Source organism: Pseudophryne corroboree, chromosome 6 (genome assembly GCF_028390025.1).
Source record: "Pseudophryne corroboree isolate aPseCor3 chromosome 6, aPseCor3.hap2, whole genome shotgun sequence".
In the NCBI taxonomy this organism is placed as follows: domain Eukaryota; kingdom Metazoa; phylum Chordata; class Amphibia; order Anura; family Myobatrachidae; genus Pseudophryne; species Pseudophryne corroboree.
The window spans coordinates 121828689-121900777 of record NC_086449.1 but is presented as its reverse complement, the minus strand read 5'-3'; positions in this window follow the sequence as shown (position 1 = coordinate 121900777).

Below are 72089 nucleotides of genomic sequence, written 5' to 3'. Positions count from 1 at the left end.
CATTACCTCAGGCAGTACTTTTCCAATATAACACAACCCTTCTGAGTTTGGGGCAAGCCACTTATACGCCTTCCTCCCGCATATGAAATATGCATCATCGGGGAGAACATATGGGACGGAGTAGGACATAAGCATATTACACATTTTCCATATGAAATTTCCTAACCCTAATTCTCCCATCTGTCTAGTACACGTATCTGTTTGTATGATATGTGCACAGTATCCTGGTGATACCTCTCCAACTCTCATGGTCCTACTTCCTAGGGTATACCTATATCGGAAATATTTTCCACTACCGGCTATGTGGCGTATAAGTTCTGTATCTGTTGGCATTCTATCGGCTCTGTATGAAAAGGTCATGGTTTGGTTATTCCATGACACTTCCCAATTTCCCGGCTTTCGGGGATTGGAAATGTTAAAACATACTAGGGATCTATCCACATGATATTGGTGGAGCTTCAAACTAGGAGGACTGGAGATATTAAACCTCCTGTCCACCGGTCTCCCACCACTTAGCTCAAGTACCTCCCCTATAGTTAACGGGAAGGGCACTAATCCTGATTTGCTATGGCCTTGAGGTACTTGAGAGCATACCCAACAATCTGTCTGATTTAACACTTTACCCACTAAGGAGTGATAGTCACTCAATGGATGCCGGTCCATGTGGATATTAAAACTGGATTGGCATTTCTTGATACACCCATCCTCAACTACACTGTCACAGAGCCTACAGATACAGTTCTCTTCAGCTAACAATCCTTCACAATTTCTTCTATTGTCAATGCTACCAGATCGTTTTCTGATACTCGCCTTTACTCGGTGATTATGTTGTTCTTGGAAATCTACGCCTCCATCTCTGTCATCAGAACCCATTCCAGAACCTCTCTCGACCTCCATGGTACTCTCGCCGGAACAGACTGCTCTGGTCAATATCATGGTCAACAGGAAAATCCGGATCACAGTCTCTTGGGGCAAGTCCATCTTATAGGAGGAAATGGAGAAGAATGAGAAGGGGGAAAGAAATAATTGAGGGAGATGGGATGGGAAGTGGAGAAAAACAATAAAAGGGAACAGGGGATCGACAACTGCCTCCGATCTTATTTTCAATGCTCAGGTGCCGTCTCAGTCCTCCTGAAACAGACACTTCAGTGATACAACTTCCTCTACCGTCTGTTCTTTATCACGGGACCTCTCTGGATCAGCAACCTTCTTACAATGAGACGAATGAACCCAAGTCTCTCTCTCGGCAACCTTCAACGCTGTCGTGCTAATCAATAAGACTTGGTATGGTCCTTCCCATCTGTCAATAAGGCAACCTGAGCGTAGAAAATTCCGTATCATTACATAATCCCCAGGTTCAATGTCATGACAATTACTATCTGGCAAATCAGGAATCACCAACTTCAGATTGTCATTTTGATTCCTTAGCTGTTTACTCATGTTAACCAGGTATTTTACAGTCACTTCATTGTTACACTTCAAATCATCCTGAGGGTTAATCATAACATGCGGTTGTCGACCAAACAAGATTTCAAAGGGGGACAGATTAAGAGGGGACCTGGGAGTGGTTCTGATGCTGTATAGTACAATGGGTAAAGCTTCTGGCCATGTCAATCCTGTGTCTGCCATAACTTTGCTCAATTTATTTTTAATAGTGCTGTTCACTCTTTCCACCTTCGCACTCGCCTGGGGGCGATATGGAGTGTGCAGCTTACTATCAATTCCCATCAACTTACACATTCCTTGAAAGACATCACCTGTAAAATGGGTACCCCTATCACTTTCAATTATTCTAGGGATACCATATCTACACACAAATTCCTGCACAATTTTCTTAGCAGTAAACATAGCGGTATTTGTGGCCGCCGGAAATGCTTCGACCCAATTTGAGAATACATCTATACAAACAAGTACATATTTCAAATTTCGACAAGGGGGTAATTGTATAAAGTCAATCTGTATTACCTGAAAAGGGCCGCCTGTAGGTGGGATATGAGATGGTTCTGTTGGTATTGCCTTTCCGATATTCTTCCTCAAACAGGTAAGGCATGACATTGCTCTCTTACCTGCATGAGATGAAAATCCTGGGGCGCACCAATATGCTCTTACCAACTTACACATTCCCTCCTTGCCCAGATGAGTCAGCCCGTGTGCTGCCTCAGCTAAACATGGAAGATATGCTCTGGGGGCCACTGGTTTACCCTGTCCATCTGTCCAGAGTCCTGAGGACTCCTGGCCATATCCTTTTGCCTTCCAGACTGCCTTTTCCTGTGTGGAACACAAATTTTGCATTTCACACAACTTCTGTGTGTTGATGGTATTAAATACCATCAATTGTGTGGTGTCTGTCTGTCTGGGGGTACCAGCTGCTATCTTAGCAGCTTCGTCTGCTCGGCTGTTACCAAGTGATACTGGGTCCTGGCTATATGTGTGTGCTTTACACTTGATAACAGCCACTCTGTCTGATTCCTGTATCGCTGTTAGAAGCCTTTTGATGTGAGCTGCATGCGCTATCGGTGTACCAGCTGCCGTCATGAAATTTCTGAGGCGCCATAGGGCTCCGAAATCATGGACTACCCCGAAGGCGTATCTAGAATCGGTGTAGATATTGGCTGACTTTCCCTTAGCCAATTCACATGCTCTGGTTAGGGCAACCAGTTCAGCAACCTGGGCTGAGTGAGGTGGGCCTAGCGGTTCTGCTTCTATGGTGCCTTGGTCATCTACGACTGCGTATCCAGTACACAAGTCTCCCGAGTCTGACTGTCTGTGACAACTACCGTCAGTGTAGAAAGTAAGATCTACATCTTCCAGTGGGTTGTCACTGATGTCAGGCCTTGCCGTGAAATTTTGGGTCAAATATTCCATACAATCATGTGTGTCATCCTTTGTATTAAATCCTCCTTCCCCACCACTCTCATCCTCCACCCTTTGTGCCTGCCCAGGCACACCTGGGAGATATGTTGCAGGATTTAATGCACTGCATCTCCTTATGGTGATGTTTACGGGGGCCATTAGTGCCAATTCCCATCTTGTAAACCGCGCTGATGAGACGTGCCTGGTTTGGGCAGAATTCAACAAGGCTGACACTGCATGTGGCGTATGAATTGTGAGGTTGTGTCCTAGCACTACATCTTCGCTTTTTGTAACTAGCAATGCTATCGCAGCGACACTTCGCAAGCATCTGGGGAGGGATCGCGCTACCGTGTCTAGCTGAGCGCTGTAGTATGCTACCGGCCTGCTGGCATCACCGTGCTTCTGGGTTAGGACGCCTGCCGCGCAACCAGCACTTTCTGTTCCGTACAGCTCAAAGGGTTTCCCATAGTCTGGCATACCTAATGCTGGCGCCTGCGTTAGGCACTGTTTAAGTCTCTCAAATGCCATCTCGGATTCGTCTGTATGCGAAATCCGATCAGGTTTGTTTGATGAGACCATCTCCTGCAAAGGTAATGCTAGAATGGAAAATCCTGGGATCCAGTTACGGCAATACCCACACATTCCTAAAAACGTTCTGATCTGTTGCTGGGTTTGTGGCAGAGTCATGTCTCTAATTGCTTGGATTCTATCAGCGGTCAGGTGTCTCAGTCCTTGTGTTAGACAGTGTCCTAAATATTTTACTTTCGTTTGGCATAATTGCAACTTGTCTTTGGAAACCTTGTGTCCTGTGTCTGATAGATGAAACAGGAGCTGTTTCGTATCTTTCAGGGACGCTTCCAATGAATCTGAACACAGTAGTAAATCATCCACGTACTGTATCAATATTGATCCACTCTCTGGTTGGAAAGACTGTAAACAATAATGCAAAGCCTGGGAAAATATACTTGGACTGTCTATGAAACCTTGTGGTAATCGAGTCCATGTGTATTGGACTCCTCTGTATGTAAATGCAAACAAATATTGGCTGTCAGGGTGCAGAGGTACCGAGAAGAAAGCGGAGCAGAGGTCAATAACAGTGAAAAATTTCGCAGTGGGAGGGATCTGCATAAGGATGACAGCTGGATTTGGCACTACGGGGAACTGACTCAACTATTTTGTTAATCCCCCTTAGATCCTGCACTAGCCGGTAACCCCTCCCCCCACTCTTTTTCACAGGGAAGATGGGACTATTGGCAGTGCTGGATGTTCTTACCAAAATGCCCTGTTGTAGCAAGCGCTCTATTACGGGATATACTCCTAACTCCACCTCTGGCTTCAGAGGGTATTGTGGGATTTTTGGAGCTATCCTACCATCTTTTACTTGCACAACTACTGGAGCTACGTTTGCCATTAATCCAGTGTCTTGTCCATCTTTAGTCCAAAGTGACTCTGGTATTTGGGATGTCATTTTTTCTACCTGGGATGGATTCCTATTTAACATAACAGTGTGGGACATTAATTTTGATGGGGAGTCTAACATGTCTCGCACTTCCTGAGCGTTATTCTCAGGTATGTCTAAGAATACACCTTCAGGAGTACAATAAATGACACACCCCATTTTACACAATAAATCTCTTCCCAGGAGATTAGTCGGTGCCGATGCAGCCAGCAAAAAGGAATGCTTGGTGTGCAAAGGCCCTACTGTAACCTCGGCTGGTTTGCTAACAGGGTAGTGCTGGACTACTCCCGTTACTCCTATGGCTGGAATTGTCTTACCAGTGGTTCTCATGCCCACTGTCGAATTTATCACTGATTTGGCCGCCCCCGTATCTACAAGAAAGTTTAATGATTTACCAGCTACATCAATTGCAATTTCGGGTTCACTTCCAAGACTTGCAATCAATTTTACTGGCTGCAGATTACAGGTGTGGCCACACCCCTATTGGGTATGGTGACCTCCCTGAATCCCGCTGGCAGCAACTACTTGAGAGGGGGTTAACTGGGAACTACCAGAGGCTTGCCAGTCTCTGTTCGAGGAAATATCTTTTTGTTTCCCCTGCATGTGGCTCATAACTCCGTTTCTGCGGACCCTGATCCCAATTTCGTGTGTCATGTCGTTGTCTAGGGGGTTGATATGATTTTTGTGAATTTTTCGCTCTACAGTCTCGTGCCATGTGTCCCTGTCTATGACAAAAATAACAAGTTACCACATTTGACTTACCCACAGGGTTTGGTGATTTATACAAAGGTTGCCTTGTGGTCAGGGCCTGTATACTTACGGACATTAATTTATCACTTTGTAATTCCCTGTGTCTGGTGATATTCCGATCATGATCAACAGCTGCCTCTCTCAAAGTAGCCACCGACAGACCTTGCCAACATGGTTGCGTGGTCTGTACCCTTGTCTTTAATGCTTCTTTTAAACCATCCATTAGCACAGATACTGCTACTTCTCTATGATTTATGTTTGTTTTAATGTCTTCTATGCCTGTGTATTTAGCCATTTCTAGTAATGCCCTGTGGAAATATTCTGAAGCTGTCTCTGACTCTTTTTGTTTAATGGAGAAAATTTTGTTCCATTTAACTACAGCTGGAAAATACTCTTTTAATTGTAAATTTATTCTTTTTACATTGTCTTGGTTGTACACATCCGTAAGGGGTACATCCTGATCCAATCCACAGTCAGCTAAAAATTGAGCTGAGTCGACATTGGAGGGTAAACATGCCCTCAGCAATATCTGCCAGTCTTTGTTATTGGGCTCTACAGTGTTCCCTAGGTCTCTGATGTATTTCTGACTTGCAACTAGATCTTTTCTAGGATCAGGGAATTCAGACACTATGGTTCTTAATTCCATTCGGGAAAACGGGCTGTACATGGCAATGTTCCTGACAGGAGTGATTCCTGTAGTGTCAGTTTTCCCATTTGGCACTGCTATTACCCTAACGGGATTAAGTCTACTAACATCCTTCTGAATAGATTCTACAGCTTGTGGTGAAATGGTTTCAGCATAGTGTATGGTGCCGTACTTACCCGTTGATACGACCTCACCTGTCACTCCGCTAGGGGCCTTTGATACTAATCTTACGGGTTGGGCCGTGCCCACTGCTGTTTCTGATATGGTGGCTGCTAGAGAGAGCGCCGATATTGTTGTCGATTCGTCCTCTTGATCACACTCCTGGGGAAAGTTTAGAACAGGGTACAACTTGCACGGGTTAATATTTGCATTAGTTAACTTATTAACATTATCCTTAACATTTATACAGTTACTAAGTGCTTGTTTATTACACCCTAGTGCGTCATTCTCCGCAACCAACTTCTCTCCCGTTATGTAAGGTGGCGGTGGTGCCGTAGCTATCAGTTTCCTGATAGGGTTAGATCCCGCCGCCTGAGCCAATCCTCTCTGAATTTCACCCTCCTGTTGCCATAACTGCAAATAATCATAATGTTTGATCCGTTTCTTTGCTGATTTAATGAGACATATCCTTCTCCTTAGATTTAGTAACACATCTGGGCTAAAGCTGCCTACTCTTGGGAACTTCTCCCCGTCATGTACAGTCATTCTTTCCCATTCATCACATAAAACCTCTGTGTGTGAACCGTATTTTTCACACATTACATACCTTGCCGACCCGATTGGTCGGTTTACTGAATCAACCCGAACCGAGGTTGATCGCCCCCTACCCGAACAACTGGCCCCCATAACTTGCAGGTGTTGCTTTCACTACCTCTGACCTTCAATCAGGGTCTTCAGCGAACCCTTACAAAAACCAAAATGTTCAAGGTAGGCCGACGGTGAAGTTTACCGAGTACCCCACTCACTCGCGCCGACCAATACGCCCACACACTGCTTTAGCGCTGGCGTACTCGACCTAGGGCCCCTATGAACCTTTGTTTACTGGAACATGCGAGTGTGATCCGCAGAGCATTAACCCTTTCCAGTAACTGTTGGTTGTTGGATAATTCCTGAGTGACCAGCGAACTTCCCTTAAAAAAAATTACACAAATCACGTTAGAATGTACAAATAGCGTTTATGACCCCTTTCGTACGCAAATGGTACTGGGTCAAATTACTAACTAATGCACACAATTACGTGCGGTACAATCGTTCAGCACATAAGCAACTAATCTTATGTGCGGAGCGACCAATGGAATCGAAATTTAGCAGCTGCGAATTCCTTCAGCCTGAGCTTTATGGCCTATATGGGTTCCGCACCAACCCTTTCTGGTGTTGGGCTACTTGTCTCTATTTATAGCGGACTTCCTTGTCTGCTGTACCTGGACCTCCTGGTCTGTTCTGGACCTCCTGGTCTGTGCTACAGTATGACCTCCTGGTCTGCTATACTCTAATGCTCTTTGTATATTTAACAAGGGATGCCTCCCTAGCCACCGTGCATGTCACTTACACGTATGTAATTCACGAGAACTCAATGATTTCTGTGGTTCAATCCCAAAAAATTGTAGAAACTTATATATATATAAACACTCACTCACCACATGTACACTTTACGTTTGTTTCTATTTCTATTTCTGCGCAGAAATTTCTTTCCTTTAGACCAGATGAGTCGTAAATTAGAGAAGGATCTATTAGTTTAAATTTCGGACACTAAAATTGACTTGCGCTATTTATCGCGTTGCCACCTTTTCGCCTGTTTAAAATAACACTTATCGTGTTAAAATAACACTTATCGTGTGATTTGTTACGCGGGCGTACCCGGACACTCCATTGCGTAATATACGCTGCGTGCGTCGGCCTTTGGGTTGCGTACGCGAGTCTCAGCCTTTTGTTAGAGACACGTGTACGCAAGGCAGATATCCACCGTAACACAATTAACACGTTTATCAATGTAGGTGATCCTCGATCATCTACCGAGCACCACACAAGTCTCTCCTTGTATCTTAGGCAAAGCTGGGTGCGTGTTTTACAAATTACCCCTTAAATGTATTACCTTTACTCTTTAACTACTGATAGCAACAAATCTTTCTTAGCCCGTTAACAATTGTGAAATGGCAAACAGGAGAGTGATATGAAAATACACGAATGGAAAGAAATGCAGATATATGCGTGCGTGCGTACGCAAGACAGAAATAAACAGTTTTAAAAGACACTAGCGTATTGTTCTTACCTCCGGTTCCGGATTCCTTCAGCACCCTTTACTAAGCGAAGCAGACGCTTATCCAGACAGCACTACGAGGAATATGACCTCCCGCCCTTTGCTGATGGATAAGGTCTGCTGAAATTACCTAGCACAGATATGTGAAGGACGGGCGAGCCGCCAATTGATAAAGCCTAATATTTATCTTACTTTAAACCCTTTAAGAGGTCAAAGAACACAGTACGCTATTGGCGTATGAAATACCGTAAGGGTACGCACGCTGCGTAACAATCGCTTAGCCGTGGTCGAGACGCTCAAGCGTCACGTTCGCTCACGGCCAAGAGAGCACAGGCAGGCACGCTATAGGCTGCCGACTAACGTAATGATATACTATTAGCGTAGCGGTGGCTTGGGACCACGAGGAGATCACAAGCGTCGCTGATGCTCACAATGTTAAACCTTTACAACTATACCATAAACAATGTATTTATGCAATAAACCTTGGTGCAGTGATAGGGTGTAAGTGTAACACAGTGTAACCTTATTAACTGTATGAGCGTCTCCGACGCTCTGCGAATACTTAGAAATATAAGAAATACACAGATGCCGTTCTTAGGGTCTAACGCCTTATGTGAATGTTCTATTTGCAAAAGAATAATACAATACAAGTCATACACTACCAATATAACATAGACTACCTAACCAGCTAACTATACTTGAAATACAATAGCAGTACAATAACACTTAAGAGAAAGAGAGAGAAAGAGGAGAAGAGAGAGAGAGAGAGATATGGCTCACAATAACAATAAAGACAATATGATTGCGGAGAAAACTTACGCTCAAGGGAAACAATCGCATGCGCCTCTGGATATCCAGCTCCCGATTATCAGCAATGAGAACCGTTGAAGAGAATAGAGAGCTGGATCAGGTCGGCTTGTCCTTTTATACCCTACACATAATACAGTACAATGGTCCCTATATTCTTATGGTTCATTGGACACAGGAATTCGTCTTCGCATTATAACAAAAGGTCATAGGTTGATTCATACAGGTGGGCTGTGACTATTTCCAACTGCTCAGGTGGGTGGGAAACTAGGTTTCCCGCCGCATGGCTAATAAAGTGCAAATAATAGTAAATGTCCATAAACTTCTTATGTCCATAACTATTCGCACGAGCGAGTAATCCGCTTCAAACCAACACCGGAATATTGCTAATTAAATACTCTTCCGATGGATACTAAACACCACTGTATAACCCTTTTCTGACCCTTCGTATCAAACAAAGAGGGATCTCTTTGTCTATGAACATGCTACATTAACTAAACTTTCAGATTCTATCAAAGGGACCATAATCTACAAAATACATTATATGGTGAAAATATGTAACGATTGAGTCGCACGCTAGGCGCACATAAACTCTACCGTAAATGCGCATACTGTGCGCCTGCGGGTGCACATAACAGCGAGCATGTGCACGCACGGGAGAGCGTACGCATGCGCAGCGGGGACACATGTGAGGTGCAAATATGGCAGTGTGCATCATGATATTTTTCTGACTTTGACACAATCAATATATTAAATTTGACCAAATTAGTTTTGCTCTGCTGCAGAATCACTGTGTATTCATGGCCACACACACAAATAAACCTTTTCTTTTCAGGAAAGGAAGAAACACTATAGCTAGGTACACACGGGCAGGTTTTTTTTGGTGTGCCTGACAATCTGACGATTTTTCAGGAAATTGTATGCACAAATATCTGAGCTACACACTTGAATATTTTTTGTTTGTTACCATTTTTCTGCCATGTCACGCTGCATTTACATATGTCCGCCCACAAGGATGATGTGGAGAAAGGAAAACATGAAATATGGGCAGATTATTGAGAACGCACACACACTGCTCAATATCTGGCGATTGTGGCAGATATTTTTGGTCTGGGACGTTTGCTCGGAAAATCGATCTGTTGGGTGTGTGTTCAAGATTTTCCCGAATTATCAGCGAATCGCCGACACGATCATTCGTACACACTACACAATAAATCAGGCCAATTTCCCAATTATTGGCAAATCGGCTCAATAATTGTGTAGTGTGGACCAAGCTATAATATATAGGCTTCCACGCTAATAACATAAACTGGTATGATAAAAAGATTCTAGACACAGTATCATCAATTAATTCATATTATTTAAGCAATTGCAACTGGTTGCTAAACAAATATAAAATTATGTTGCTATATAATATAAATATAATAAATAAGCAAATATCCATTACAAATATCAATATAATTCATGAAGGTGGATTATTTAAAAAGTTATAAATATTCCTGTAAATTAATAGAGTAAAATATGTCCCCATAAAAAGGCTCAAGTGTACAGAGGTTATTACTTGTTAGAGACGCAGTTAATTGCTGACAAACATTATACTCGATGAATTTACTGGAATATTTAGAATTTTTAAATAATCTGCATCGATGATGAGTTATACTGATATTTGTAATTGATATTAAGTATTTTCTTTTTTTTAATTATATTTATATCCTATATCAACATACTTTTATAAAGGACCTCTTGGGGAATTGCAGCCCATTTGTAAGCATCTGTAACTGTCTAACAAATATACCTTAATATGACTATCCGTTAATTAGCGCAATATTGATATTTATATTTCCATACTTTATATTTGTTTAGCAACAAAGCTCTGTGACTCTGCAACATGCGAGAGATCTGCATTGTGGGAGTGTAGTTAAAGCTCTGCGGTTCTGCAACATGTGAGAGATCTGCATTGTGGAAGTGTAGCTAATGCTCTGCAGTTCTGCAACATGGGAGAGATCTGCATTGTGGAAGTGTAGCTAATGCTCTGCGGTTCTGCAACATGTGAGAGATCTGCATTGTGGAAGTGTAGCTAATGCTCTGCAGTTCTGCAACATGTGAGAGATCTGCATTGTGGGAGTGTAGCTAAAGCTCTGCGGTTCTGCAACATGTGAGAGATCTGCATTGTGGGAGTGTAGCTAATGCTCTGCAGTTCTGCAACATGTGAGAGATCTGCATTGTGGGAGTGTAGCTAAAGCTCTGCGGTTCTGCAACATGTGAGAGATCTGCATTGTGTGAGTGTAGCTAATGCTCTGCAGTTCTGAAACGTGAGAGATCTGCATTGTGGGAGTATAGCTAAAGCTCTGCGGTTTTGCAACATGCTAGAGATCTGCGTTGTGGGAGTGTAGCTGAAGCTCTGCGGTTCTGCAGCGTGCTTTGTATAAATGTCTGGTTTGCTGAAATGAGAAAACATCATCAATACAGACGTTTGTATATGATCAGGAGCAATAGTAGGTTGTATTACAAGTAAATTATTTTGATTAGTAGATAGAAAACACATTTTACTGCAGATTTTTTGCAACGTACACCTGACACGCTATATGTGTCTCAACAGCAGGGCACTACTTTTAAGGTGATCTGAGTAAAATAATAGGTTTCAGTCCAAGATCAGATTCTCAGAGTTTGATATGAGTTACAAAAGTCACAGTACATAGATCATGTTTCTGTATGGGCTTACCGGTATCTGTACGTAGATCATGTTTCTGTATGGGCTTACCGGTATCTGTACGTAGATCATGTTTCTGTATAGGCTCACCGGTATCTGTACGTAGATCATGTATCTGTAGGCGCTTAGCGGTATCTGTACGTAGATCATGTTTCTGTATGGGCTTACCGGTATCTGTGCTTAGATCATGTTTCTGTATGGGCTTACCGGTATCTGTGCGTAGATCATGTTTCTGTATGGATTTACCGGTATCTGTACGTAGAGCATGTATCTGTAGGGGCTTATCGGTATCTGTACGTAGAGCATGTATCTGTAGGGGCTTACCGGTATCTGTACATAGAGCATGTATCTGTAGGGGCTTACCGGTATCTGTACGTAGATCATGTTTCTGTAGGGGCTTACCGGTATCAGTACGTAGATCATGTTTCTATATGGGCTTACCGGTATCTTTATGTAGATCATGTATCTGTAGGGGCTTACCGGTATCTGTATGTAGATCATGTATCTGTAGGGGCTTACCGGTATCTGGACGTAGATCATGTATCTAGGGGCTTACCGGTATCTGGACGAAGATCATGCATCTGTACGTAGATCATGTTTCTGTAGGGGCTTACCGGTATCTGGACGTAGATCATGTATCTGTAGGGGCTTACCGGTATCTGGACGAAGATCATGTATCTGTAGGGGCTTACCGGTATCTGGACGAAGATCATGTATCTGTAGGAGCTTACCGGTATCTAGACGAAGATCACTTATCTGTAGGGGCTTACCGGTATCTGGACGTAGATCACGTATCTGTAGGGCCTTACCGGTATCTGGACGAAGATCATGTATCTGTAGGGGCTTACCAGTATCTGTATGTAGATCACGTTTCTGTGGGGGCTTACCGGTATCTGTACGTAGATCACGTATCTGTAGGGGCTTACCGGTATCTATGTAGATCATGTATCTGTAGGGGCTTACTGGTATCTGTACGTAGATCATGTTTCTGTAGGTGCTTACCGATATCTTATTTATTAACATTTATGTAGCGCACTCATATGCTGAGAATATTTCAGTCATTCACATCAGTCTCCGTCCCAGCAGAGCTTATAATCGGACCCACAGAGAGAACATACAAACTCCACTCCATGACAGAGTTGACCTTTCTGCTGTGATGTAGTATTGCTAACCACTACGCCAACCATGCTGTATGTAGTTAATCTGGCTCCCGGGCCGTTTGCATTTCCATTATAGCCAGATTGCTAAGCAGCATTAATCAGAAACCCTCCACGTCCGTATCGGAATGTTCTATTTGTCTCCATTTCACCCAGAACATTGGAAATAGTTTTCGGCTTTCTAAATGACCTCTGCGCTCAAAGAATTACTATTGTACAGCGTATCCTTGTTTGGGTAACCAGTCCAAGCCAGGTAAATCATAGCATGACTACTATAGCTTAGCACTGTACAATGTTTAATGACCATTCAAAGGGAAAATAAACTAAATAGAAATGTTCACACATAACATTCTTGTGATATAAGATTAGCTTGGATAGAGAAACCTGTCCCATTTCCTACAGCACAGTCCATGCTGGCTGACAGCCAGGTCCAGCTATTTACGTTACTGCAAGCCAAGATTAATGTTTATTCAGCCATCGGCCATTAATAAGTCTTGCTATAGATTGTAAAATATCTGTATATACATGAACATTGCCATGAATGCAGCTCTGTCTCTGCAGAGTGTAGTGAGCCGCCATGTGGGCTAAGCTAACGTTGAAATGAGCAGCATATTCAATATTGAGTTCACCTTTCAGGATGGGCTGGTGGCATCACCAAGATCTGAGGTACATACTACATAGTCAGGGCAGAGTAATGATTCCAGCCGCCCTAGGCTAATACAGAAGTGGCTGCCCTACCCCTCCTCACCCCCCACCACCCAGTTTTTTCGCTCATATTCAGCTAAAAATCTGCTGCCCCTTACATATTATGTCACAAACCGTAACGCCCTTACACATTATGCACCACAAACACATATATACTTATACATACACAAGCACACTTCCCCGCCTCCCCCCCTTGGTGCCTGCAGGCTCTGGGAGCGCGGGCGGGTGCGGCGCGTGACGTCATGACACACATGATGTCTCCAGCACCCGCAGTGCTCCGCTGGGAATGGAACTATGGCTAGAATTGTGGGGGGGGGGGAGTCTACGGGCGAGGTTGCCTTGTGGGAAATCCGGCCCACCCCTCAGGACCCAGCGCTCCAGACTACAGCCTGATCAGCCTATTGGTTGATCAGGCCCTGCACATAGTACACTATTAAAGCATTCATATAATAGGTTGTGGTAGGTTTGCATTACAAGCTTTTCTCTTCCATCCATTTGGACACCGGAACACAGGAGTATAGGGTGTGATATTAGGAGCCTGGGCATTTTTATCATTATCGGTAAAAGCTCAAGGTCTTCCCCTCTATACTCCGACCAGGAGCCAAATCTCATGCAAGGAAAAGTTCCTTCCTAAATGGTATGAAGTGGAGATATCCGGACTAGCCTTTTCAATACTGCCTGTGCAGGCCGTCTCGTGTAGGCAGCATGTTGTTTACTGGAGTGTTAAGGTGGGTACTAACCTGACCAACATGTTGGAGCGTCAACTGACCTGGGTAAGTGTACACACTAGACGCTTAACGGGATCAGGATCCCTAGCAGGCGGGCATTTCGATTTGCTTTTTTCACAAACATATCGGGTACACACCTACCGACGGGCTCATGGGTACTTCATGCCTTTAGAACATGGCCTAACTTAAAGGGGTATGGTCTCCCGGGAAATCCCGACTGCATCACTCACTGTTGGCTCCTCCTCTTGTGAAAGGAGCTAGTTGTTGACAGGGAATGTCACGCTCAGCACTTGTCATTGTAAAGGAGCCGGCATTTTGGTGTTGCCCCTTTCGAGGTTGATACCCAGGTGCAGCTCGCACCCCCATAGGGATGCCACTGCTTAATGTTCAGCTATGGGTAGACAGGTTCTTGAGGGAATCCTTGAGCTGTCATTCATAGCATGGACCAAGGCAATTTCATGGTGTACATGCATATTCAAATCTGGGAGGGACACAGTGGCTCCTTACAATTGCCATTCAACCTCATCACTTAATTTCAAGCAATGCATTTTTGCCTGGTTGCAGCACTGAGGGTGTTCACAACGAGCATACTAATTAAGACATGCTCTTTGAGATGTTCCAGGGGAATCCTGTGTTTGGATAACAACTACAGATAGCCCAATTAGACATTTTAACAGCAAATGAGGATTTCGTCCCTATTATACTCCATACAAGTGTCCACTTTTGCATGAAGACTCTAGGAAAGAAGGTTTAATTTTCTGAGGTGCTGCAATTTGCAGCATTCATCGTTCAAAGGAGTTCCAGATTGAAGTAAAAGGGGTCGGCGGGTGGCTGAATAGCTGTCACCCATTCTCCATTTGGGACTGAACAATTGTGAGAACAGATACCAGCTTTCAAGGCTAAGGGTCTGCTGCACTTCAGTGCCGTTTGCAGAGATAATGACCTCCATAGGAGTCAAAGCTGCTCAAACCCGTACTGGAATGCAGAGGACACCAGTTCTTATTAGTAAGAGCCATCAAGATGCAGACAGACTTGGTAGTGGCTTACAGCACCTAAACAATGACTGGTTCACTGCATTTTTCATTTTTGGAGAAGAAAACTAGGAAGTAGATTTCCACATCATCTCAGGGAATGGTCCCTGTTTTGGAATCTAGCAGCAGATTGTGGACAGGTGAGGTTAATCAGATGGCATGATGCCTTCTCAGCTGAACCAAAAGATGTTTCAGGTCAAGTTTTTGTTCTTTTAAAGCTTCAGTTTGATCTATTCACTCGGCGATGGTCATGAAGTTAAAAAAATAAAGTGCATTAGTGTGATTCTGACAACAGCTGAATGCCATGACAGTCATGACACACAGACATTCTAAATATAGTTGAAAGCCCATCAGAGTGTCTGCTTGAATAGGCTGGTTGTTGAAGCGATGATTCTCCGAACTAAGGGCTTTTCTCTGACGTCCTAGTGGATGCTGGGACTCCGTAAGGACCATGGGGAATAGCGGCTCCGCAGGAGACAGGGCACAAGAATAAAAGCTTTAGGATCAGGTGGTGTGCACTGGCTCCTCCCCCTATGACCCTCCTCCAAGCCTCAGTTAGATTTTTGTGCCCGAACGAGAAGGGTGCAGGCTAGGTGGCTCTCCTGAGCTGCTTAGAATAAAAGTATATTTTAGGTTTTTTATTTTCAGTGAGTCCTGCTGGCAACAGGCTCACTGCATCGTGGGACTAAGGGGAGAAGAAACGGACTCACCTGCGTGCAGAGTGGATCGGGTTTCTTAGGCTACTGGACATTAGCTCCAGAGGGACGATCACAGGTTCAGCCTGGATGGGTCCCGGAGCCGCGCCGCCGGCCCCCTTACAGAGCCAGAAGAGCGAAGAGGTCCGGTGAAATCGGCGGCAGAAGACGATCCTGTCTTCAGACTAAGGTAGCGCACAGCACCGCAGCTGTGCGCCATTGCTCTCAGCACACTTCACACTCCGGTCACTGAGGGTGCAGGGCGCTGGGGGGGAGCGCCCTGAGACGCAATGTAACATGATAATACCTTAGATTGGCTAAAGAATACATCACATATAGCTCTTGGGCTATATGGATGTATTTTAACCCCTGCCATTTTTTACAGAAAAAGCGGGAGATAAGGACGTCGTGAAGGGGCGGAGCCTATCTCCTCAGCACACAAGCGCCATTTTCCCTCACAGCTCCGCTGGAAGGACGGCTCCCTGACTCTCCCCTGCAGACTTGCTACTGAATCAGGGTAAAAAAGAGAAGGGGGGCACTATTGGCAGCTAAAAACGATATAAACAGCAGCTATAAGGGAATAACACTTATATAAGGTTATCCCTGTATATATATATATAGCGCTTGGTGTGTGCTGGCAGACTCTCCCTCTGTCTCTCCAAAGGGCTTGTGGGGTCCTGTCCTCTATCAGAGCATTCCCGGTGTGTGTGCTGTGTGTCGGTACGTGTGTGTCGACATGTATGAGGAGGAAAATGATGTGGAGGCGGAGCAATTGCCTGGGTTAGTGATGTCACCTCCTAGGGAGTCGACACCTGACTGGATGATCGTATTTAAAGAATTAAGTGATAATGTCAGCACTTTGCAAAGAACGGTTGATGACATGAGACAGCCGGCAAATCAATTAGTGCCTGTCCAGGCGTCTCAGACACCGTCAGGGGCCCTAAAACGCCCGTTACCTCAGTGGGTTGACACAGACCCAGACACAGATACTGAGTCTAGTGTCGACGGTGAGGAGACAAACGTAATGTCCAGTAGGGCCACACGTTACATGATCACGGCAATGAAGGAAGCATTGAACATTTCTGACACTACAAGTACCACAAAGAAGGGTATTATGTGGGGTGTGAAAAAACTACCAATAGTTTTCCCTGAGTCAGATGAGTTAAATGAGGTGTGTGATAAAGCGTGGGTTTCCCCCGACAAAAAACTGCTAATTTCTAAAAAATTATTGGCACTATATCCTTTCCCGTTAGAGGTTAGGACACGTTGGGAAACACCCCCTAGGGTAGATAAGGCGCTCACACGTTTATCTAAACAAGTAGCGTTACCGTCTCCTGATACGGCCACCCTCAAAGAACCAGCAGATAGAAGGCTGGAAAATATTCTTAAAAGTATATACACACATACTGGTGTTATACTGCGACCAGCAATCGCTTCAGCCTGGATGTGCAGTGCTGGCGTCGCGTGGTCGGATTCCCTGACTGAAAATATTGATACCCTGGATAGGGACAATATACTGTTAACTATAGAGCATTTGAAGGATGCATTACTATATATGCGTGATGCACAGAGGGATATTTGCACCCTGGCATCAAGAGTAAGTGCTATGTCCATTTCTGCCAGAAGAGCGTTATGGACGCGACAGTGGTCAGGCGATGCGGATTCCAAACGACATATGGAAGTATTGCCGTATAAAGGGGAGGAGTTATTTGGGGCTGGTCTATCGGACCTGGTGGCCACGGCAACGGCTGGAAAATCCACCTTTTTACCCCAGGTCACTTCACATCAGCAGAAAAAGACACCGTCTTTTCAAACTCAGTCCTTTCGTTCCCATAAGTACAAGCGAGCTAAAGGCCATTCCTTCCTGCCCCGGGGCAGAGGAAGGGGAAAAAGACTGCACCATGCAGCCGCTTCCCAGGAGCAGAAGCCCTCCCCTGCTTCTGCCAAGTCTTCAGCATGACGCTGGGGCTTTACAAGCAGACTCAGACATGGTGGGGGCCCGTCTCAAGAATTTCAACGCGCAGTGGGCTCACTCGCAAGTGGACCCCTGGATTCTACAGGTGGTATCGCAGGGGTACAAACTGGAATTCGAGGCGTTTCCCCCTCGCCGGTTCCTGAAGTCTGCTCTACCAAAGTCTCCCTCCGACAGGGAGGCAGTTTTGGAAGCCATTCACAAGCTGTATTCCCAGCAGGTGATAATCAAGGTACCCCTCCTACAACAGGGAAAGGGGTATTATTCCACGCTGTTTGTGGTACCGAAGCCGGACGGCTCGGTGAGACCAATTTTAAATCTGAAATCCCTGAACACTTACATAAAGAGGTTCAAATTCAAGATGGAATCACTCAGAGCGGTGATAGCAAACCTGGAAGAAGGGGACTATATGGTGTCTCTGGACATCAAGGATGCTTATCTCCACGTCCCAATCTACCCGTCTCACCAAGGGTACCTCAGGTTTGTAGTACAAAACTGTCATTATCAGTTTCAGACGCTGCCGTTTGGGTTGTCCACGGCACCTCGGGTCTTTACCAAGGTAATGGCCGAAATGATGATTCTTCTTCGAAGAAAAGGCATCTTAATTATCCCTTACTTGGACGATCTCCTGATAAGGGCAAGGTCCAGGGAACAGTTAGAAGTCGGAGTAGCACTATCTCAGGTAGTGTTACGTCAGCACGGGTGGATCCTAAATATTCCAAAATCGCAGCTGATTCCAACGACACGTCTACTGTTCCTAGGAATGATTCTGGACACAGTCCAGAAAAAGGTGTTTCTCCCGGAGGAGAAGGCCAGGGAGTTATCCGAGCTAGTCAGGAACCTCCTAAAACCAGGCCAGGTGTCAGTGCATCAGTGCACGAGGGTCCTGGGAAAAATGGTGGCTTCTTACGAAGCAATTCCATTCGGAAGATTCCATGCAAGAACGTTTCAGTGGGATCTACTGGACAAATGGTCCGGATCGCATCTTCAGATGCATCAGCGGATAACCCTGTCGACAAGGACAAGGGTGTCTCTTCTGTGGTGGCTGCAGAGTGCTCATCTATTAGAGGGCCGCAGATTTGGCATTCAGGATTGGGTCCTGGTGACCACGGACGCCAGCCTGAGAGGCTGGGGGGCAGTCACACAGTGAAAAAATTTCCAGGGCTTGTGGTCAAGCATGGAAACATCTCTTCATATAAACATTCTGGAACTAAGGGCCATTTACAATGCCCTAAGTCAAGCGAAACCCCTGCTTCAGGGTCAGGCGGTATTGATCCAATCGGACAACATCACGTCAGTCGCCCACGTAAACAGACAGGGCGGCACGAGAAGCAGGAGGGCAATGGCAGAAGCTGCAAGGATTCTTCGCTGGGCGGAAAATCATGTGATAGCTCTGTCAGCAGTGTTCATTCCGGGAGTGGACAACTGGGAAGCAGACTTCCTCAGCAGACACGACCTTCACCCGGGAGAGTGGGGACTTCACCCAGAAGTCTTCCACCTGATTGTAAACCGTTGGGAAAAACCAAAGGTGGACATGATGGCGTCACGTCTAAACAAAAAACTAGACAGATATTGCGCCAGGTCAAGGGACCCTCAGGCAATAGCGGTGGACGCTCTGGTGACACCGTGGGTGTACCAGTCAGTGTATGTGTTCCCTCCTCTGCCTCTCATACCAAAAGTACTGAGAATCATAAGAAGGAGAGGAGTAAGAACGATACTCGTGGTTCCGGATTGGCCAAGAAGGACTTGGTACCCGGAACTTCAAGAGATGCTCACGGAAGACCCGTGGCCTCTACCTCTAAGAAAGGACCTGCTCCAGCAGGGGCCTTGTCTGTTCCAAGACTTACCGCGGCTGCGTTTGACGGCATGGCGGTTGAACGCCGGATCCTGAAGGAAAAAGGCATTCCAGATGAAGTCATCCCTACCCTGGTCAAAGCCAGGAAGGATGTAACCGCAAAACATTATCACCGCATTTGGCGAAAATATGTTGCGTGGTGTGAGGCCAAGAAGGCCCCTACAGAGGAATTTCAACTGGGTCGTTTCCTCCATTTCCTGCAAACAGGACTGTCTATGGGCCTAAAATTAGGGTCCATTAAGGTTCAAATTTCGGCCCTGTCGATTTTCTTCCAGAAAGAACTGGCTTCAGTACCTGAAGTTCAGACATTTGTAAAAGGGGTACTGCATATACAACCTCCTTTTGTGCCTCCAGTGGCACCTTGGGATCTCAATGTTGTTTTGAGGTTCCTTAAGTCACATTGGTTTGAACCACTCACCACTGTGGACTTAAAATATCTCACATGGAAGGTGACGATGCTGTTAGCCCTGGCTTCAGCCAGGCGTGTGTCAGAATTGGCGGCTTTATCATATAAAAGCCCTTACTTAATTTTTCATTCTGACAGGGCAGAATTGAGGACTAACCTATTGTGGTGCCTGTGGCTACTAGGGACTTGGAGGACTCCAAGTTACTTGACGTTGTCAGGGCCCTGAAAATATATGTTTCCAGGACGGCTGGAGTCAGAAAGTCTGACTCGCTGTTTATCCTGTATGCACCCAACAAGCTGGGTGCTCCTGCTTCTAAGCAGACTATTGCTCGTTGGATTTGTAGTGCAATTCAGCTTGCACATTCTGTGGCAGGCCTGCCACAGCCAAAATCTGTAAAAGCCCATTCCACAAGGAAAGTGGGCTCATCTTGGGCGGCTGCCCGAGGGGTCTCGGCTTTGCAACTTTGCCGAGCAGCTACTTGGTCAGGGGCAAACACGTTTGCTAAATTCTACAAATTTGATACCCTGGCTGAGGAGGACCTGGAGTTCTCTCATTCGGTGCTGCAGAGTCATCCGCACTCTCCCGCCTGTTTGGGAGCTTTGGTATAATCCCCATGGTCCTTACGGAGTCCCAGCATCCACTAGGACGTCAGAGAAAATAAGATTTTACTTACCGATAAATCTATTTCTCGTAGTCCGTAGTGGATGCTGGGCGCCCATCCCAAGTGCGGATTGTCTGCAATACTTGTACATAGTTATTGTTAACTAAATCGGGTTATTGTTGTTGTGAGCCATCTTTTCAGAGGCTCCTTCGTTGTTATCATACTGTTAACTGGGTTCAGATCACAAGTTGTACGGTGTGATTGGTGTGGCTGGTATGAGTCTTACCCGGGATTCAATATCCTTCCTTATTATGTACGCTCGTCCGGGCACAGTATCCTAACTGAGGCTTGGAGGAGGGTCATAGGGGGAGGAGCCAGTGCACACCACCTGATCCTAAAGCTTTTATTCTTGTGCCCTGTCTCCTGCGGAGCCGCTATTCCCCATGGTCCTTACGGAGTCCCAGCATCCACTACGGACTACGAGAAATAGATTTATCGGTAAGTAAAATCTTATTTTCTGACAGCATGATTCATATAATACTAAGGTTAGGATGTCCGTTTCAGGTAAAAATGATCACAGGGTTTGGAAGACCTTTATCTTCCGGTGTGAATACAAAGGGTGTCTTACCTCTTCTTTTCAGTTGGGCTGGATACTGCTGTTCTTGCAGGATGGTGTGGTGGGTGGTCTTCTGTATGCCGGCGGTCGGCCTCCCGGCGCTCAGTATACCGGCGCCGGGAGCCCGACAACCGGCATACCGACACTTATTTTCCCTCGTGGGGGTCCACGACCCCCATAGAGGGAGAATAAAATAGTGTGGCGCGCGTAGCGTGGCGAGCGCAGCGAGCCCGCAAGGGGCTCATTTGCGCTCGCCACGCTGTCGGTAAGCCGGCGGTCGGGCTCCCGGCGCCGGGATGCTGGTCGCCGGGAGCCCGACCGCCGGCCAGCCGTAGTGAACCCGGTGTGGTACAGTAGGTGATCTGAAATGCAGCTTATTTTGAGAAGTGATATGAGTGCATCCTCCATACATCCCCCCTGATGCTCCTTGGGATTAACCCTGCTGGTGACAGGACTACTGTGTCTTTACTTTGAAACTTGGACTTTGCTAGAGCTGGAGTTCCTTATTAGGAAGTGCACATTTCTCTTACGTCCTAGAGGATGCTGGGGTCCATATTAGTACCATGGGGTATAGAAGAGTCCACCAGGAGCCATTGGCACTTTAAGAGTTTAACAGTGTGGGCTGGCTCCTCCCTCTATGCCCCCCCTACCAGACTCCGTTTAGAAAATGTGCCCGGAGGAGCCGGTCACAGCTAGGGGAGCTCTACAGAGCTTCTTTAGAAAAGTTTATTTTAGAGTTTGTTATTTTACAGGGAGGCTGCTGGCAGCAGCCTCCCTGCATCGAGGGACTGAGGGGGGGAGCAGTGTCCGCCCTGCGGGGTCTGAGCCGCTGTCTCCGCTGACTGGACACTGAGCTCCAGAGGGAATAGATCGCTCCCCGCCGCAGGGGAACGCTCAACCCAGCAGCATGCCGCCACCCCCTTACAGAGCTGAAGTGTGGCGAGTGAGTCATCGGCTCCCTAACAAGCAGGGAGCCGATGTGAAGATGGGGGCTACAGGGTAGGAGCGCAGTACTAACTGTGCTCCGGGGAGCTCAGCAGTACTTGGTGTGGCGCTGTGAGGGGCGCCCTGAACCGGCACCTTAACCCTACACTGACCAGAAAGCCTGTTGGGGTCTGCGGATCTTAGCCAGCAAAAAATCCTCAGGCCAGTATAATCTTGGAAGAGCGGTAAGACTGCGCCATTAAGGAGGCAGAGCTTCTCCTCAGAGCGGACCCAGCAGCGTTCAGCGCCTTTTTCCTGCCTGCAGACACGTTGCCAGTGGAAGAGCAGTCCCTCCAGAGCACCTGTACGGTACCAGGGGGTTGTGTAAAGACTGTGTCACCTATTAAGGGACACAGCGCTGGTTAAGGGTCTAAGCAAACATGTCTAGAGACTCTGTCTCATATGCTGCAGAGGATTTATCTTCTCAGGAAGATCCCATCCCATGTAATCAGGATTGCACTGTTGTAGTGCAGATCCCAGCTAGAGAACCGGAGTGGTTAGCCTCTCTTAGGGGGGCTATTTGTCAGATTTCTGAGAGGGTTGCAAGGACTGAGCATGCAACTCAGGTGTTGCAATCCTCTATGGCAGTATGGTCTGACACTGCTCCCTGGGGGCCCCCTACGGTACATTCTCACAAACGTGCTCTTTCCCAGATTATGCAGGATGACACGGATACCAATTCTGACACAGCAGACAGTGATGGGGATGTGTCGAGGGGGACGGCATCACTCGCTAAGGGGGTGCAGTTGATGATTGAGGCCATGCGGGATGTGTTACATATTTCTGACACACCTCCTGAGCAGGTTGAAGAGGACTTTTTCAAAGACAGTAAGAAAGCCCCTCTCACCTTCCCAGCATCTAAGGAATTAAATGCTATATTTGAAAAAGCCTGGGAAAACCTGGAGAAAAAATTCCAGATCTCTAAAAGGGTTCTGGCTGCTTTTCCCTTCCCGGAAGATGATAGAAAAAAATGGGAGTCCCTGCCTATAGTGACGCCTCTGTCTCTAGGCTGTCAAAACAGGTGGTCTTGCCAGTCCCGGGATCTACTGCGTTGAAAGACCCGGCAGATCGCAAAGTGGATGCTATGCTCAAATCCATATACGCGGCTTCAGGGGCTATACTGCGGCCTACTATTACCTGTGCATGGATTTCAAAAGCTATAGCAAAGTGGTCAATCACTGCAGGAGAACCTGACTACGATGGATAAAGGTGACATTGATTTATTTTTACGTAACATACAGGATTCTGCAGGGTTCCTGGTAGAATCCATGAAGGATCTGGGTTCCATGGCTGCAGAGATCTCCTCCATGTCTGTCTCGGCTCGCATTGGTTTCTGGCTGCGCCAATGGTCTGCGGGCGCGAAATCCAGGAAAAGTGTGGAGAGCCTACCCTATACAGGTCAGGCTCTGTTTGGGGAGGCGCTGGATGCGTGGGTTGCCACGGCTACCGCGGGTAAGTCTCCTTTTCTCCCCTCAGCTGCATCGGCTACAAAGAAGCCTTTTACTCCCAACACGTCACAGTCCTTTAGGCCCACTAGGCCTAGAAAGAACATGCCCTCTCACACCTTCTTTAGAGGTGGTCGTGCCAAATCCAAAAAGCCTGCACCCGCAGGTTCCCAGGACCAGAAGCTCAAAGTCCTCAGCATGACTGTGGACTGCAAAGCCTGGAGGAAGGTCAGGTGGGAGCAAGACTCCGGCATTTCAGCCACGTCTGGGTGTCGCCTGGCCTGGACCCCTGGATACAGGGGGTACAAGCTGGAGTTTCAAACTCTCCCACCTCACAGATTCTTCAAATCAGGCTTGTCGGCTTTGCCGGCAGACAGAGCTATTCTAATGGACGCTATCCGAAAATTGATAGTGTCCGAGGTCATTGTTCCAGTTCCACCTCATCAGTTGACCAAAGGTTACTATTTGAACCTTTTTGTGGTTCTGAACTTGAAATCTTTGAACCCTTATCTCAGGGACTTCAAATTCAAGATGGAGTGTCTGAGGGCAGTTATCTCAAGACTGACAGAGGGGGAGTTCCTGGTGTCCCTGGACATCAAGGATGCGTACCTCCACATTCCCATTTGGTCGCCGCATCATGCTTATCTCAGGTTTGCACTGTTAGACGATCACTATCAGTTTCAGGCACTGCAGTTAGGTCTCTTCACGGCACCGAGGGTCTTCACCAAGGTGGTGGCAGAGATGATGGTTCTCCTCTGCAAGCAGGGGGTGAACATAATTCCGTATCTGGATGATCTGCTGATCAAGGCATCGTCCAAGGAGAAGTTGTTAAGATCCATTGCTCTCATGACGCATCTGCTCAAGGAGCACGGTTAGATTCTGAACCTTCCAAAGTCTTATCTGGAGCCGACAAGGAGGCTGTCTTTCCTGGGGATGATCCTCGACACGGAGGTTCAGAGGGTGTTTCTACCGGTGCAGAAAGCGTTGATGATTCAAACCATGGTTCGGGATGTCTTGAAGCCTGCCAGGGTGTCGGTTCATCATTGCGTTCGCCTTCTGGGGAAGATGGTTGCCTCCTACGAGGCTCTGCAGTACGGAAGGTTTCATGCTCGATCCTTTCAACTGGATCTCTTGGACCAGTGGTCGGGATCTCACCTACACATGCACCAGAGGATACGTCTATTTCCGAAAGCCAGGATTTCACTCCTCTGGTGGCTACAACTACCACACCTTCTGGAGGGCCGGAGGTTCGGAGTTCAGGACTGGATCCTACTAACCACGGATGCAAGTCTAAGAGGTTGGGGAGCAGTCGCTCAAGGGGAGACCTTCCAAGGAAGGTGGTTGAGTCAGGAGTCCCTTCTTCCGATAAACATCTTGGAGCTAAGAGCCGTATACAACGGCCTTCTTCAAGCAGCACACCTTCTACAGGATCGGGCTGTTCAGGTGCAGTCGGACAACGTGACCACAGTGGCCTACATAAACTGACAGGGCGGAACGAAGAGCAGGGCTGCAATGTCAGAGGTGACAAAAATCCTCCTCTGGGCAGAAAGGCACGCTGTATCGATATCAGCATTCTTCATTCCGGGAGTAGACAACTGAGAAGCGGACTTCCTCAGCAGACACGATCTCAATCCAGGAGAGTGGGGCCTCCACCCGAGGTGTTCGAGGAGGTAACCTGTTGGTGGGGTGTTCCTCACATAGACATGATAGCCTCACGCCTCAACAAGAAGCTGTGGAGGTACTGTTCCAGGTCGAGGGACCCACAGGCAGTGGCAGTGGACGCACTAGTAACGCCGTGGGTGTTCATGTCAGTGTATGTATTCCCTCCACTTCCTCTAATTCCAAGAGTTCTACAACTTGTAAAAAGAACAAAAGTTCTTGTAATCCTCATTGCTCCAGACTGGCCAAGGAGGGCTTGGTACGCGGATCTGCTGGATCTACTGCTCGAAGATCCAAGGCCCCTACCTCTTCAGGAGGATCTTCTACTGCAGGGGCCGTTCGCTTATCAAGACTTACCACGGCTACGTTTGACGGCATGGCGGTTGAGCACCAGATCTTAGCTCGGAAGGGTATTCCGAGCGAGGTTTTTCCTACCCTGATACCCCCTTCCTAGCCTGTAACGTCTAAACATTACCATCGAATTTGGAAAAAATGTGTCTTGGTGTGAAGAAATTTCCTGCGGTGGAGTTTCAACTTGGATGTTTTCTCCTTTTCCTGTAAGCAGGTGTAGATATGGGCCTGAGATTGGGCCCCATCAAGGTCCAGATCTCAGCTTTGTCCATTTTCTTCCAGAAACAGTTGGCTGTCCTCCCTGAGGTTCAGACCTTTTTGAAAGCGGTTCTGCACATCCAGCACCCTGGGATCTTGATCTGGTGTTGCATTTCCTGCAATCGGATTAGTTTGAGCCTCTACAGGAGGCTGAAATCAAGTTTCTCACGTGGAAGACGGTAACTTTGTTTGCTTCGGCTCGACGTGTGTCGGAATTGGGGGCTTTGTCCTGTAAAAGTCCCTATCTGGTCTTCCATGAAGATAGGGCGGAACTCAGGACTCGTCAACAGCTCCTTCCTAAGGTTGTGTCTGCTTTTCATATTGTGCCAGTGGCTACTGACTCCTCAATTGCTTCAAAGGTCTTGGATGTTGTGAGGGCTTTGAAGATTTATGTGAAGAGGACGGCACATCACAGAAAATCTGACTCTCTGTCCTCTATGATCCCAAGAAAATTGGGTGTCCTGCTTCTAGGCAGTCGATTTCCCGCTGGCTCAGGTTCACCATCCAGCATGTATATTCTACGGCAGGATTGCTGTGTCCAAAATCTGTTAAGGCCCGCTCAACGCGTAAGGTGGGTTCTTCCTGGGCGGTTGCCCGGGGTGACTCGGCTGTACAGCTTTGCCGAGCGGCTACTTGGTTTGGATCGAACACGTTTGCTAAGTTTTACAAGTTCAATACTTTGGCCTCCAGTGACCTCAAGTTTGGTCAAGCAGTTCTGCAGGAGCCTGCGTGCTCTCCCTCCCGTTCTGGGAGCTTTGGTACATCCCCACGGTACTAATATGGACCCTAGTATCCTCTAGGACATAAGGGAAAATAGGATTTGAATTACCTACCGGTAAATCCTTTTCTCGTAGTCCGTATGGGATGCTGGGCGCCCGCCCAGCGCTTCTTTATCCTGCAGTGGTTGTTTGGTTCAGTACTGCCTGGTTCCTAGGTAAGTTCTGCGTTCTTTACTGTTTCAGTACTGTTTCCGCTGTTGCTGAGTTTTCCGGCATGTTGGCCGGATTTGCCTGTTGTGTGAGCTGGTATGAATTTCGCCACTATCTGTGTATTTCCTTCTCTCAAAGTATGTTGTCTCCTCGGGCACAGTTTCTAGACTGAGTCTGGTAGGAGGGGTATAGAGGGAGGAGCCAGCCCACACTGTTAAACTCTTAAAGTGCCAATGACTTCTGGTGGACCCGTCTATACCCCATGGTACTAATATGGACCCCAGCATCCTCTACGGACTACGAGAAAAGGATTTACCGGCAGGTAATTAAAATCCTTTGTTCTGTTGCCTATCGCCACAGCAAGGAGGATTTTGGAACTTATTTTCTATCATGACGGTCTCCATTTTCATAAAGACTTGGCGGTTCTTTAGAGTAAAACTTGTTATCTTAAAGTGGTCTCCAAGTTCCATCTTCATCAAGACATTGTGGTTCAGGCGTTAGAACAAGTTAAGTCTCTAGAGGTAGAGAACTCTTCTTCCTATCTGGTTGTTCTAAAGACATGAAGTACCCATATCCATAGGTCCTGGGTATTGTGTAGGATTGATGATTCTTTATGATCCCAATAATAGGTTGGCCACGGCTGCACCTTGTCATAGTAGGCACAGGGGCAGAGAGGCTGCAGACGGCTGCTGCAGGGAGCGGAGACGTGCAGGGGCTGACATCCGCCGCAGTGACTTCTGCCATGACCTGCAATGCCCGCTGGCGCGACCTCCGATGCCCGCTTCTGTGACCTCCAATACCCACTGCCGTGATCTCCGCTGCTGTGACCTCCACACACTGCTACCCTCTTCTGTCTGTAGGGAAGGAGCGTCATCCCTTCCCCAGCTTCCGCCTACTACAGCCGGGAACAGTGAGTGGAGTAAGAGCCGGACGACAGGACGCATCACATCAGGGGTGAGAATGCGGTGGGGGTATGTAGACAATGGGTAGAGGATCTCGGGTGCCAGTTGTGTCCCCTACTCCGGGTGCTGGGTGCAGGCATGTTGGGCAGAGGCTGTGGGAGATGGGGGGAGTTGGGAACACTAAGGAGAGGCTGCAAGGAGTGCTGGACATTAGGGGGAGGAAAACAGACACCCAGGGGTGAGAATGCATGGAGGGAGAACAGACGGGTAGTGGAGCTGTTCTCCCTCCCTGTAAGGGGACGGCTCAGATAATGGGAAAAATTGTAAATTTTCCTAAAAACACTTCGCAAAAAACCCAGTTTTTCGGAGGTGATAATTTTATAATGGGGCATAATGAATACTGAAAAAATTGTGAGAGAATACAATGAGAATTGAAAACTGAAAATTATCATTGCACAATCGTCACTGTTGTGTCAAGGGGCGCCCTCACCCCTAAATCCGCCCCTGATGATAATAGAGGAGAGAAGAAACAGTCACAAAGGGGTGAAGCAGAGAAATGAAGGGGTAAAGTGGAATAGTGAGAAAAGTAGGACAGTTTAACAATGGTAATAAGTGGGAAATCAATGAAGTTACTAATAATAGTGCTAACTGCAGTTAGGACAATGGTAGCAAACAATGACCCAATCTCCATCCTCATCTCTGTCTCGCATCTCCGCTTCTCCTCCAAATCATACTTCACCTTTACTGTGGTTACTTCCTCATTTGCCAGCTCCAAGGTTTCTCTTGCTAAGTCTTCTCCTCTGGGATGCTCTCCCTCATCAAGGAGCCCATTTATCAATAATCATGTCTGCAAATTATTAATATTAGCGCCCAAAATCACATTGCAGAATGTGATTACACTGCTCAGACGTATGAAGCGGCACAGGCAGGGACAGGAGCACTGAAAGGAGCCCCTGTCCCTGCAATGTGTTCAGTTCAGTCCCAGAACTCCTGCGCATGTGTGGTCAGCTGACAAGGCATGTGCAGCAGCCATTGCCAGGAAGTGTTCTGGAGGAAACCCCTCCCAATGCTTTCTGTGAACTGTATCCCATAGGATACTATGGGCAGAGGCATAGCGTGGAGACATGACACCCGAAGCAGGGTCATGTCACGGCACCCCCACCCACCAACACACACACACACACACACACACACACACACACACACACACACATACATACATCCATAGTTTCACACACATTTAGGCACAGACATACAGAAATACAGTATACACAGATATATATATACACACACATAAACACACACATACATAAACACACACATACTCACACATACTGTATACAAAGATATCTATATATACACACACAAACGCACACATGTATACACATTAGCACACGGACATACACACACACATTTATACACAAACACAGACATATACACATAAACACGCAGTATACACAGACATATACCCACAGTAATTCTCACCAAGAGGGCAGCAGCAGAGCAGCTCCTTTTTCCAGGCTGGAGGGGCGGAGCTTCTATGTGATGGACAGGCTGGACCTCCGTGGGTAGAAGGAAAGGACTGAGGGAAGGGGTGGCCACCACACTGCCTGTATGTTCCAGATCACTGAAGGCAGATCCCTGACAGCCAGGAAAGTTCTTCTGACAAGCCTTCAAACCTCCCCTCTTCCCTAACAACACTCCACACTGCACTGGACTCTCTGCACTGTGCAATCAGTGATATACAACATGCAGGCAGTGTGGTGGCCACCCCTTCCCTCTCTTCTAGTCATCTCCTACCTGAGACCCCAGCTCTCAGCTGTTCAGTGAGCCGGCGCCTTCAGTCCCCAGCGGCGCCTGGAGCTCGAGCTCCACTTGTTCCACCCTCCCTATGCCCCTGACTATGGGACGACGCCATCTTCAGATTAATTAGCTAGGGTGCCAGGCTCGGGAATGCTTTATATTCCAGAGCTTAGTGAATTTGACAGCATCACATCCCCATAGAAACATACAGTATGGGGTTTGTGGCTACAATTGGAAATGGTCGGGTCAAAGCTGCAGCCCCCCTGACATACATTAGGATTATACTAAATATCTGTTGTTACTCCAGGGGTGTAGCAGGAAATATTTAATGATAAATGGACCCTCAAGTCCTACTTTCTTCCACAATCATTTGCTCTAAATATTCTCTGAAGACAAGACACACCGGGACAGGTAAAACAAATGACTGATGATCTAGGAAGACAAGATGAAAGGACAAGAGCATGACAATTACAATTTAATGACAAAAACTGCAAAATCATGTTATTGGGGCTCAAAATCCCAAAAGCTAAATATAGTATTAATGGCACTATACTGGAGACAGGTTGGGTTCAATATGACAGCGGTCAGGATGTCGGTGATCAGAATACCGACCGTGGCATCCCGATAGTGAGAGCCCCGACAGGGGGAAGGTAAGTGTACCCTGTATATTCACCCTGTGCAGTCTAACCCTTGCCGGGGGTGCCTAAATGTAACCCCACCTCCCTGCTGCATAAACCTATCCTCCCTTCCTGCAGCCTAACCCTCCCCCCTAAACCTAGGCAGCATCAGCTGTGAAGCGACTTCTGGGTTTTGTACGGGAGGGTCTCTGATAGGCTGCAGGTTATGGTGATGATGCTGGTGGGCGTGCCAACGCATGTCTCCTGTTTGTGTCCTTAGTCAGGGCAGAAGCTCCGAACGCCTGACCGGCACCCGCGGAGGTAGGGAAGAAGATTGGATCCCTCCAACACTGACAGGAGTCCGTGACAGCCGTGAAGATCACTCTCCATTGGGAGCAAACAGCGACATAGCACAGCCATCAGCTCTAAGCCCTGCTTGCAGAACACCCACCTCCAGCTTTACCAATGGCTGTTTTCCGGAGAGACTGGGCACAACACATCTGGTCGCAATTAGTGGGCCCATATTTTTGATTAGCAGTGCTTAGTACTTAGAATGTGTGCCTGCATTTTCTCTTTTTTTATGGTGAGCAGAAAGATAACCAGCAGAAGCCGAACCTAGGGTGGCTGCCAGTGTTAGCATGTCTGGGAATGTTTTACTGACGTGGTTGGCAGAGAGGCTGAATTAAAAAAAAAAATATATATATATATATATATATATATATATCTACTAAGCTTGCAAACATTATTATGTCACATCACTGATCACATTATGCCACCCAGTAGTGCCCCTTATTCGCATTATGCCACACAGTAGTGCCCATTATTCGCATTATGCACGCAGTGGTGCCCTTTATTCACATTTTGCCACAGCAGTGCCCCTTATTCACATAATGCCACAGATGCCATACAGTAGCGCCCCTTTTCTCTTACGTCCTAGAGGATGCTGGGGTCCATTTTAGTACCATGGGGTATAGACGGTTCTGCAGGAGCCTTCTGCACTTTAAGACTTTTCAACAGTGTGAACTGGCTCCTCCCTCTATGCCCCTCCTCCAGACCTCAGTTTAGAAAATGTGCCCAGGAGACTGGATGCACACTAGTGGAGCTCTACAGAGCTTTGCTGGAAAAAGACTTTCTTAGGTTTTTTATTTTACAGGGAACCTGCTGGCAACAGCTTCCCTGCTTTGTGGGACTTAGGGGGGGAAGTAGGAACCAACTTCTCAATTAGTTAATGGTTCTGCTTCCGCTGACAGGACAACATTAGCTCCTGAAGGGTACTAAACACAGCCCAAGCCTGGCCAGCGTTCACTCCCACAGCACTGCCGCCACCCCCTAATAGAGCCAGAAGTCAGAAGGCTGGTGAGTATATTACCGGAGTCCTGCAGAGAGGGGATCCCCCGGTCATCGTTGGCGGCATACAGGTAAGAGCGCACGCTGCGCGCCATGTCTCTCAGCACAAGGGTGCAGAGTGCGGGGGGGGGGGGGGGGGGGCGTGCTCTGAGGGCATGTTTTAAAATCTTACTCTCACTGGCAAAAAGAGTACATACATGTACAGCCGCTGATGTGCCATACCCAGCCAGTATAAATATTACATTTTCTCCTGCAGAAACTCCAGTGTGAAGTTCCTGAACGCTGTTTCTCCTCATGACAACCCTGATACAAGTACAGGGTGTTATAGAAGGAGCAGAAAGTGTTCATTATAATTAGGTCTGTGGGCCTATTATTGGTATATGTGCTGTAAGTGGGTAATATTTCCACAATTCACAATAAGGCGCAGTGTGTGGACTGGCAAATCCCTCTGCGTCTCTCTGACAGACTTTAGTGTGGGTCTGTTCCCAATAGCGTGTGTGTGTGTGTGTGTGTGTGTGTAACATGTCAGACATTGGGGAGGGTTCCATTTTAGATACACAAGAGGGTAATGTGGTGACCCTTCCCTCTCAGAAGGAGCCGGAGTGGGTGAGAATGTTACAAAAGAATATGTCAATGCTTGCAAAGAAATTCTCTAAGTTTGAACAATAGACTAAATATTGGAGGCAGTCTGTGGAGGATGCACTGTTTACTGACCCCTCCATATCATCCATTTGGGTCCCATCCAGTTCCCCGAAAAGGTCTCTGGCCCAGATAATGCAAGGGGACACAGACACAGATTCCGACTCTGACGTCGACACTGGTGATTCCAGAGGGGTAGACCCCCAAATTAGCCAAAAGCAGACAATGATTGATAGTTGCTATAAAGGAAGTGTTGGAGTTTGCTGAAACAACACTGGTCCCTGAGGAAAAGGATTATTTTAAATTAAATAAAAAGCAGGTTGTGACTTTTCCTCCTTCAAAGGATTTGAATGCATTCTTTGAAGAATCCTGGGCTAACCCTGAGAAGAAATTTACCCTTCCCAAAAGTATACGTGTAGCGTACCCTTTCCCTGAGGAAGACAGGCACAAATGGGAGACATCCCCAATGATAGACACCTCAGTTTCTCGGCTGTCTAAGAAAATTGTTTTGCCTGCCCCTGGTTCAGCCTCTTTAAAAGATCCAGCTGACCGTAAATTAGAAACAACCCTAAAATCCATATATACAGCTAATGGAATGGTGCTCAGGCCCACCATTGCTTGTGCGTGGGTAGGTAACGCTGTGGAAAAATGGTCTGACAACTTGCTTGTTAACATAGACACAGTTGACAGGGATGAAATAGTCCTAACTCTCGGCCATATCAAAGATGCTGCAGGTTACTTAGTTGAAGCTATGAAGGATATTGGGTTGCTGAGTTCAAGATCCTCTGCTACAACGAATTCAGCCTGCAGGGCGCTGTGGATCCGCCAATGGAATGCTGATGCGGAATCAAAAAAGAATATTGAGGCGCTTCCTTACAATGGAGAAGCCCTCTTTGGAGACAAGCTGGATGCCATGATTTCAACAACTACATCAGGCAAGTCAGCATTTCGGCCTTCCGCAGCTGCTCCACCTAGGAAAAGAATTTCCTTCTCATACGATGCAATCCTTTCGACCCAACAAGTCCAGAAAGGCAAAGGGTACCCCCTTCTTCGCAGGAAGAGGTCGAGGAAGAGGTTAAAAAAAAAAAAATCTACAACACCATCAGGCTCGCAGGAGCAGAAGTCAACAGCTACTTCTGCTAAAACCTCAGCATGATGCTGGGGCTCCCCTGCGGGCGTACGATCGGGTGGGGCCATGTCTACTGTCTTTCAGCCAGGTCTGGGTTCATTCAGATCTGGATTCTTGGGTATTGCAGATAGTATCCCAAGGGTACAAATTGGAATTTCAGGACCTTCCCCCATGCCGATTTTTCAAATCAGCCTTACCAGCTTCTGTTCAGGACAGAGCAAAAGTGCTGAACGCAATACAGGAATTATGTCAAGACAACGTAATTTCCTTAGTTCCTGTGTCACAACAGGAAAAAGGGTTTTAATCAAGCCTGTTTGTAGTGCCGAAACCGGATGGCTCAGTCAGACCAATTTTAAACCTAAAGACTCTGAACCTTTATTTGAAAAGGTTCAAATTCAAGATGGAATCCCTGAGAGCGGTGATCTCCAGCTTGGAGGAAAAGGAATTTCTGGTATTGATGGACATCAAAGATGCTTATTTAGATGTTCCCATCTACCCGCCACATCAGGCATACCTAAGGTTTGCGGTGCAGGACTGCCACTACCAGTTCCAAACATTGCCTTTCGGGCTCTCCACGGCTCCGAGAATATTTACCAAGGTGATGGCGGAGATGATGGCTCTTCTTCGCAAGAAAGGAGTCAACGTCATCCCATACTTGGACGATCTCCTCATAAAAGCGAGATCCAGGGAGAAACTAGTGCAGAACATTGCACTTTCCCTGACGGTGCTTCAACAGCATGGTTGGATCATAAACCTTCCAAAATCACAATTGGGACCCACAATGAGGTTATCATTTCTGGGAATGATATTGGACACGGAAGCACAGAAAGTATTGCTAACGGTGGAAAATGCACTGGAGATCCAGAGGATGGTCAAACAAGTTTTAAAACCAGCACGCATATCGATTCATCAGTGCATCCGCCTGGTGGGGAAGATGGTAGCGGCCTACGAGGCTCTACAATTTGGCCGATTCCACGCCAGGGTGTTCCAATAGGACCTACTGGACAAGTGGTCCGGATCGCACCTACACATGCACCGGAAGATAATCCTGTCAACAAAAACCAGTATTTCACTCTTGTGGTGGCTTCAAAGTTCTCACCTCCTGGAGGGACGCAGGTTTGGGATTCAGACTTGGATCCTGGTGACCACAGATGCAAACCTCCGAGGTTGGGGAGCAGTCACGCAAGGGGAAAGCTTCCAAGGACGATGGTCAAATCAAGAAGTACTCGTTCACATAAACATTCTGGAATTGAGAGCTGTGTACAACAGCCTTCATCAAGCTGCACACCTTCTTCAAGGTCGTCCCATACAGATCCAGTCAGACAATGTAACGGCAGTGGCTTACATAAACTGCCAGGACGGAACAAAAAGCAGAGCGGCAATGGCAGAGGTGACAAAGATACTCCTCTGGGCAGAAAGACATGCAAAAGCTCTGTCAGCAATTTTCATTCCGGGAGTGGACAACTGGGAAGCAGACTCCGTCAGCAGACACAATCTCCATCCAGGAGAATGGGGCCTCCACCCAGAAGTCTTTGCAGAGGTAGCAGATCATTGTGGCATTCCCCAGGTAGATATGATGGCATCACGTCTCAAAAAGAAGCTTCAGAAATATTGTTCCAGGTCAAGAGACCCACAAGCAATAGCAGTGGATGCACTGGTGACCCAGTGAGTGTTTCAGTTGGTGTATCTAGTCCCTCCACTTCCACTAATACCAAAAGTTCTCAAGATCATCAGAAGAACAAGGGTTCGAGCAATTCTCATTGCTCCAGACTGGCCAAGGAGGGCTTGGTATCCAGATCTTCAGGAGTTATTACTGGAAGATCCCCAGCCTCTTCCTCTTTGCGAGGACCTGCTTCAGCAGGGGCCGTTTGTTTATCAAGACTTAATGTGGCTGCGTTTGACGGCATGGCTGTTGAGCGCCAGATCCTAGCCCGTAAGTGTATTCCCAATGAAGTCATTCCCACACTTATTCTGGCCAGGAAAGGGGTAACGTCCAAACATTACCATCGTAGTTGGAGAAAATATGTATCTTGGTGTGAATCCAAGAAGTCTCCTGCGGTGGAGTTTAAATTAGGACGTCTTCTCCTTTTTCTACAGGTGGGTGTGGATGCTGGTTTGAGATTAGGGTCTATCAAGGTCCAAATTTCGGCCTTGTCCATTTTCTTTCAGAAACAATTGGCTTCCCTTCCTGAGGTCCAGACGTTCGTGAAGGGGGTTCTGCGCATCCAACCTCCCTTTGTGCCTCCTGCGGCGCCATGGGATCTTAATGTAGTGTTGCAGTTCCTTAAATCGGACTGGTTTGAGCCTCTACAAGAGGTAGAGTTGAAGTTTCTTACTTGGAAAGTGGTAATGCTGTTGGCCTTGGCCTCAGGCAGACGAGTGTCTGAATTAGGGGCTCTGTCACACAAGAACGCGTCAGCATTTTCTTCCAAAGGTTGTATCTTATTTCCATATCAACCAACCTGTGGTGGTGCCAGTGGCTTCTGACACCTCAGCCGTTTCAAAGTCCTTGGATGTCGTCAGAGCGTTGAGGACTTATGTTGCAAGAACGGCTCGCATAAGGAAAACAGAATCTTTGTTTGTCCTCTATGACCCCAACAAGATTGGGGGTCCTGCTTCTAAGCAGACTATTGCGCGCTGGATCAGAGGTACCATTCAGCACGCTTATTCCACTGCAGGATTGCCATTACCGAGTTCGGTAAAGGCCCACTCTACAAGGAAAGTGGGTTCTTCCTGGGCGGCTGCCCGGGGTGTCTCGGCATTGCAAATTTGCAGAGCAGCTACTTGGTCAGGAGCAAACACGTTTGCTAAGTTTTATAAGTTTTGACACCTTGGCTGCTGACGACCTTCAGTTTGGTCAGTCAGTTCTGCAGTAAAATTAGCACTTTCCTGCCCGTACTGGGAGCTTTGGTACATCCTCATGGTACTAAAATAGACCCCAGCATCCTCTAGGACGTAAGAGAAAATAGGATTTTAATTACCTACCGGTAAATCCTTTTTTCGTAGTCCGTAGAGGATGCTGGGTGCCCGCCAATGCTCATTTTTCCTGCAAATTACATTTGGTCTTTTTACACAGGTTCTCATGTGTTAAGATGTTTTACAGCAGTTGCTGTTACGTTATGCATGCACGTTAGAATGGGTTATGTTAAAGGTAGAGATGTGCACCGGAAATTTTTCGGGTTTTGGATTCGGTTCCGCGGCCGTGTTTTGGATTCGGACGCATTTTGGTAAAACCTCCCTTAAAAAATTTTGTCGGATTCGGGTGTGTTTTGGATTCAGGGTTTTTTTTTTTTTAAAAACCCCTCAAAAACAGCTTAAATCATAGAATTTGGGGCTAATTTTGATCCTATAGTATTATTAACCTCAATAACCACAATTTCCACTCATTTCCAGTCTATTCTGAACACCTCACAATACTATTTTTAGTCCTAAAATTTGCACCGAGGTCGCTGGATGACTAAGCAAAGCGACCAAAGAGGGCGGCACAAACACCTGGCCCATCTAGGAGTGGCACTGCAGTGTCAGACAGGATGGCACTTCAAAAAATTGGCCCCAAACAGCACATGATGCAAAGAAAAGAGAAAAAGAGGTGCACTGTGGTCGCTGGACGGCTAAGCTAAGCGACACAAGCACCTCAATATCACAGGAATTATTCGTTCTAATCAATGGTATTATTAGTCCAAATCACTGGAAGAAAATGACAAAATCACTGGAATTATTCGTTCTAATCAATGGTATTATTGGTCCAAATCACTGGAAGAAAATGACAAAATCACAGGAATTATTCGTTCTAATCAACGGTATTATTGGTCCAAATCACTGGAAGAAAATGACAAAATCACTGGAATTATTCGTTCTAATCAATGGTATTATTGGTCCAAATCACTGGAAGAAAATGGCAAAATCACTGGAATTATTCGTAAACATTTGTAGAAAGTCGCTGCTTTCTGATTACAGAAATGCTCAGATATTCCTGCGAATCCACAATCCCTTCCCCAAGGCATATCTTCCAGCCCTAGCGGAAGCAGCTCACGGCCTGACCCACTTGGGCAAGGAGGGTATGTGCAAACTGATCAGGGCATACTGGAGTGCACCAGGGTTCTCATCTCATGCAGGTAGGAGGGCTATGGCTTGTATTACCTGCATGAGAAAGAATGTTGGGAAGACAATACCGACGGAACCATCCCATATCCCTCCTACGGACGGACCCTTCCAGGTAATACAAATAGACTTCATACAGTTACCACCCTGTAAGAATCTGAAATATGTCCTAGTGTGTACAGATGTCTTTTCAAATTGGGTAGAAGCATTCCCCGCTGCCACAAATACTGCTACGTTCACTGCAAAGAAAATTGTGCAGGAATTTGTGTGTTATATGGTATCCCTAGAATAATTGAAAGTGATAGGGGTACCCATTTTACAGGTGAAGTCTTTCAGGTCATGTGCAAACTGATGGGTATTAATAGCAAGCTACATACTCCGTACCGGCCACAGGCGAGCGCAAAGGTGGAGAGAATGAATAGCACTATTAAGAACAAGCTTAGCAAAGTGATGGTTGAAACTGGATTGTTGTGGCCAGAGGCATTGCCACTAGTGTTGTACAGTATCAGAACCACTCCCAGGTCACCACTTAACCTATCACCCTTTGAAGTTCTTTTTGGGCGACAACCTCACGTAATGATTGACCCCCAGGATGATTTGAAATGTACTAATGAAGTGACTGTGCAATATTTGGTTAGGATGAGCCAGCAGCTCAGAAATCAACAAAGAAATCTAAAGCTGGTGATTCCTGACCTACCAAACAGTAATTGTCATGACATTGAACCTGGGGACTTTGTGATGATTCGAAATTTCTTACACTCAGGTTGCCTCATTGACAGGTGGGAAGGACCGTACCAAGTTTTATTGACCAGTACAACAGCACTAAAGGTCAGCGAAAGAGAGACTTGGGTCCACTTGTCCCACTGCAAGAAAGTTGCTGACCCGGAGACGACTCGTGACAAAGAGCAGGTGGAAGAGAACCTCGTATCATTAGAGTGCTTGTTCTGGGAAAGTTGAGAGGCAGGACTGTTGAAAGGCATCTGAGCACGGAGAGTAACGAGAGTTAGAACGGTTGTCGTACCATTTTCTTTTTTCACCTCCCCCTGCATTTTTCCTTTCTTTTCTCCTTCTTATTTTCCTCCTTTCCCCTAACGAAATGGATCGGTTACAAGAGACTGCGTTTCGGGTTCTGTTAGTGACTTTGGTTTTAATAAGGACAACTTGTTTTTGTGAGGGTCCCAGAGAGGTGGAGCAAGGATCTGGAGTGAGTTCTGATGGAGAGTACGGGTTGGTAGGACCCCAGGATCAGCGTATCACTTTCGCCAAGGCTAGCATCAGAAAAAGGTCTGGTAGTCACGGAGCTCGGGGTCACTGTGAATGGTTATTGTCTGTAGAGTACTATATATGCAAGAAATGCGACAACATAGTCGGAGACGGGTGCATCCAGAAATGTCAGTCCATTTATAATATCCCCACGGACAGGCATCCCCTGAGTGATTACCACTCATTAGTGGGTAAGGTCTTAAACTGGGTGTGCTCACATGTACCTCAAGGACAGAGTAAATCGGGATTAGTGCCACTTCCTTTAACGATAGATGAGGTACTTGAATTACGGGGGGGGGGGGGGAAGACCGGTGGACAGGAAATTCAATATATCTAGACCCCCTAGCTTGAAGCTTCTCCAGTTCCATGTAGATAAGTAACTAGTCTGTTTCAACGTGTCCAATTTCAGACAACCAGGAAATTGGGAAGTAACATGGAATAATCAGACAATGACCTTCTCACACAGAGCCGATAAAATCGCTATCGATTCTGAACTTGTGCGCAAGATAGCCATTAGTGAGAGGTATTTTCGATACAGGTACACACGTGGCAGCAAGACCGTGTGGGCTGGGAAAGTACCGCAAGAATATTGTGCACATATTATCCAGCATGAAACTTGTATGGAACAGATGAGAGAACTAGGGACTGGTTTCTTTCCATGGAAGATATGTAATATGGTGATGCTGCATTTTGTCCCCTATGTTCTTCCAGATGATTCTTATTTCATATGTGGGAGGAAAGCGTACAAGTGGCTGACTCCGAGCTCTGAAGGGTTGTGTTATATTGGCAGAGTACTACCAGATGTTATTACTATAACCCATGACCTAATGAAAGATGTTCACCGCAACGCTCAGAATCCGTATACTAATACCCATTATGAGCACATTGTCAAGAGACACCTCATATCTAGGACAGAGCACGCAGGCTCTGATTTGATCCATGAATCTTCCAGGATTCAAATTCTCCTCGCATTAGATGTCACCCATACTGCCAGGGGAGTTATAAATTATAGGTATATCCATGCGCTGGCGAACTTGATAGACAATATTACCGAAATGTATGGTGACACCTTCAGGTACACTGGCAGGGAACTGCAGGCTTATAAGAATGAATTGATCCAGCATAGGATGGTTTTAAATTATGTTACAGCTGTGACGGGTGGGTACTGTGTTACTCTAGCTACTCAGTATGGTGTAAAGTGCTGTACCTACATCACAAACAGCACCAACGACCCCACGGAGGTCATCGACCAAAAGATGGATGAGATCCTACAACTTAAATGGGAATTTAGGAGACGACACAATCTGACGTTAACAGCTGTGGGTGATGAAGTGATCGGCTGGGCCTCTTGGTTGAACCCACTCAAATGGTTCTCAGGGCTAGGAGAGTGGGCACAGAATGTGATTGCCAGTGTGGGGAAGATTCTTCTCCTAATCTTAGGTGTCGTCATAATTGTCGAGTTAATATTTAAATGTGCTCGAATTCTGACGCGGCGTAAGCAAAGCATAAATTTAATGAGTCTAAGGAGCGAGGGCGTTGTAACAGCGGCAGACTTGACTTATGACCCTTCTGTTGAGACAGTGTTATGATAAAGATTGAAGATTGAAAATTAATTTCATGGCCTGTTTCTGTTCACCTTCTCTCTGTTTCCCCCTTACCTAGGAAATCCACAAACCGGAACCCAACTCATCAATCACCAAAAATGTCATTTTTGTATGTATCGTTGCATGTCTTCTGTTCATCTCTGTAGGGCTAGGTTAGTGAAATGCACATAGTCATTAGATAATAGGGACACATAATTGCTCACACATATGGATCCCCACGATGTAGCATCAGATAAATGTGCTCCCCATTTATCATATAGCTCGTTGGAGTTTGTTGGACCATGTACAGACCCTTAATACGGGATGAGAAGGAATATAATGAATACTTCGCAAAGCCTAGAAGCTAGTGTTGCACGATGATACATCCCCCTCAGGCAGTTACTCATACATACACGGTTTTCCTATCACACTAGGCCATCCATTTCTCACCTATGACCTTTTCTCCCTCTTCCAAGGTACATACCTACCCATTGTAATGTATAGCATGTAAATATTTTTTTTTCTGTTATTAATTATGGCAGTTATTGTTGACTGCCAAAGGGTGGACTGTCGAAGTCGGGAAATATTACAAACCCGCACTACACATACAGACACCATTCAGAGTGGCTTCTGTGCGGTTGCGTATTAGCCGTGCGTGCGCACACCCGGACGCTGCATACATTGGCTCGTAAAGCCCTGCGTATTCAATCCTTATAGTGCAGAATTTGTACAGACTGTGTAATCTTCAAAGGCAAGTTACTGTTCACACACAAGCTAATCAAACCACACATACACATTCTTCTAAAACAATGTCTTGAATATATCAAGACATGTCTTGTTTACGCAAAGGTTTGTGATCATGAAACAGGCACCCTGATCTGTGAGGAAAGTAAATATCTCTAGTTATCCTTATTGTTTCAGAGTGTATACTGAAGACAACCAAAACCAGACTGTCATTGTTTAATAGAAACCAGGACAATAGGAGACAAATATACTATACAAAGAACACAAGCCTTGCTGATACAAATCACTAACAGCTGACAGCTTACATTTATAGATCAGAGGTATAACATTTATAGTCAAAACTCTTGGAATTATATATATATATATATATATATATATATTTGTGTGTATCTTGAGAATGGTTGGTCATTTCATGTGTAGGATCATGTTGCCTGGAGATAACATGAAGTAACCTAATGAACATGGAAATATCTGTCACACATTACATATTTCCCAAACTTGGTGCACACATTGCACATAGTAAAAGTTGCATGAGGGGAAAGGGGAGACTTATTTGCAAGGCACAACAAGGGAATTATACACCTTTACAGTATGCAAGGGGACAGTAACTGATCAGAGCATCATGCATGGTATCTACGTGTTCGGATAATTATGAGTAATAATCCGGTGTTGGTTTGGAGAAGATTGCATGTCGTTGCGAATAGTTATTCGCAAAGGCAGATTAAAGGTATATTTGTGTTTATTATGTACTTGGTATGCGGTGGGAATCCAGAGCTGACCAGCAGTACACACCCCTGGATCAAGGCATCGCCCATCTCTTCAAACCGACCAATGACCTCTCCTGTACTGTAAACGACCATCCCTCCAACCAATCGGTGGAGAGCATACAACCCCATTGTATTGTATTTTGGGCAAGGGTATATAAACCTTGCACTTGGGCCGGTCACTCTCTCTCTCTTGCTCTAAGGTCATCTTGTCAGATCGACTAGAGGACCGGATCCGGGTTGCACAGGCGAACAAACGTACGTATCATTGGGTGTGACTCTCTCTCTGTGATTGAATTGTATTGTGTTGTACCATTTATATTTTAACTTATTGTAACCCCCTTTTACAAATATATTATTACTTGTTGCTGCTTTGGACCACAACATACAATCAAATACTGGTGTCGCATTCAGTTTCTGTTGAGCGTTTGTATAGTGTAATTGCCACATCTAGAGCTGCCTCGTGCTCTGAGCGTGTCGGTCTGTGTGTATGCACTGAGTGTAAGCTGCACGGCTATTCCGGCGTGTGTACGCAAAGTGCGTGCACAGTACGGGACTGTGTACGCTAACTGGGGACAGAGTACATAGGTAAAGGATTTATTACAGCGGCCGCAGTGGCTTCAGTTACAGTGTGCAAAAGGGGTTAGTGGCTACTTTCCAAGAAGTATATCGAACTTCTCATACCCCATCTGTGTCACCCATGTCTGTCTACCCCTCCCCTTTAGATTGTAAGCTCTCACGAGCAGGGCCCTCTTCCCTCATGTGCTTATCCTTTGTCTTACTTTAATAATCTTCAACTGTACCACATCCAGCAGTCTTCTTCCACCTGATACTTATTCCAGTGTCATCTGCTGATGTGACTATGTTTATTTATCCTGTACTTGTCCTATACTGTCATCAACTGTAAGTTGCTGTTTTCCTGTTTGATTATTTATGTACTCTGTAATTGGGCGCTGCAGAACCCTTGTGGTGCCATATAAATAAAGGATAATAATAATATAGGGTGTATAATCCCCAGGTGTATCTCACACATCGCTCAGTACAGATTACAGGATGTATAATCACCAGGTCTATAACACAAGTCGCACAGTACAGTATACATACTGGTCACAACAATGCAGCAGATATTGAGCACTGATCAGGATACTAGAAGTGACACAGAGCTGCAAGATAGAGCAATGGCCTACTGTACTGTACTATATATGTATACTGCTGGTCACCAAAATGCTGCACTGTCCTACTATATATACTGCTCACAATAATGCAGCACAGATATGGAATGGATACTTGCAGTGACACAGAGCTGCAATATACTACAGCAATGGCCTAATGTACTGTACTACTATATACTGTTGGTCACCAAAATGCTGCACTGTAATACTATATATACTGCTCACAAAAATGCAGCACAAATATGGAATGGATACTTGCAGTGACACAGAGCTGCAAGATACAGCAATGGCCTACTGTACACAACTATATACTGTTGGGTCACCAAAATGCTGCAGTGTGATACTATATAAACTGCTCACAAAAATGCTGCACAGATATGGAATGGATACTTGCAATGACACAGAGCTGCAAGATACATCAATGGCCTACTGTACTGTACTGCTATAAGTATAATTATATACTGGCTGTCCCCAGTCCCCACAATAAAGCACACTGAGCACAGATATTTGCAGCACACGGAGCACAGATATGGAGCGTTATCAGGCAGAGAACGTAGATCTTTGCAACACACTGAGCACAGATTATTTGCAGCACACTGAGCACAGATTACGGAGCTTTTCAGGAAGAGAACGCAGCTACGTCCTCTCCGTTCAATCTCCAATGCACAAGTGAAAATGGCGGCGACGCACGTCTCTTTATATAGAATACGAATCTCGCGAGAATCCGACAGCGGGATGATGACGTTCGGGCGCGTTCGGGTTAACCGAGCAAGGCGGGAAGATCCGAGGCTGCCTCGGAACCGTGTAAAATGGGTGAAGTTCGGGGGGATTCGGATCTCGGAGAACCGAACCCGCTCATCTGTAGTTAAAGGCCATTTTAGGCGACATGTTTTTGGTATAGTGTGAGCTGGTGTGAATCTCGCTACAAGTTTATTAGTAATTCCTCTCTCGAAGTTGTCAGTCTCCTCGAGCACAGTTCCTATACTGAGGTCTGGAGGAGGGGCATAGAGGGAGGAGCCAGTTCACACTGTTGAAAAGTCTGAAGGCTCCTGCGGAACAGTCTATACCCCATGGTATTAAAATGGACCCCAGCATCCTCTACGGACTACGAGAAAAGGATTTACCGGTAGGTAATTAAAATCCTATTATTCCCATTATGCCATGATGGATTCCACTGCATCCAGCAGGGACTAAAAGGCACCAATGCCTGGCTCCTCCTCCGCCACTCTATAGTACTCCACAGCTGCTGACTGTACTGTTGTCGATAGGATGGGGAGACGTGCTTCACAGGCGCCTCAAGGAATTAATTGGCCATAGAATGTGTTTCCCACAGACTGTGTCTCCTTGATGATTGGCCACAGAGCATGTTTCAAAAAAAGAAAATGAGGGAAAAGAAATTGGACACTGCTTGCGGGCCAGATTTGTGGGCCGCCAGATGAATAGCCCTGCACTAAGGTGTCGCAAAACTCAGTTTGAGAGAGGCTGCTCCAAGCAAATTAATATGTCAGAAGAAATTCTGCAGGAGACTATTAGGGTACACACAGGGTTACTGCACAATGAATGTCTGTTCAGAAAATTGGATGTCAAATTACTTTTACCACCATTATATTATATCGTTACAATATAATGCAATATTTATATTATATAACCATTAATACATCATGTGTAAATATTCAGCAAGGTAAATGAAGCACAACTGGACATTTGCAAAGTCATTTGTTTCTTTATCGCCCTCAATGCCCTCGGACCAACACGGCCTCTGAACACAAACATAACGATTACTACTTCCAACAGTTACATGATCTGAGAGAGAGAGAGAGAGAGAGAGAGAGAGAGAGAGAGAGAGAGAGAGAGAGAGAGAGAGAGATTTCTTTCAAAGTGGTTAAATTGACATGGAAATGTAGCCAATGAAAATGCAAATAACTTCATAATGTACAAATGCTGTAACGTGTGGCAGGCAGCCGCCACTGCCTGATCCTATTGTGATCACACTGACTTGTGAAGGAGTCTGTACTGTACACTTTTCAGTATCTGTTATTTACATGTTGTTGTACATTGTTATCCTATCAGTATACGACCTTTGAATATTTTATGATATCATATAGATCAGGCATGTCCAAACTGCGGCCCTCCAGCTGTTGTGAAACTACATAAAACCCAGCATGCCCTGACACAGTTTTGCTGTCAGAGAATGCTAAAGCTGTGTCAAGGCATGCTGGGATGTGTAGTTTCTCAACAGCTAGAGGGCCGCAGTTTGGACATGCCTGATATAGATAAACCATAACCCTCTGACTGCCATAATACATATCTGCCGGCAGCTCGTCTGTTTGCCTGATTCGGCTCAACAAGATTCTACTGATCAGCAAATGATTCTCAGGGGTGAAATGAATAAACTGTGATTTTACTAAAGTGCAGGTATAGTAACCATTCATATTCTAGCTTTCAATTATCTGGCACATTTTTAAACATGATAGTTACTGCAGATTTTGATGGGTTGCTACGAGCAACAACTCTTCTTTTGTAAAAATAAACATGCACATTAGAAAATGTTCCCCTTAGTGTTTAGCAGCCAGCTGACCGGCATAGAAGAAGATATAGAAACGAGAACAGAGTCACAAACACAATTAATTATAGCTAACAATGGCCCTCATTCCGAGTTGTTCGCCCGCAAGGCGATTTTAGCAGAGTTACACACGCTAAGCCGCCGCCTACTGGGAGTGAATCTTAGCTTCTTAAAATTGCAAACGATGTATTCGCAATATTGCGATTACAAACTACTTAGCAGTTTCAGAGTAGCTTCAGACTTACTCGGCATCTGCGATCAGTTCAGTGCTTGTCGTTCCTGGTTTGACGTCACAAACACACCCAGCGTTCGCCCAGACACTCCTCCGTTTCTCCAGCCACTCCTGCGTTTTTTCCGGAAACGGTAGCGTTTTCATCCACACGCCCATAAAACGCCGTGTTTCCGCCCAGTAACACCCATTTCCTGTCAATCACATTACGTTCGCCGGAGCGAAGAAAAAGCCGTGCTTAAAAAAACTATCTTCATAGCAAAATTACTTGGCGCAGTCGCAGTGCGAACATTGCGCATGCGTACTAAGCAGAAATACGCTGCAATGCGAAGAAAATTACCGAGCGAACGACTCGGAATGAGGGCCAATATCCAGATGTTACCACATACATTTTTTTATTCTTTTTCATTTCCAGGGAAGGATTAAAAATTGAATTGGGGTATTTTTAAAATATGTAATAGAATGTGCATGTGTGTGTGCGTATATATATATATATATATATATATATACACACACTGCTCAAAAAAATAAAGGGAACACTTAAACAACACAATGTAACTCCAAGTCAATCACACTTCTGTGAAATCAAACTGTCCACTTAGGAAGCAACACTGATTGACAATCAATTTCACATGCTGTTGTGCAAATGGAATAGACTACAGGTGGAAATTATAGGCAATTAGCAAGACACCCCCAATAAAGGAGTTGTTATTATTATTATTATTATCGTTTATTTATATGGCGCCACAAGGGTTCCGCAGCGCCCAATTACAGAATACATAAACAAATAATCAAACAGGAAAACAGCAACTTACAGTTGATGACAGTATAGGACAAGTACAGGGTAAATAAACATAGTTACATCAGCAGATGACACTGCAATAAGTATCAGGTGGCAGAAGACTGCTGGATGTGGTACAGTTGAAGATTATTAAAGTAAGAAAGGATAAGCACATGAGGGAAGAGGGCCCTGCTCGTGAGAGCTTACATTCTAAAGGGGAGGGGTAGACAGGGGTGACACAGATGGGGTACATAGAGAGCGTAGAACAGAGGGTTAGGATGAGATTTGGCTGGGTTTGGTGAAGAAGTGGGTCTTGAGAGATCGTTTGAAGTTTTGTAGAGAGGTGGAGAGTCTGAGGGGGAGAGGTAGGGAATTCCAAAGAAGTGGTGCAGCACGTGAAAAATCTTGGAGGTAGGAGTGGGAGGAAGTAATCCGTAGGCAGGAGAGTCGGCGTGCATTAGCAGAGCGAAGAGGACGGGTGGGAGTGTAAAGGGAGATAAGGTCAGAGATGTAGATGGGAGAGGAGTGGGTGAGGGCTTTGTAAGCGAGTATGAGACGCTTGAAATGGATTCTGAAAGGGAAGGGGAGCCAGTGAAGGTCTAGTAAGAGAGGAGAGGTGGACATAGTGCGTTTGGTGAGGAAGATGAGCCGGGCAGCAGCATTGGGGATAGATTGGAGTGGAGAGAGGTATTTGTCAGGAATGCCAGTCAGGAGCAGATTACAGTAGTCCAGTCTGGAGATGACCAGTGAGTGGATAAGAGTCTTAGTTAGCATCCTGGGTCAGAAAGGGTCTGATCCTGAAAATATTTTTTAGATGAAAATGGCAGGTTTGTGAGAGGTGCTGAATGTGTGGTTTGAAGGAGAGGGAGGAGTCAAGGATTACTCCAAGACAGCGCACTTGGGGGCTAGAGGAGATAGTAGTGCCATCAATAGATAATGAGATTGTAGGAGGTGAGGTTATGCGGGAGGGAGGAAAGATGATCAGCTCTGTCTAAGACATGTTAAGTCTAAGAAAGCGCTGGGACATCCAGGAAGAGGTAGCAGAGAGACAGTTGGAGATACGAGTGAGGAGAGCAGGGGAGAGGTCTGGAGAGGAAAGATAGATTTGGGTGTCATCAGCATAGAGATGATATTGGAAACCAAAAGAACTAATGAGCTTACCTAGTGAGGACGTATAGAGAGAGAAGAGAAGAGGACCAAGGACAGAACCTTGGTGTACCCCTACAGTTAGTGGAAGTGAGGGGGAGGGGGAGTCATGAGAGGAGACAGAGAAAGAACGGTCAGAAAAGTAGGAGGACAGCCAAGAGAGGGAAGTGTCACGCAGACCAATGGAGTGAAGAATTTGCAGTAGGAGAGGATGGTCCACAGTGTCAAAAGCAGCAGAGAGATCAAGTGGAGGCCACACACACTACTGAGCCTCATTTTGACTTGTTTTAAGGACATTACATCAAAGTTGGATCAGCCTGTAGTGTGTTTTTCCACTTTAATTTTGAGTGTGACTCCAAATCCAGACCTCCATGGGTTAATAATGAGAGTTGTTCTGCAGGTGGTGACCACAGACCACTTCTCAGCTCCAATGCTTTCTGGCTGATGTTTTGGTCACTTTTGAAAGCTGGCGGTGCTTTCACTCTAGTGGTAGCATGAGACGGAGTCTACAACCCACACAAGTGGCTCAGGTAGTGCAGCTCATCCAGGATGGCACATCAATGCGAGCTGTGGCAATAAGGTTTGCTGTGTCTGTCAGCGTAGTGTCCAGAGCATGGAGGCGCTACCAGGAGACAGACCAGTACATCAGGAGATGTGGAGGAGGCCGTAGGAGCGCAACAACCCAGCAGCAGGACTGCTACCTCCGCCTTTGTGCAAGGAGGAACAGGAGGAGAACTGCCAGAGCCCTGCACAATGACCTCCAGGAAGCCAAAAATGTGCATGTGTCTACTCAAACGATCAGAAACAGACTCCATGAGGGTGGTATGAGGGCCTGACGTCCACAGGTGGGGGTTGTGCTTACAGCCCAACACCGTGCAGGATGTTTGGCATTTGCCAGAGAACACCAATATTGCCAAATTCGCCACTGGCGCCCTGTGCTCTTCACAGATGAAAGCAGGTTCTCACTGAGCCCATGTGACAGACGTGACAGAGTCTGGAGATGCCAAGGAGAACGTTCTACTGCCTGCAACATCCTCCAGCATGACCGGTTTGGCAGTGGGTCAGTAATGGTGTGGGGTGGCATTTCTTTGGGGGGCCGCACAGCCCTCCATGTGCTCGCCAGAGGTAGCCTGACTGCCATTAGATACCGAGACGAGATCCTCAGACCCCTTGTGAGACCTCATGTGTCTGGAGTGTGTTAGCAGTTCCTGCAAGACGAAGGCATTGATGCTATGGACTGGCTCGCCCGTTCCCCAGACCTGAATCCAGTTGAGCACATCTGGGACATCATGTCTCGCTCCATCCACCAACGCCACATTGCACCACAGACTGTCCAGGAGTTGGTGGATGCTTTAGTCCAGGTCTGGGAGGAAATCCCTCAGGAGACCATCCGCCACCTCATCGGGAGCATGCCCAGGCGTTGTAGGGAGGTGATACAGGCATGTGGAGGCCACACACACTACTGAGCCTCATTTTGACTTGTTTTAAGGACATTACATCAAAGTTGGATCAGCCTGCAGTGTGTTTTTCCACTTTAATTTTGAGTGTGACTCCAAATCCAGACCTCCATGGGTTAATAAATTTGATTTCCATTGATAATTTTTGTGTGATTTTGTTGTCAGCACATTCAACTATGTAAAGTACAAAGTATTTAATAAGAATATTTCATTCATTCAGATCTAGGATGTGTTGTTTAAGTGTTCCCTTTATTTTTGTGAGCAGTATATATATATATATATATATATATATAATAAAACAATACCCTTATCACGCGCTGTATTTAGGTTAGGCAGCACCTCGTAAAAAATCTCCCTGCTAGTGGGAGATAGAGATAAACTATAGATGCAGTATTCAATACTGTTATTCCAAATAAAAATCTATACCAGCTTGACCCGAAAGACAAGAATTTAATAAAACAATATATTAAAATTGTGGTACAATTGTATAATGTTTCATAGATACAATATTAATTTTTACAAAATGTCAATAAAACAATACTTCATAATGTGAATTTTTTCATAAAACCCAACGCGTTTTGTCCACTATGGACTTCATCGGGGGTACAGGTCGTAGCTGATGGTATCAATGAAGGAAAAGAGGAAAGAACAAAAGAGCAAAAAAAGAGCAAAAAAGAACATCAGTTGGTGTCACATTTCATTTTTTACAATTTTTACAAGTTTAACAATAATAAAAGGGCACATATATATATATGAACTATCCAAAGATAAACTAATACAATTCATAATTTAACATTAGAAGGGGTGAGTACTCTCCAATGTATCACAAAGCGTTGAGAAAAGAAGATATTCTCCATTGTTTTACTGCTAGTAATAGCTTTAGTTGGATATCACTAAAGATGTTATTCCATCAATGTAATTAGTTGAATTGACTACTTACTATGAGGATAGTTTAAGAGGATCTTCCACTACAAGTATTCCTTCACTGTAAGCTCGAATATTTTTTGAGGTTTCTAAATAAAGATATATTAACTTCATACAGTAATCTAATTAAGTTTAATTGATCTAATTTAAATCATAATTAATCACTTACATAAAAATAATTTGAGGAGGTCTTCTCATTAGCGATCTGATAATTCTTCTATGTTGAATATAGTAGATGTTACTATAAAAGATGCATATGACTAAATGTAAATATAAATATAAAGGTGGGTTAGGTTCCTAATTCTATCTTCATTATATTGAATTAAAACTCACATTCCAAATCTAAGGATAGAGTATCATCCAGGATTTAATCATCCATAAGATATTTAAATGGATTCTGTTGAGCTGGGCGAGCCAGTCTAAAAAATTGTAAATTGAAATTAAGTCCTGAATTTGATTCTAACTTAAGTAATAGCTAAAAATAAACTTACTTTAATGCAAATCCAAAACAGTAACACCAGAGGAATAGACAATATCCAACTAAAAATTAAATAAAGGTTCAAATTAAGTTCAATTAGAAAGAAAATGGCCAATTAGGTTAAAGGTCACAGTCTACTACTTACAATAGAGGATTCCGGATGTGTGTGGCAACCTCCTTTCCTGAATGTCAAGTGAGCTAGAGAGTGTTACTCTGGCCTATTTAAACCCATAAGGGTGTTACATCACTTCCTTCTCTCTATTGGTTGGTCGATTGGAATAGTTTATATAGATAGATACTGGACAAATTGTGACTTGATATAACCTTAAGGTTAATATTAATATAAGTTAGAATCAGCTAATAGATATAGGGAATCCTTTATAGATCTATTACAGAGCCCCATTTGATAGAAAATAGCTACACTTCCGCCCTGCGTTCCACCTACAACATGGTGGAACGCACGGACTTCCGCCCTGCGCTCCACCTCCATTCGGGTATTGCGCAGGCCATACTAAGCACTAAGTGATTCCACTGAATGTCATATTAAGCCCAAAGAGGTGGGCGCTGATCTGGAAACTCAATGTATCCAGATCGGAGACCTCATTTCCCCGCTGTGCGCTCCACCCACCTTGGAGGTGGAACGCACCACATCATGTCCGGACTCCGCCGTGCGTTCCACCCATACTAGTAGTGGAATGCACCACGTCACTTCCGGATTGGCGTAGCGCCGCTGTTCCCAGCGGTGCGCTCCACTACCAATTAGTCGTGGAACGCACAATACACTGTCTAGCACGGCGCCACCCATAGGGGAGGGGATATATTAAATGTCAGTTGTGTAATTCAAATAAGAATACATAATTGGACTTATATATAAAGATGACGTACCCTAATCTATAAGAGATTGATCCCTATTAGACATAATACATATGGATGTTCTTATAATCACTCAATTTACCAAGAATATTATTTTCTCAATGCTTTTACAGTAATCAATAATCAACAATTATAACAATAATAGTATTATAACACTTAAATAAAATGTAATATCCTAGATGTTAATATATATGGATGTTTTCCAACTTATAGTTACTCTATTTACCGGTAATGACATTATTTTCTCAATAGTCAATAGTCAACAATTATGGTAGGATATTAACAATTTTATTTTAAGGTATATAAACAACATTAAATACTCCATCAGGAATTATTAATCTTTTTTAACAATAATTAGATGACATGAATATATATACATATATATAAACATATATATATATATATATATATATATACATATATATATATACACACACACACACACACACACACACACACACACACACACACACACCATTAGCGCAAAATATCAACAGATTTTCATAGAACATATATTATAAATCCACATATAAAATAGGAGATGGGTACAAAAAAGAAATGATGCCTATTTGAATAAAGGTGGTGACATTTTAAAAGTACACAGATAGTAATAAGGAATATACATTCTCCTAACATAGATGGTAATATATTAGGAGATATACATGTTCCTAACAGCCTATGAAGGAGACAATGTCAATACTTTCATTAAGACCTGTAGGATATAGGGTATTTAATGTATAAATCCAATATGATTCTTGTTTCGCTAATAGCAAATCTCTATCTCCTCCTCGTTTATCAATTTTAATATGTTCTAGTACTGTAAAAGACAGTCCGGTCACTTCTGACTTATGTGCTTCTGCAAAGTGACGGGGCAAACTGTGTGACATCATTTTATTTTTAATGTTTCTTAAATGTTCCTGAATTCTGATTTTCAGCTTACGTTTTGTCTTTCCCACATAAGAAAGGCCGCACGGGCAATTCATTCTATATATCACATATTCTGTAGTGCAACTGACCCGATCTTTTAGTGTATGGAATCGGCCATTATCTATTTCTAATTTAACAGGAGCTTTTTGCATAAATTTACAGCAGATGCACTGATTACAGGGGAAACATCCCCATTTGTTGCCCAGAAAACGATCACTCGATGGATTAGAGGATTTATCTACTTTCAGACTGCTCGGTGCTATTAGACTTTTTAAATTCCGAGCTTTTTTGTAGACTAGCCGAGGTTTATCCGGCAATGTGGGTCCTAAGATGGGGTCTTTCTGTAGTATACCCCAATGTTTTGTCAATATTTTCTTTATTTTATTAGCATCTTTATTGTACTGAGTAATAAATGGTCTAGGTTGATTAGTGCTACAAGGGATGGTGGAAGGTTTTTCCCTTATAAGTTCTATCCTCGATCTCTTTGAGGCTTTTAGCCTTGCTTCATTTAAGAAGCTGGTATCATAGCCTCTTTCTATAAATCTGTTGTACAAAATGGCTGATTGTTCCCAATATCCGGTAATGTCACTACAATTTTTTCTAATCCTAACAAATTGGGAGTAAGGTACCCCATTCTTCCAGACTGGATGGTGACAACTGTTTTGAGGGATGTAGCTGTTTGCATCTACAGATTTAAAGAAAGTTCTCGTAGTCACTCCTATACTACATCCTTTTAATTCTAAGTCCAGATAATCTATGATTGTAGGATCTGTCTTATAGGTGAACTTTAAATTATAGTCGTTATTATTCAGATGATCCATAAAACTCTCAATACTTTTCAAATCCCCCTGCCATATAAATAGCAAATTATCAATATATCTTCTATATAATTTAATATTAACCTTTTCAAAGTCAGTGTCGTACACAAATTTACTTTCCCACTCTCCCATCAACAGGTTGGCATACGATGGGGCAAACTTAGTCCCCATCGCAGTACCCTGTTTTTGTAGGAGGTAGGAACCGTTAAATTCAAAAAAGTTGTGCTCAAGGATAAACCTGATACAGTCCGTAATGAATGTGACCTCTAGCTGTGTATTCTTTGGATCACTTTCAAGAACATGCCTCACTGCTTCTATTCCCCTATCGTGTGGGATAGAGGAGTAGAGAGCCTGTACATCCACCGTTAGCCATCTGTTACTGATGGACCAATCAAAGTTATATATATATATACACACACACACACACACACACACACAAAATAAATAAAACCACAGTACTCGCCACCCCAGAAGCGGGGCACGCAAGTGCACTCACCACACACAGTGGGGTGGTGAGTGCTGAGGTTATGTGCACCCCACCCTATGAGTGGTGAGTGCACTTGTGTGCCCCACTTCTGTGGTGGCAGGTGCTGTGGTTTTATATTTGTGTGTATATTGCGCGGTTAATCTATGGTTAACTCTTATTAACTGTGACCACTAGCTTTCCTCATGCACCCCTATGTAGACTCTATTATCCTTAACCTGTGTCAGCTGTTCCTTAGTAATGTATCAGCTAGTGTCAGGTGACTAGTGTACCTTTAAAAGCCATAAGGTATGTGGCAGGTGCACATTAAACCAAGTAGGCATATTTGCAGTTATATTATGGGTGAAACAGTTGCCAGGTTTTAAGACTGTGATAGTGTAGGACCTGCATGAAGGTGGGGTACCTTGGCGGTCGATTTGCAGGCTTCTGTGCATTGGCCAATTCACTAACTAAATCCCATCATTTATTTATTGATGTGTTGAGGATAAGTGAGTTGCTATGGTGAGTGCTGGGTATTCTGTTTGTGTGTGTGTATGTATATATATATATATACAGGGGGTGTGGTGACATGACATCATCATGGTCTACACTCTGCAGCATACTTGCCTACTCTCCCGTATCCTGCGGGACACCCGTATTTTTGGGTAGTACCCCACAGCCCCGGAAGAGGGGGCAATCCTCCCGCAATCTGCCCACTTAATAGTGAAGTGGGCAAAATGAGGAAATAACTACCGCAGTCCGGGCGGAGGGGACGGAGCCCAATGACGCGATTATATGCTAATCACATCATTTTATTCCTGCCCCATGCAAATACAAGCCAATCGCGGCAGTTTCCCCGTGAGTGGGTGGGGTCTACTTATGCAATTAACCAGGGCCCACCCCCGTTGCGCCCACCTGCTTCTCACCTCCTGGGCATCTCCCGGAGGGGAATTCAGTAAGGTAGTATAATGCCATAAATCATAGCATCATGATATGGGGGGCGAAGCAATAATGATGATGACAAAGTTGTCAGTCAATCACATAATCTGCCCACTGCACTTGGTAGGTGGGTGGGATTTGCAATATTTATTTAGCTTGTATCCCCCATGCTGCATGTTTTGTACTGTAAGGCTTTTACTTTTTTTAATTTATTTTTTATTTTGTTTACACTGTTTCTGTTTATGCGCTTTGTAAGGCGTTGCGATACCCTTGTGGGACCACATAAATAAAGGGTAATAATAATGACAACATATGCATACTGATGTGTCCCCACACATCAGGCCTCGCTTCAATATGCCTTGTGGCGCGAGACACCTGGCGTGAATAAGCTGATAGATCCTGTGCGACACTGCTAGTGCAGGCCGTCTTTTTCCCCATAATGCGTCTTAGTGGCAATGCGATGCGACTAGGATGCACCGGGAGACTGTGCTGATTAATTTGATATGCGACACCTGTATATCTGTGTGCGACTTAGTGTGTATATGAAGCACAGTGGAATGTGGCATGGAGAAAAGTAGCGCCCGCTGCATCGTAACATTTCGTATACAGATTCAGACTCAGTCGCACACAGATATATTTATACACAAGTGTCACATCACATAAGTATCATATTAATGAGCACAGCCTACTGGTGTGTCTTAGTTGTAACAAAGATGAATTTTCAGGAAAACATTCCATGCGATAGCAGAGTCACGTGGAACCTGGCTTGCTGAGGACTATTTGACGCAACTGGAGCAATAAAATATGAGGACACATCTGTATATACAACCCTCTTGCAACGTTCACTATGTGCAAAGAAGATGTAAAAACAGCTTTAGCATACAGTGCTGAATGCAGTCACCAAAGTTCATTGATTATAAAAGTTTGCTTTTTATTGAAGCTGAATGCCCACATCCAGAAGGGCACAGTCTCTGCCACCTCGGGCATGGTTTGGCAGATTGTTGGTATTCTTTGGGCAGATCAGCTGCGTGGTCTGACTTGTCCCAGCGCCACATTCATGACACACCACCTGCTTGTTTACCTACATGGGCAATTCTATTTAAAGTCCTTTTGTTGACATGTCATAGTAGGTCATTAAATGAGTTTGGCACGCCAATGTAAATGTCCTTAAAGGAGAAGTCCACATTCAGAGGACTCTTGTTCTCCTGGCAGATTTGTTTCTTTTTGTTTCCCTTGGATACAGTAATAAATACACTTATCTCCTCTTATCTCTGCAATAATATCTACACAGCAGATCAGTTGCCAAGGCAACAGGAATAAATCTGCCAGGAAAAAAGAATCCTGAAAGGCAGTCTTCCATTCTATATGTGCCCTGTGCAGGCAAATCACACCTCAGCCTGTCATGCATCCCACCTGGTAATATGGGCGTGGCCCATAGTCTCTCCAGCATCCTGCGGTAGATTCCCGCTTGAAGCTCTTATCTCCTCCTGCCCTGCATTATTCATCAAATCTCCTGATTCTTTGGATTCTTCACTGCTGCCTGGGTTCCACTAAGGAATTTATTGGCAAGGACCAGGGGCGTCTTAAGCGAGGAGGGGGCCCGTGTGCAGACTCCAGGTGGGCCCCCTCCTCTCCACGGCGCCGTAGGCTACGACATTGTGCCAGAGCCTACTACGCACCACAGGTCTCCGTAATCATGGCGCCTACCATGTTCTGGAGACAAAATTCAAACTGCACATGCGCGGCAGCCATTTTGGAAGGAATTTTTTGCACGACAGCTGCGGCTGCAGCTCCCGACGCTGGACTACGGAGAGGTGAGTACTAAAATATGGGTGCAATGTGTGCGGTGTGCCCCCCCCCCCCCCCTGGACCCAGGGGCCCGTGTGCACCGCACACATTGCACCCATCATAGAGACGCCAATGGCAAGGACAGTGATTTCCTGCAGTCACTAGCTGTCCATCAGTCTCTGCTGTTCTTGTCCCTGTGTCTTCTTATCTCACTGTTACTAGTGTGTGTGAGCTGCGGAGTGTCTTATTAGTAATCTTTAAACACACAAACAGACAATATTATTAACAGTTTCTTATATAGCGCAGCAAATTCCGTTGCGCTTTACAATTAGAACAGTAATAGAACAAAACTGGCAAAAAAACAGACCGACATAGCGGTAGGAAGGCCCTGCTCGCAAGCTTACAAGCTGTAGACATTACAAAAAGTTATTATTATTATTTTTTTACCAAGAGATGATCATTAAAGTAAGAATTCACACAAGGTATATTGCATTTGGAATTTATTGCATATGCATCACATTTCCTCAAGGGCGTAGCTACCATAAGTACAGGCAGTGCAGCTGCTATGGGGCCCAGAGCTGAGAAGGGCCCACCTTCCATGTCAAAGATAAATGTGACCAATACATTGGAGTTACATAGTGGCTAGAGATGAGCGGGTTCGGTTCCTCGGAATCCGAACCCGCCCGAACTTCATGTTTTTTTACACGGGTCCGAGCGACTCGGATCTTCCCGCCTTGCTCGGTTAACCCGAGCGCGCCCGAACGTCATCATCACGCTGTCGGATTCTCGCGAGGCTCGGATTCTATCGCGAGACTCGGATTCTATATAAGGAGCCGCGCGTCGCCGCCATTTTTCACACGTGCATTGAGATTCATAGGGAGAGGACGTGGCTGGCGTCCTCTCCGTTTATAGAGATTCGAGAAGAGAGTGAGACAGAGAGAGACACAGTAGTAATTTGGGGAGCATTAGGAGGAGTACTACTACTACTAGTACTTGCTGAAGTGATAGAGAGAGATAGTGTGACTGTATTATCTGACTTGTGGGGGAGACACTGACAGTGGGGAGCAGTTAGAGTCTGAGAGCAGGACTCAGGAGTACATATAACGTACAGTGCACACTTTTGCTGCCAGAGTGCCAGCCACACTGCCATTGTTTGTGACCACACTGACCACCAGTATAATATATATTGTGATTGTCTGCTTAGGACTCAGGAGTACTACTTGCAAGTTGCTGATAGTGTGACCAGTGACCTGACCACCAGTTTAATAATCACCACCAGTTTATGAGTTTAATATATATTATATATATATATATATAATTGTATATAATATATATATAATATTGTATACCACCTAGCACCTACCCGTGTTTTTTTCTTTTTTTTCTTTCTTCTTTATACATACTACTATAGTAGCTTACTGTAGCAGTCTGCGGTGCTGCTGAGCTGACAGTGTCCAGCAGGTCCGTCATCAGTCATTACATAATAAATATATAATATATACCTGTCCGGCTGCAGTACTAGTGATATTATATATACATATATATTGATTTCATCTCATTATCATCCAGTCTATATTAGCAGCAGACACAGTACGTTAGTCCACGGCTGTAGCTACCTCTGTGTCGGCACTCGGCAGTCCATCCATAATTGTATACCACCTACCCGTGGTTGTTTTTTTTTTCTTTCTTCTTTATACATACTACTATAGTAGCTTACTGTAGCAGTCTGTGGTGCTGCTGAGCTGACAGTGTCCAGCAGGTCCGTCATCAGTCATTACATAATAAATATATAATATATACCTGTCCGGCTGCAGTACTAGTGATATTATATATACATATATATTGATTTCATCTCATTATCATCCAGTCTATATTATCAGCAGACACAGTACGTTAGTCCACGGCTGTAGCTACCTCTGTGTCGGCACTCGGCAGTCCATCCATAATTGTATACCACCTACCCGTGGTTGTTTTTTTTTCTTTCTTCTTTATACATACTACTATAGTAGCTTACTGTAGCAGTCTGCGGTGCTGCTGAGCTGACAGTGTCCAGCAGGTCCGTCATCAGTCATTACATAATAAATATATAATAAATACCTGTCCGGCTGCAGTACTAGTGATATTATATATACATATATATTGATTTCATCTCATTATCATCCAGTCTATATTAGCAGCAGACACAGTACGGTAGTCCACGGCTGTAGCTACCTCTGTGTCGGCACTCGGCAGTCCATCCATAATTGTATACCACCTACCCGTGGTTGTTGTTTTTTTTTTTCTTCTTTATACATACTACTATAGTAGCTTACTGTAGCAGTCTGCGGTGCTGCTGAGCTGACAGTGTCCAGCAGGTCCGTCATCAGTCATTACATAATAAATATATAATATATACCTGTCCGGCTGCAGTACTAGTGATATTATATATACATATATATTGATTTCATCTCATTATCATCCAGTCTATATTAGCAGCAGACACAGTACGTTAGTCCACGGCTGTAGCTACCTCTGTGTCGGCACTCGGCAGTCCATCCATAATTGTATACCACCTACCCGTGGTTGTTTTTTTTTTCTTTCTTCTTTATACATACTACTATAGTAGCTTACTGTAGCAGTCTGCGGTGCTGCTGAGCTGACAGTGTCCAGCAGGTCCGTCATCAGTCATTACATAATAAATATATAATATATACCTGTCCGGCTGCAGTACTAGTGATATTATATATACATATATATTGATTTCATCTCATTATCATCCAGTCTATATTAGCAGCAGACACAGTACGGTAGTCCACGGCTGTAGCTACCTCTGTGTCGGCACTCGGCAGTCCATCCATAAGTATACTAGTATCCATCCATCTCCATTGTTTACCTGAGGTGCCTTTTAGTTGTGCCTATTAAAATATGGAGAACAAAAATGTTGAGGTTCCAAAATTAGGGAAAGATCAAGATCCACTTCCACCTCGTGCTGAAGCTGCTGCCACTAGTCATGGCCGAGACGATGAAATGCCAGCAACGTCGTCTGCCAAGGCCGATGCCCAATGTCATAGTACAGAGCATGTAAAATCCAAAACACCAAATATCAGTAAAAAAAGGACTCCAAAACCTAAAATAAAATTGTCGGAGGAGAAGCGTAAACTTGCCAATATGCCATTTACCACACGGAGTGGCAAGGAACGGCTGAGGCCCTGGCCTATGTTCATGGCTAGTGGTTCAGCTTCACATGAGGATGGAAGCACTCAGCCTCTCGCTAGAAAAATGAAAAGACTCAAGCTGGCAAAAGCACCGCAAAGAACTGTGCGTTCTTCGAAATCCCAAATCCACAAGGAGTGTCCAATTGTGTCGGTTGCGATGCCTGACCTTCCCAACACTGGACGTGAAGAGCATGCGCCTTCCACCATTTGCACGCCCCCTGCAAGTGCTGGAAGGAGCACCCGCAGTCCAGTTCCTGATAGTCAGATTGAAGATGTCAGTGTTGAAGTACACCAGGATGAGGAGGATATGGGTGTTGCTGGCGCTGGGGAGGAAATTGACCAGGAGGATTCTGATGGTGAGGTGGTTTGTTTAAGTCAGGCACCCGGGGAGACACCTGTTGTCCGTGGGAGGAATATGGCCATTGACATGCCTGGTGAAAATACCAAAAAAATCAGCTCTTCGGTGTGGAATTATTTCAACAGAAATGCGGACAACAGGTGTCAAGCCGTGTGTTGCCTTTGTCAAGCTGTAATAAGTAGGGGTAAGGACGTTAACCACCTCGGAACATCCTCCCTTATACGTCACCTGCAGCGCATTCATAATAAGTCAGTGACAAGTTCAAAAACTTTGGGTGACAGCGGAAGCAGTCCACTGACCAGTAAATCCCTTCCTCTTGTAACCAAGCTCACGCAAACCACCCCACCAACTCCCTCAGTGTCAATTTCCTCCTTACCCAGGAATGCCAATAGTCCTGCAGGCCATGTCACTGGCAATTCTGACGAGTCCTCTCCTGCCTGGGATTCCTCCGATGCATCCTTGAGTGTAATGCCTACTGCTGCTGGTGCTGCTGTTGTTGCTGCTGGGAGTCGATCGTCATCCCAGAGGGGAAGTCGTAAGCCCACTTGTACTACTTCCAGTAAGCAATTGACTGTCCAACAGTCCTTTGCGAGGAAGATGAAATATCACAGCAGTCATCCTGCTGCAAAGCGGATAACTGAGGCCTTGACAACTATGTTGGTGTTAGACGTGCGTCCGGTATCCGCCGTTAGTTCACAGGGAACTAGACAATTTATTGAGGCAGTGTGCCCCCGTTACCAAATACCATCTAGGTTCCACTTCTCTAGGCAGGCGATACCGAGAATGTACACGGACGTCAGAAAAAGACTCACCAGTGTCCTAAAAAATGCAGTTGTACCCAATGTCCACTTAACCACGGACATGTGGACAAGTGGAGCAGGGCAGGGTCAGGACTATATGACTGTGACAGCCCACTGGGTAGATGTATGGACTCCCGCCGCAAGAACAGCAGCGGCGGCACCAGTAGCAGCATCTCGCAAACGCCAACTCGTTCCTAGGCAGGCTACGCTTTGTATCACCGCTTTCCATAAGAGGCACACAGCTGACAACCTCTTACGGAAACTGTGGAAGATCATCGCAGAATGGCTTACCCCAATTGGACTCTCCTGGGGATTTGTGACATCGGACAACGCCAGCAATATTGTGCTTGCATTACATCTGGGCAAATTCCAGCACGTCCCATGTTTTGCACCTGCATTGAATTTGGTGGTGCAGAATTATTTAAAAAACGACAGGGGCGTGCAAGAGATGCTGTCGGTGGCCCGAAGAATTGCGGGCCACTTTCGGCATTCAGCCACCGCGTACAGAAGACTGGAGCACCACCAAAAACAACTGAACCTGCCCTGCCATCATCTGAAGCAAGAAGTGGTAACGAGGTGGAATTCAACCCTCTATATGCTTCAGAGGTTGGAGGAGCAGCAAAAGGCCATTCAAGCCTATACAATTCAGCACGATATAGGAGGTGGAATGCACCTGTCTCAAGCGCAGTGGAGAATGATTTCAACATTGTGCAAGGTTCTGATGCCCTTTGAACTTGCCACACGTGAAGTCAGTTCAGACACTGCCAGCCTGAGTCAGGTCATTCCCCTCATCAGGCTTTTGCAGAAGAAGCTGGAGACATTGAAGGAGGAGCTAACACAGAGCGATTCCGCTAGGCATGTGGGACTTGTGGATGGAGCCCTTAATTCGCTTAACAAGGATTCACGGGTGGTCTATCTGTTGAAATCAGAGCACTACATTTTGGCCACCATGCTCGATCCTAGATTTAAAGCCTACCTTGGATCTCTCTTTCCGGCAGACACAAGTCTGCTGGGGTTCAAAGACCTGCTGGTGAGAAAATTGTCAAGTCAAGCGGAACGCGACCTGTCAACATCTCCTCCTTCACATTCTCCCGCAACTGGGGATGCGAGGAAAAGGCTCAGAATTCCGAGCCCACCCGCTGGCGGTGATGCAGGGCAGTCTGGAGCGACTGCTGATGCTGACATCTGGTCCGGACTGAAGGACCTGACAACGATTACGGACATGTCGTCTACTGTCACTGCATATGATTCTCTCACCATTGAAAGAATGGTGGAGGATTATATGAGTGACCGCATCCAAGTAGGCACGTCACACAGTCCGTACTTATACTGGCAGGAAAAAGAGGCAATTTGGAGGCCCTTGCACAAACTGGCTTTATTCTACCTAAGTTGCCCTCCCACAAGTGTGTACTCCGAAAGAGTGTTTAGTGCCGCCGCTCACCTTGTCAGCAATCGGCGTACGAGGTTACATCCAGAAAATGTGGAGAAGATGATGTTCATTAAAATGAATTATAATCAATTCCTCCGTGGAGACATTGACCAGCAGCAATTGCCTCCACAAAGTACACAGGGAGCTGAGATGGTGGATTCCAGTGGGGACGAATTGATAATCTGTGAGGAGGGGGATGTACACGGTGATATATCGGAGGATGATGATGAGGTGGACATCTTGCCTATGTAGAGCCAGTTTGTGCAAGGAGAGATTAATTGCTTCTTTTTAGGTGGGGGTCCAAACCAACCCGTCATTTCAGTCACAGTCGTGTGGCAGACCCTGTCACTGAAATGATGGGTTGGTTAAAGTGTGCATGTCCTGTTTATACAACATAAGGGTGGGTGGGAGGGCCCAAGGACAATTCCATCTTGCACCTCTTTTTTCTTTAATTTTTCTTTGCGTCATGTGCTGTTTGGGGAGTATTTTTTGGAAGGGCCATCCTGCGTGACACTGCAGTGCCACTCCTAGATGGGCCCGGTGTTTGTGTCGGCCACTAGGGTCGCTTATCTTACTCACACAGCTACCTCATTGCGCCTCTTTTTTTCTTTGCGTCATGTGCTGTTTGGGGAGGGTTTTTTGGAAGGGCCATCCTGCGTGACACTGCAGTGCCACTCCTAGATGGGCCCGGTGTTTGTGTTGGCCACTAGGGTCGCTTATCTTACTCACACAGCTACCTCATTGCGCCTCTTTTTTTCTTTGCGTCATGTGCTGTTTGGGGAGGGTTTTTTGGAAGGGCCATCCTGCGTGACACTGCAGTGCCACTCCTAGATGGGCCAGGTGTTTGTGTCGGCCACTAGGGTCGCTTATCTTACTCACACAGCTACCTCATTGCGCCTCTTTTTTTCTTTGCGTCATGTGCTGTTTGGGGAGGGTTTTTTGGAAGGGACATCCTGCGTGACACTGCAGTGCCACTCCTAGATGGGCCCGGTGTTTGTGTCGGCCACTAGGGTCGCTTATCTTACTCACACAGCTACCTCATTGCGCCTCTTTTTTTCTTTGCGTCATGTGCTGTTTGGGGAGGGTTTTTTGGAATGGACATCCTGCGTGACACTGCAGTGCCACTCCTAGATGGGCCCGGTGTTTGTGTCGGCCACTAGGGTCGCTTATCTTACTCACACAGCTACCTCATTGCGCCTCTTTTTTTCTTTGCGTCATGTGCTGTTTGGGGAGGGTTTTTTGGAAGGGACATCCTGCGTGACACTGCAGTGCCACTCCTAGATGGGCCCGGTGTTTGTGTCGGCCACTAGGGTCGCTTATCTTACTCACACAGCTACCTCATTGCGCCTCTTTTTTTCTTTGCGTCATGTGCTGTTTGGGGAGGGTTTTTTGGAAGGGACATCCTGCGTGACACTGCAGTGCCACTCCTAGATGGGCCAGGTGTTTGTGTCGGCCACTAGGGTCGCTTATCTTACTCACACAGCTACCTCATTGCGCCTCTTTTTTTCTTTGCATCATGTGCTGTTTGGGGAGGGTTTTTTGGAAGGGACATCCTGCGTGACACTGCAGTGCCACTCCTAGATGGGCCCGGTGTTTGTGTCGGCCACTAGGGTCGCTTATCTTACTCACACAGCTACCTCATTGCGCCTCTTTTTTTCTTTGCGTCATGTGCTGTTTGGGGAGGGTTTTTTGGAAGGGACATCCTGCGTGACACTGCAGTGCCACTCCTAGATGGGCCCGGTGTTTGTGTCGGCCACTAGGGTCGCTTATCTTACTCACACAGCTACCTCATTGCGCCTCTTTTTTTCTTTGCGTCATGTGCTGTTTGGGGAGGGTTTTTTGGAAGGGACATCCTGCGTGACACTGCAGTGCCACTCCTAGATGGGCCCGGTGTTTGTGTCGGCCACTAGGGTCGCTTATCTTACTCACACAGCTACCTCATTGCGCCTCTTTTTTTCTTTGCGTCATGTGCTGTTTGGGGAGGGTTTTTTGGAAGGGACATCCTGCGTGACACTGCAGTGCCACTCCTAGATGGGCCAGGTGTTTATGTCGGCCACTAGGGTCGCTTAGCTTAGTCATCCAGCGACCTCGGTGCAAATTTTAGGACTAAAAATAATATTGTGAGGTGTGAGGTATTCAGAATAGACTGAAAATGAGTGGAAATTATGGTTTTTGAGGTTAATAATACTTTGGGATCAAAATGACCCCCAAATTCTATGATTTAAGCTGTTTTTTAGTGTTTTTTGAAAAAAACACCCGAATCCAAAACATACCCGAATCCGACAAAAAAAAATTCGGTGAGGTTTTGCCAAAACGCGGTCGAACCCAAAACACGGCCGCGGAACCGAACCCAAAACCAAAACACAAAACCCGAAAAATTTCAAGTGCACATCTCTAGACTGGCACTTACAAATGTTTTCCTTGGGGCCTACAAATATCTAATTCTGGCCCCTGGACCTTCTCTTTGCAATGTGGTTTAAAATGAATTGGAGGGCACTATATGTCATAATGTCAATAGGGGGTACTGTGTGGCATAACGTGTACCGACAGTACTACAATGTGAAATAATGTGAATTAGGGCACTACTATGGTTCAGAATATGAACTACGGCATTACTGTGGGGCATAAAACTAACACCTGCTGTGGAGAGGTGTCTCTTTAGAAGCATTGGGCAAAATGTTGCTGTGGGGCCCACAAAGTTCTGGCCACGCCCCTGCATTTCCTGTATATTGTGCTATGTGAAAAGAAGGATATATCACAGCAAATAGATACAAATAAGATATCCAGTATTGCAGGCAGCAACAGGGTCGGCTCCAGACCTACTAGCACCCTGAGTGAGAAATTTTGAAGCGCCCCCTACCCCTCTAATGCATGCGCCGAAGGCAAGTGCTCCTGAAAAAGTGGGCGTGGCCTCACAACTTTATATTATCACACTACAAATATATATTTATTTTCACCCCCCTCTACACACACAATTAGCAGCCTTACATATAACGCCCACAGTAGTGTTCCTTACATATAATGCCCCCAGTAGGGAGGCCAAACCCGGGATCGGCGGGGTCCTGGGATTTGGGTCCAAAAATGCCGGGATTTGAATCCCGGGATTGGAGCCTCCAATCCCGGGATTCACGGGATTAGTTTGCACATACGCAGTTTTGCCGGGCAGCACCGAGCACTATAGCACAGCACTGCCCGGCTTTCATCGAGGTATTATTTACATCTCGGGCAACCATGAACACACAGTGACCGCGACGGCGGCATCTCAAATGTAGCGCCAGCCGCCAGCCAATCGGAGCTGGCGGACCAGCAGCCAATCAGGACAGCAGTAGCGGCTCCTGATTGGCTGCCGGACTGCCAGTTCTGACTGGCTGGCAGCCGGCGCTACATTTGAAATGCCGCAGCGTGGTCACTGTGTGTCCATGGTTACTGCCCGCCTAATAGTAAGAAGCCAGCGTGAGATGAGACCGGCAACTGCCCAGCCGCAGAACGGAGCAGATTTAAGGGACCAGTGGGTGACGTCATCAACAACTGCCGATCGCGGCTAGATGCACCCGAGGACACCGCACTAATGGAAAGCGGAGGAAAAGGTACCGGTTAGGGTAAGATAGGGACAGGTAACCTGTCCCAATATCAAACTCCAGCACACCAGTTTTCCTTATCACACTAAAAGGGCTGTAAACATTTATTGAACAAACCCTTTCTTTTCACAGATGCCATTGACATTATTATTATTATTATTATTATTATTATTTTTTTTTTTTTCAATACTATTTCTTTAGTTCCTTTTTTACTTTTTCACTGGTGCCCATAACAATTGTTACACACCTAATAGTAATACTTTAGTATCGCTACCTACTACACCCTCCCTCACTGCTCCTGACATCCTCCCTGCTCCCTACACCCACCCTCCCTTCCTGCTCCTTACATCCATTCTTCTGTGCTGCTCCCTACACCCACCCTCCCTTGCTGCCCTCCAAATCCACTCTCCCTGCTCCCTACACTGATCCCTACTACAATCCCGAGATTGAGAATTTTTCAAGCCCAAATCCCAGGATTGAAAAAATGGCCCGGGATTGACCTCCCTAGCCCCAGTATAGTATCAGATACACAAAACGTTCCAGTAGAGTGCCAGATATACATACGCCCCCAATACTGCAGTGCCAGATACACATATGCCCCCAGCAGTGCCATGCCAGCTACACAAATGCCCCCACAGTGCTGCCAGATACACATTATATGTCCCCAGCAGTGCTGCCAGATACACATTATATGCCCCCAGCAATGCTGCCAGGTACACATTATATGTCTCCATCAGTGCTGCCAGATACACATTATATGCCCCCACAGTGCTGCCAGATACATAAATGCCCCCACAGTGCTGCCAGATACACATTATATGTCCCCAGCAGTGCTGCCAGATACACATTATATGCCCCCAGGAATGCTGCCAGGTACACATTATATGTCTCCATCAGTGCTGCCAGATATACATTATATGCCCCCACAGTGCTGCCAGATACACATTATATGCCCCCACAGTGCTGCCAGATTCATAAATGCCCCCACAGTGCTGCCAGATACACATTATATGCCCCCACAGTGCTGCCAGATAAATAAATGCCCCCACAGTGCTGCCAGATACACATTATATGCCCCCAGCAGTGCTGCCAGATACATAAATGCCCCCACAGTGCTGCCAGATACACATTATATGCACCCACAGTGCTGCCAGATACACATTATATGCCCCCAGCAGTGCTGTCAGATACAGAAATGCCCCCACAGTGCTGCCAGATACACAAATGCCTCCACAGTGCTGCCAGATACACAAATGCCCCCACAGTGCTGCCAGATACATAAATGCCCCCACAGTGCTGCCAGATACACATTATATGCCCCCACAGTGCTGCCAGATACACATTATATGCCCCCACAGTGCTGCCAGATACACATTATATGCTCCCAGCAGTGCTGTCAGATACACAAATGCCCCCACAGTGCTGCCAGATACATAAATGCCCCCACAGTGCTGCCAGATACACATTATATGCCCCCACAGTGCTGCCAGATACATAAATGCCCCCACAGTGCTGCCAGATACACATTATATGCCCCCACAGTGCTGCCAGATACATAAATGCCCCCACGGTGCTGCCAGATACACATTATATGCCCCCACAGTGCTGTCAGATACATAAACGCCTCCACAGTGCTGCCAGATACATAAATGCCCCCAGCAGTGCTGCCAGATACATAAATGCCCCCACAGTGCTGCCAGATACATAAATGCCCCCACAGTGCTGCCAGATACACAAATGCCTCCACAGTGCTGCCAGATACACAAATGCCCCCACAGTGCTGCCAGATACATAAATGCCCCCACAGTGCTGCCAGATACACAAATGCCCCCACAGTGCTGCCAGATACATAAATGCTCCCACAGTGCTGCCAGATACACAAATTGCCCCCGCAGTGCTGCCAGATACACAAATTGCTCCCAGTGTTGCCAGATACACAAATGCCCCCACAGTGCTGCCAGATATATAAATGCCCCCCCCCCCTCCCCCACACAGTGCTGCCAGATATACAAATGCCCCCAGTGCCAGATGACTGTATCCAAGTGCGGCGGGGATGGGCGGTGCGCAGTGTGCTGAATGCTGAGGTCTGGGAGCTTCGCTCCCGGGACCTCAGCTACATGCAGGCTGCAGGGAGAAGAGCGAGCTACGGCAGCAGGGACACCCGTCCCGCCCTCAACGCCCATACCGGACTCACCCACCGCGATGTCTACGGCACTGCGGCTGCTCTCTCTCCGGCGCCGGTCATCTCAAATATGGCGCCAGGTCATTGAGCAAATCAGAGCTAGCTGCCCGGGCAGTCAATCAGGAGCCGCTGCTAGCGGTCCGCGAGCTCTGATTGGCTGACGGCCAGAACCATATTTGAAATGGCCGGCCGCCCTTGAATAGCCAGCGCCCTGCGCGTCCACTCCAGTGGCGTGCGGTGAGGTCAGTGGCTGGGGAGGCACAAGTAGCTAACAATCCCCCCCACCCATGCAATAGCGTGAAAAAAAAAAGTGTAGCCCCCCCCCTTCAGTGGTGAAACCAGCACCAGGCAGAACCAGCCAGGGGGGGGTAATGCCATAGCAGGGGAGACACTCGGTATGGGGTCCCCCTGCCATAGCATTAATCTGACCCCCCCAAAAAACTAGTCAGCCCAGGGCTGGTATTCCTCAGAAGTGGGGACCCCAAAAAATAAAAATGGGGTCTCCCTCCCGAGCAATAACCAGCACTGGGCTGATAGCCCAGTGCTATGCCCCACACCCCTGGTGGCGGTGGATGCGGGGTGCATTGTTAGTATTGTTCTTTACAGGTGGCCTACTGGTCCCAGCAAGCTTGCCCCAGCATGCTGGCACTTGGAGAACCACAAGTGCCAGCATGCCCGGACACAAATGGCCTGCTGGCACCTGTTGTCCACCTGTAAAGAATAGATTAAAATAAAAACAACCACACCGTCTTTAAAAAAAAGTTTATTACACAGAGTCTTCACCTGGGGGCGGCGGCCTTTAAGCTCTTTTACATGGCCGCGCGCCTCCCCAGGGCTTCCGGCATCTTCACCTGGGGGGGCGCCACCTCCCCAGGGCTTCCAGCGTCTTCGTCCGGCGTCTTCACCTGGGAGGCGACGGCCATTAAGCTCTTTTGCATGGCCGTCGCCTACCCCAGGGCTTCCAGCGTCTTCACCTGGTGGGCGGCGGCTGCTAAGCTCTTTTGCATAGCCGCCGCCCATCCAGGACTTCCAGCGTCTTCAGCCTTCAGGAGCTCTTTTCCGCTCCTCCTCCGCCGTCGGACTGACAGCCGCTCCCTCGCGCTGATTTATATAAGTCAGCCAGAGGGGGCGGAGCGATGACGTGGCGAGCCGTGATTGGCTCGCGGCGGCCATCTTCAATTTAAAAAATGACGCTGAGGCACCATTTCTGAAATGGGTTACCGCTCCGCTGCCAAACTCTGTATCGACGCTGCCAGCCGCCCGCACCTACACCACCACCCGCCCTCCGCTTACACCTCCGCAGCCCGCACCTCCGCCGACACCCGCATCTCCTCCGCCGCGCCCACACAGTGATTGACAGCGGATCCAGTGACAGATCCGCTGGCCAATCACATAGGTTGAAAGCACGTCCCTGTATGAAAGCGGCACCTCTAATGGTGCCGCTTTCCTATGTTATTTCAATGGGCTTTTAATGCCCATTGCTAGGCGCCGCCCGTGCCCGCCCCCCGCTCCCCATACCTTTCCCTATCTGACCGGGAGGCACCGCGATCGGTGCCTCCCAACCCCATTTAGACAGGGATAATGACTACATTAAAATAAAGAAGATACTTATGACACAGAATATGTGTCATAAGTATCTTCTTTATATTATTTTAATCATTAATGACAGGGGAAGCACTGCCTCCTACCTCCCCTGACTGCACGTCCCTGGTCCACTCCACTCGAACGTGCCTGGAGCCGGCCCTGGGCAGCAATGTTAGTACCAATAATGGCAAAATTTCCCAAAATATATTGTTACTAATGTTATATAGAAATATTTTGCAACAAGGATTTAAGCTTAGACACGCCCATGTGTGGAGGTAGACACACCCTTTGGGTGGAGCATGACACATCCTCTAAACGGCTTGCCTTGCTACGTGCGCCGCATCCTGCTACCAGTAGCGGATCTTGCCATGGGCAAGCAGGAATTTTGCCCGGGGCGCCGCCTTCCGGAGGGCGCCGCACCATGGCAAGATCCGCTACTGTGCCCCCCACTTTGTCCGCTGTGCCCCCCACTGTGTCCGCTGTGTCCCCTGCTGTGAAGGGAACTAGACGCTACCCGTCTAGTTTCTCTTCGTGGAGAGGACCTTTGCTGTGCGGTGCGCGATGACGTCATCGCGCACCGCACAGCATTGTGGGACTGACACAGACGCTAGGGGTCATAATTGACCTCTAGTATCTTTCTATGCTGTGCTATGGGAGAGACGTCATGACGTCTTTCCCATAGATCCGAGGAGAGGAGAGGAGCGGCGCCGGCGGAGGTCTGCAGCGGTCGGGAATCAGGAGCGGGGATAGTATTAATTTTTTTTTGTGTGTGTAAGCGGCGCTACTCCTACAGGGGGCACAAATGGGGGCACAACTATACAGGTGGCGTAATGACCACGCCCCCTGTATGAAGCCACGCCCCTATTTCCCGCCCGGGGCGCCAAAAGGGCTAGAGCCTGCTACAGACTATAATCTCCCTGAAACTAGTTTTTAAAAAGTGGGCAAGTATGCCGTGGCCTGTTTCTGGGGTATTTGCAGGACAGGTGTGTTCTGTTCTTGGTATGAAGTGTAGGGGAAACACAGCTGGCTGATGTGTGGTTGTCAGTCTGAGGAAAAGATGATGGTGCCTACTCAATGATGTCTGCATATTGGTTTTCCCATGCAGGCAGCTCTAAGTCAGTAAACTGCAAACACACTAAGGGGTATATGCAATTCCGGACGAATTGCGGCTTTTTTTCGTCAGTTTTAAAATTCGACTGTACTCGACAGCCGCAGCCCTCCCGCCGGGACCATGAATTCACCATATGCAATACAAAACGCATTCGACACTCCCCTTGTCGAATAACGGACCAATCGTCGAGTAGTGGGCGTCCTGAATTCGACTTCCCGCCATTTTCAGCCCTTTATTAGGGCTTGTTTGCTGCGTGCTCAGCAGCCATTTTGTGAACCTGCAGAGAGGTGTGTGGAGGTGCACGCAGAGCTAGCAAATTGGTTGTTTGCTGTGGTATCGTTTGGACACCCAGCAGGCTTTAATCCAGGACAGACAGGAGGATACCTGTTACCCCAGAGGAGAGTCGTTTTTGGAGCTATTTCTACATTTTTAGGTAAGTACCACATGTGGGTCTGGTGTTGCATGTATGTGTTTGTGTAGTGGGGGTTGCCATGAGGTGTACATGGGGTGTTTGGGTTATGTCTTTGGCAGAGCCGGCCTTAGGTATAGGCAAACTAGGCAAATGCCTAGGGCCAGGGCCGGATTAACAATGGGGCGGATGGAGCTGCAGCTCCAGGCCTCCCCATGAAAATAGGCCCACAGGAGACTGGCAGCGTTGATAGGAAAAATGTTTTCCTATCACAAGCTGCCAGCGGACGTCCTCCCAGGCCACCTTGCAAACCCTGCAGAGCCACCACCTCCCCTACCTGCCCGGGAGAATACCTACATTGCCATGAAGCAGGGTCCCCGGCATTAAAATAGCGGTGCAGTGAAGAGCTTCACAATCCTTCCTGCACCGCATGACATCACATAGGTTCCACCCCGGGGGCGGAGCTAGCGGGGGAAGCCAGGGTGAATGAAGGATGATTTTAGCAGCGGCGTGATGGTTTCAAGTCTGCGCTGTGAGTATCGGTGCAGAGTGTAGAGAGGACACTGACACGTCTTTTGAACTCTGTACTGTACTGCAGCTGATTTGATAGTTTATTTTATTGGTTTTAAAAAAAATGCTCTACGCTGGGGACTTGCAGACAGGGCCGGATTAAGCCCTCGGGGGGCCCGGGGCACCAAAGACAGCAGGGCCCCCCAGTGGACCACCAGCCCCCACAGTTCCCCCCCCCCCCCCCCCCGCTGCTCACCTCCCACGGTCACAGGCAACGGGAGCCGCGCTGCAGCAGGGGGAGAAGAGAAGACACCAGGCTGCCGGGGTATGAGGGATCCACGCTGCCGGGGGAGGAGTGCGGCTGCGCATGCGGCTTCCTCCCCCCTCCCCTCGGGCAGCACGGTCGGGGACTGAGTCAATCAATCTCCAGCCTCTGTCGCCAGCAGCATCTCTCCTGGCAGCAGCGATGGCTGGAGATTGCTTGACTCAGTCCCCGACCGTGCTGCCCGAGAGGAGGGGGGAGGAAGCCGCATGCACAGCGTGGATCCCTCCTGCCCCGGCAACCTGTAGATCGGTGCAGAGCTTCGGCCGGGGGGCCCCTTAAAACAG